The following is a 59,652-nucleotide window of genomic DNA, read 5'->3' as shown; positions in this document are numbered from 1 at the left end:
CCAGCTGGGAAATAGAACCCAGGCCCTTCTTGCTGTGAGGCTACAGCACTACCCAACACAACACTGTGCTGCCCTACAACTAGTTCACTCACAGACAATATAATTAAAAAGACTTGCTGCATTAGATCACTGTGTTGCTTTAACAAGCATTTGTTTTTTGTCATGTTATGCAATTTTCTGTAGTGCAGCATTATATCCCTCAACCTCATCGGTTTAACAAAATTCACAATTTCATATATGCTTCTTGTGTTTACATCCATCAGTGTTGTCTCACTACAATACCCAGCATGCTTTATGCAAATACATCATACAACAACCGAGAGTCTCTTCAACATTAAACAAATCCTGACTCCACTGATCCAGAGGCTAATAAACCCATTGTGGTGATAACTAGTATTAACACTAATCTTAGTTGGCTTCCAAACTGTTTTTATTAAAGGAATAATTCAGTTGAAGCCTTGGCAAGCTAGCAAAAAAAGTTTCAAATGGTCTACAAAAGGATCCACTGCAAAGCAGAATTTACTTCCTCTTTTAAGGTAAATTATCAGAAGGGGACTTTCCTGCACAAGGACTTTTGTTCCTTCAGCGACAACTGGAAGGCAGTATTTCCCGCAAGACAGCGCAACACTACCCCGCCCTATTTAGTTCTGAGCCAACCATGCACAACAGCTAATTAGCATATACCAGGGCTCCTTTACTGCAGTGGAAGATCACTGAGCTTGGTAAGTTAAAAACAACCAAGTTCTGTTTATATCTTTCCACATTACACAAAACGATAGATTTATGTAGTAATTTTTTTAATGGCAAAGGACGCATTTGTGTCATTTAAAGAACAGTCACTAGCTAGCTAAGCACTAACCAACTAGCTAGTTAGCTAACTAGATAGTTAGCTTGCTTGCAATTACTGTTTAGTAAGCTATCTTTTATATGTCATTTTAATCTATGTAAGGCTAGCATTATAATTATGTGAGATTGTTGTTTGGAATATAGATGTTTGAGTAGCTGCTTAATTTTATTACACTGTATATTAAATGTAGTCTATACAAATTGATTTGATGTATATTCACATATTTATTTTGTTTCAGGTTGTAATGAACATTTTCAAGATGGTGAAGTTTTGGCTTGCAGATTTTGAGAATTCTATGCAAAACAAATAAAAACCAAAGGATCCAAAAATATTCTGAAGTCACCCTCTGAAGGATTCATGCAGAATTATTTGGCCAGAATTGAAGAGGAAAAACATGGTCAATTTATATTTCTAAAAAAACAACATCTTTCCCAGTGGTAATGTGAGAGGTCATGTAAACCTAGTGATCACTCCTCAGAACAGCCTGATCAAACTAGAGCCAATAACTGATTAGCTTATATATTTTTCAAATGTCTAAGTGAAAAGAACTATAATGGATGCATCGTACATTTACAACCAGAACTTTCTGGTCATGACCTTAATAACCCTTGTGAAGATGCTGTGAACCTCTAATAATAGTCTTTAGCTCACTGTGGCATATTGTGCCAAGTAGAAAGTATGGATCAAGTATTCTGTATCTTGATGCTACTTTTAAAGGCATTACGCAATATGATTATGCCTTTTATGCTATACTTGTAAAGAGCAATCAAGACTGTGGGGCACCTGTGGCTTTTTTCATTGTTAATGAGGAAACCAGTGGCATCCTGGCACTATGCTTGAGAAAACTTCAAGAAGGGGCAGGAGGATTTCAGCCCAGGTAGATTTTTATTTAAATTTTGTCATATGACTCATTATTGCTATTGTTTATAAGGGGAAATCTGCAGGCTTACGTAGAGCAAAATCAAAGCACAGCCTGGTATAATCTCTCACATCTGTGAGACCACAAATATAATAGTCTAAGTAAGGCAGGTCAAACTGGGGACCTTCCAGACTAAAGTGCTTTAGAGATTAGTGTTTACCCTCATCGAATGCTCCAAATTCAGTTCATGAAGGCCTTGCTAGTTAGCTGATGAGCTGAAACAGGCGTGTTTATTGAGGCAGTGTGCTGAGGTCTGCAGTGTTTTGGCCTGCGAGGACTGGAACCTGACACATGTTGTCTGAGTGGTGCTAGTTCATTTTTTGTTCACTACACGTGAGATTCACATGAGAGTGAGTTTAATAACAAGTTTATGCTGGAATTGCAGCTGTATCATGATTGACTGTAACCTTAAATAAGTGAATGCAGTGTGTGTGGCATTCCCTCATGCCAGGATTTTGCTGTGCTTGTTTCATGTGTTACAAGTAGGCTTACTTTATAAGTGGAAGCAGTTTTATCCTCTTCAAACAATAATTGTTTAGACATTTTGTGTTAGATCTATATTTTTCTTGTTTCAATGTCTAGACCCTTCATATTGCAGGCAATACACTATAAAACCATGCTACTGGAGACAAAAAAACCCCATCAAACTCAGAAACAAAGTTATGCAAGCTAATTTTCCCTGAAAAACTGCAAAAACTGATAAGCATAAATCAACCAATAAAAATATATATTTTTCACAGACAGTCACCACGTTTTGTTACACTTCACCTCTCATTTTTCATTTTATCATGACCGTAATAACCCCTGTGAAGATGCTGTGAACAGTGTTGACCATGGGCTATTGAACTATATTCACCAGTGTTTTTTCTCAAGGATTATCCAATGCAGACATTCCAGTAAGGTGTAAAGACCGGGCAAAAGGTTTGAAAAAATTTGATTTGAGAGATTGACGTTATTATGTCACACTCGACAATTTTAGTCCATCCACGCATACTTTCTGTTTCTGCCCACAGGACGCTGTTGCCTGAATATTTTTGGTTGGTGGACTATTCTCAGTCCAGCTGTAATACTGAAGTGTTTAAAAGCTCCAGCAGCACACACTACAATGTCAGTGTCACTGCACTGCTGATAATTATCCACCACCCAAATAATATCTGCTCTGTGGTGGTCTTAACCACTAATGAATAGGGCACCTATGTACAACATTATTTCCAAAAAAGTTGGGACAGTGTGCAAAATGTAACAGAATGCAATGATATGCAAATCATGTAAACCATATTTTTAAAGGAAAATAGTAAAACGACAACATATCAAATGTTGAAACTCAGAAATTTTATTGTTTTTTTTTTTAATATATGCCCATTTTGAATTTGATGCCAACAACACGTTCCAAAAAAGTTGGGACGGGGGCATGTTTACCACTGTGCTTCATCGCCTCTTCTTTTAACAACACTCTGTAAGTGTCTGGGAACTGAGGAGACACTCCTGTAGTTTTGAAAGTGAAATGTTTTCTCATTCTTGTTTGATACAGGATTTCTCTGAGAAACTTCCATCTGAGAAAGATGTCATCTGGATGGCAGCATATGTTGCCAAAACATGTATATATCATTCAGCATTAATGGTGCTTTCACAAATGTGCAGGTCACCCATGCCATGTGCACTAAAGCACCCCATTCCATCATGAATAACTGTGCACTGATAACAAGCTGAGTGGTCTTTAGCCCAAAGGACACAGTGTCCATGATTTCCAAAAAGAATTTCAAATGTTGTTTTGTCGGACCACAGGACACTTTTCCACTTCGCCTCAGTCCATTTTAAATGAGCTTGGGCCCAGAGAAGGTGGCAGCATTTCTGGATCCTGTTAATGTACAGTTTCTTCTATGCGTTTTAACTTTAGCATTTATGGATGCAGCGACAAACTGTTTTGACAGACAGTGGTTTTCAGAAGTGTTTCTGAGCCTATGCAGTGATTTCCTCTACAGAATCATGTCTGTTTTTAATGCAGTGCCGTCTGAGGGCCCAAAGATCACGGCCAGCAAATACTGTTTTTTGGCCTTGTCCCTTACATACAGAGATTTCTCCAGATTTTCTGAATCTTTTGATGTTATTATGTACTGTAGATGAGGAAAAGCAAAAGCTCTGTGCTATTTGATGTTGAGAAATGTTATTCTTGAATTGTTGCACTATTTGATCGTGCAGTCTTTCACAGAGTGGTGAACCCCTCCTCATCTTTACTTCTGAAAGACTCAGCCTCTCTGAGATGTTCTTTTATACCCAATCATGTTACCGACCTGTTGCCACCAGGTGTTTTTTTTAGCATTACACCAATTTACCAGCCTTTTTTTGAACTGTCCCAACTTTTTTGGAATGTGTGGTTGGCATAAAATTCATCAAATTACATTTTCCACAGCGTCACAACTTTTTTGGAAAGGGGGTTGTAAATGGAGCTAATAAAAAGGACAAAGGGCATAGATAGATGTAGTCATTTTTTTAGTTTGTACGAAATAATAATATATACAATGTAGATTTTAAAATAAATCTAAAAAATATGTATTTTTTATTATAAATAAATAAATATTTGCATAGATATCAAAATATATCAAAAGTTATTCTTAGATGTTGCATTCAGCATTTCATATTTGGAACAAAAGAATTATTGATTAATGTAGTTATTTATTTACAGTATTTTTGGTGTTATTGGTCATGAAATGTAATCACCATTTGAAACTCAAGGCATTATTGCTATTCATTGAAAAATAATATAAATACTTCCAAATACTACTAAAATTTTCTGAAACAACCTTAGCAATACAAACAATCTTGCAGAGAGGTAAAATCTATCAAGGTTGCTAATTTGATTCTTACACTCAAACCATGTTTTACACAATGAAGAGAAGCACATTTAATGAACCTTAATTTTTTTTCCCTAATATTCTTTTATAGCCTGATGCATCGGTTCCTGAGAGGCTATGCAAACAGAAGAATCTGCTCAAACTTCTCAGGGAAAAAAAGTTGTCAGTTACTACAGGTGTGTTTGTTTTAAATAATTCTGTTTAGATGGGTCCCTTGTTTTTTCCCCCATTTTAGAGCAAAGCATTGGTGTGTCTTATTGTCACTGCCATCCAGATTGCTATTATAATGTCAACATATGTTGATCAGAATTAAAAGCATATGGAGCAAAGACTCATTTTAATGGGATTGCCAAACTAAAACCATAGAGAGAGATAATTATGTGTAAACACCTGAGTTTTGGAATGCTTGTAGAGGGATAGGGACCCACTTGCTCTGCACTGTTTAATATTTTCCCATCTCCTAACTAACCTGGACTATGTTCACATGCAAAAGCTTACAGACACAAAAATATGTTCACAGATCAGTTGTGATATCCAAAAATAATTTGAAAAAATATGCATCATAAAAGCTCTTTTATGGTGTATAGAAGATATTCCATGTCTTGGGAGCTTCAGTTCTTCTTGAAATGTTTTTGATATGTTAAAAGGTTTGAGATCTGTCATTTGATTTATTTTTTAAAATTTCACATGTAGAAAGTCGGTATCATCAACAATAAGAAGACTACTTTTGACTGAATACATTTTTTTTTTATTTGTCTACTTTTTTTATGATTTGTTTCCACTCTTGTTTAGATCTTTTGAGGTCCTCCATGATGCAAAGAGAACAAGTGATCCCAAAAGAACTTAAAGAAGCTGCACATGTCATGAGACAAAAGAGACTTGAGAAACTCTTACAGCATTCCATTGGTCAGTCGCATGTTCCCTCAGAAACAGATCCTTCCAAAACTATGAAGTTATGAAGTCAGTGTTGCACTATTGCTACTTTCATAGAGCTACTGTGCAGTCTTGTGAGTGTTCTGGTTTACTCTCTGTGTATCTTACTCTTTGTTTGTATTTTCAACTTTGTCTTTTGTTTATTGATGGCTCATTTTGGATCTGACCTTCATCTGTTTTTTGACCTTGATTGTGGATTTCAGACAAACTTGTAAAACCTCTTTTTCTCATTTTATCCACACACATCTGTCTAAGTCTGTCTTATTACAGTTTTAGTAATTATTTAACCTTTTTAAGTAGTTAATGTAGTTAGCATTGTTGTAAGAAAAACAAAAATGATTTGTGCTTCAACCTTTATCATAGACACTATTGTATATGACAAATTTTTGATGAAGAAAATGGTATTCAGCACTGCACTGTAATTACAGTCTGGTTAAGGTTTTATGTGCATGTGCTTGATTTAATTTACTGTGTCTTTTAATACAACTGACTTTTGTACAACACTGTATCTGAATTTACCCCCTGTTCACTTTGAAAAACATAACATTGTAGTCTGCCCTAGGCTCAGTCCTGCATTTCTCAGCTCCTCTCTTAGTTGTGCTTTTTTATTTCTTTTAACTCTGAGGTAGGACACTAGAGTGTTTATTGATATATACTCTGGGGCCTGAACTTTCCTTTTCACTTCCTCAACAGAACCTTTATACCTGTAAAACATGTAAACATAGCTCCCTGAATTAATATTAAAATCTAATGTACAACCCCAATTCCAAAAAAGTTGGGACGCTGTGTAAAATGTAAATAAATGTAAATAAAAACAGAATGCAATGATTTGCAAATCTCATAGACCCATATTTTATTCACAACAGAACATAGAACACATATCAGATGTTGAAAGTGAGACATTTTACCATTTCATGAACAACACTAACTCGTTTAGAAAATGATGGCAGCAATGCATCTCAGGAAAGTTCGGACAGGGCCACGTCTACCACTGTGTAGCATCCCCTCTTCTTTAACAACAGTCTGTAAACGTCTGGGTGGTGAGGAGACCATTTGCTGGAGTTTTGGGAGAGGAATGTTGTCCCATTCTTGTCTGATGTAGGACTCTAGCTGCTCAACAGTCCTGGGTCTTCTTTGCTGGATTTTTCATTTCATGACGCGCCAAATGTTTTCTATTGGTGAAAGGTCTGGAAGGCAGGCCGGTCAGTTCAGCACCTGGATTCTTCTTCTGTGAAGCCATGCTGTTGTGGTGGATGCTGCATGTGGTTTTACATTGTCTTACTGAAATATGTAAGGCCTTCCCTGAAAGAGACGCTGTCTGGATGGCAGCATATGTTGCCAAAGCCTGTATATTTTGTTCAGCATTAATAATGCCTTCACATATGTGCAAGACACCTATGCCATGTGCACTATTGCTCCCCCATACCATCATGAAAGCTGGCTTTTGAACTGTGTGCTAATAACAAGCTAGAAGGTCTTTAGTCTTTAGAATTTGAAATCTTTATTCACTGGACCACAGGACACTTTTCCACTTCACCTCAGTCCATCTTGAGCTTGGGCCCAGAGATGTTTTTGGATCCTGTTTATATATGTTTTTTTCTTTGCATGATACAGCTTTAACTTGCTTTTGTGAATTGCACGGCGAACTGTGTTCACAGACAGTGATTTCTGGAAGTGTTTCTGAGCCCATGCAGCAATTTCCAGTGCAGAATCATTCCTGTTTTCAATGCAGTGCCGCCTGAGGGCCTGAAGATCACGAGCATCCAATACTGACCATCAGCCTTGTCCTTTGCATACAGGGATTTCTCAAGATTCTCTGAATCTTTTGGTGACATTATGTATTATAGATGGTGGGACTTTCAAAGTCTTTGCAATTTTATGTTGAGGAACATTTTTCTGAAATTTTTCCACATGTTTTAGACACATGTTTTTCGCAGATTGGTGAACCTCTGCCCATCTTTGCTTCTTACAGACTCTGCCTCTCTAAAATGCTCTTTTTATACCCAGTCATGTGAGTTCGTTGCAAATTGCTCCTCCAGCTGTTTTAAATTACTTTTCCAGTCTTTTGTTGCCCCTGCCCCAACTTTCCTGAGATGCGTTGCTGCCATCAAGTTTTAAATGAGTTAATGTTTTTCAAGAAATGGTAAAATGTCTCACTTTCAACATCTGATATGTGCTCTATGTTCTATTGTGAATAAAATATGGGTCTATGAGATTTGCAAATCATTGCATTCTGTTTTTTATTTACATTTATTTACATTTTACACAGCGTCCCAGCTTTTTTGGAATTGGGGTTGTATTTACTTGTAATTGTTGTCTATAATGCACCTACCTTATTTTCCTTTTTCAAACAGAGAAATGTAAAACTCCTTCTACTTCTTTGAAAACAAAGTCAGGGGAAATCATGTGAGTGAATCAGTTTGGTTAGGAGTAGTGATGCGTGGAGAGTCAGTTTGGCTAGGGGTAGACAAAATTATGTAGTCAGTTTGGTTTGAAGCAGTCATTGATGTAAGGCAGTTTGGCCAGAGACAATCACCATTGTAGAGTCAGTTTGGATGAAGGCAGTCATTGATGTTGAGTCAGTTTGGCTAGAGGCAATAACTGGTGTAGAATCAGGTTGGCTGAACGCGGCCATTAGTTGTAGAGTCAGTTTGGCTGGAGGCAGTCATGGATGTAGAGTCAGTTTGGTTAGGGGTGGTCACGTGTATACTGAGGACTAGGGACAGTCACATGGGTATTGTCAGTTTGGTCAGGAGTAGTCCTGTGGGTGGATTCAATGCATTTAGAGGCATGTTCATCAACATTAACAAGGCGCAGATTAGTGGAGATTGATGAAAGATAGCAGGCCCTTAAAATACATCACACATCACAGACTGAATAAGAATGTACAGCATAACCTCTAGTAAATTGATGAAGAAAATTATAAATAGCTTTTACAAGCAAAAATGTTTGAAACAATTTTGTGCTGTGGATCCCCAGGAACAGGATTAACAACCACTGCAATAGAAGAAAATCATATACAGAATAGATGCAATGTTTGTGTGTGTAGCACTGATATATGTATGTGTCAGATAAAGGAGTTACTCATGATAATGGATATTGCAGGAGTGACGCTGCCTTGTTTGGATTGGGATGCCTATAACTTGCCTGGCGCATGGCACAAGTTCAAGCAACATGCCGAGCTCATGTTTGCTGGTCCCCATGAAAAAAAATGATAAAGAAGAACAATGCGACTATCTACTCTTGTGGACAGGAGAAAAAGGCAGAGATATCTTTAACACATGGACGCTCGCTGCAGACAAAACTAACATACAAAAAATGTGCTACAACCACTTCAAAGAATATGTAATGCCCAAAGCAAATACTATTTTTGCTAGATATAAGTTTCATGAAAAGTCCAAAGCGCTAGCGAAACTTTTGAGCATTTTGTGACTGAGTTAAAATTGCTTGTGAAACAATGTGCTTATGCGAACAATGATGAATTGGTCAGAGACCATATCGCGTTTAGCATACATTCCCCGTGTATGAGGGAAAAACTCCTGAGTGTTGGCTCCAAGCTAACATTAGAAAAAGCTATTGACCTTGCAAGTTCACATGAATTAGCACAGGCTCAGCTTAAGACCATTGCTAGTGTTACAAGCAGCCCCCGTGAGCAAACTTTGTACGCAGTTTCCACACAGCACACAAAGCAAGCAAAGTGTAGAGAACATGATTCAGCAAAGGTCAGATTAACGTTAAGCCTAACAAATCCAATGTGGAGAGAAAAACGTGTCAGTTTTACCGGCAATAAAAGGCATGACTCCAATAAATGCTGCCCAGCTAAAGGCAAGTTGTGTGCCAAGTGTGGAAAAAATGAACCACTTTGCAAAGGCATGTTGATCTGGTCGCCAGAAGTCTGTCCATGCAGTGAGTGGCACTAAAATACCACTCAGCTCATCAACAGATTGTCACGCTGGCATGCATGATGAGCTGTTTATTGAGTCAGCATTTGTAGATGTACTAGTTGGAAATCATGGCACTGAGACAGAATTCAAACTGGATATGGGTGCACAGATGAATGTCATTCCCGTCCACAAGTATAGTATAGTATACAACCAAATACCGTATACTGTATACTATATATTACTGCTCTGGTTGCTACCACAGTGACTGCTATGCTCATATATGCTAGCTATATCTGCCAAGCTGCTAACATGTCATAGTATGTTACATCCTCCTTTGCACAACTACACATACTCTCAGTACCATGTACTGCCTGTGTTCTGTTTTGTATTTGTTGTAAGTTTTTTTTTTCATATTTATTTATTGTACTGTATTGTCTGCACTGTGTATATTGTATTTTCTCACATTTGTGTTCCTGTGTTGCACCATGGTCCTGGAGGAATGTTGTTTAGTTTCTCTTCTTGTATATAGCTAAAATGACAATAAAGCCTGACTTGACTTGACTTGACTAGTAGCCTAAAGGACGAGTGTACACTTAAACCTACTTTTCATGGCCTATGGAGGACAGCAGCTTAATGTAAAAGTCACATGTTCACTTTGGTGCAAATGCAAAGAGAACGAAATACTCATTGCATTTTACATTATTGACACCCCCAACCAGTGTTAGGTCTAAAAGCATGCCTGGACTTACACTTAGTTAAACTAGTGCTATCAGTGACAACACCTAAAGAGGAACACAAGCCCACTGTGTTATACACCAAGAAAAATACCCCTTACTCATGGGGATTTTGTGTATGGTAGGCTAAAAGCAGAACTTGACAGCCTGGACAAACAAGGCATTACAGTCAGAGTGATAGAGCCAACAGACTGGGTCAATGCTCTTGTTGTAGTCAAAAAGCCACACTCAGGCAAACTTAGAGTATGCCTTGACCTGAGGGGCCTCAACAAAGCAAAAAAATGCCCACAATACCCTATGCCAATGGAGCATGTTACTATAGCATTTTGGATGCCAGGTCAGGTTATTAGGCAACTAAACTCACCAAAGATGCCTCATTGACCCGAGAGACCTCAACAAAGCAATAAAACGCCCACACTACCCTATGCCAATGGAGTATATTACTTTAGCATTTTAGATGCCAGGTCAGGTGATTGGGCCATTGAACTTACCAATGATGCCTCATATCTGACAACTTCCAATACAGTTTTTGGCCGCTACAGGTTTTGTTGTTTGCTCTTTGGCCTCATCTTTGGCCAAGATGAGTTTCAGCGTAAAATTAATGAAACTTATGAAGGACTCAATGGTGGTGTTGTGATTGTAGATGACATTCTCATCTATGGCAGCACAAAAAAGGAGGCTGTTGTTCATCCCTGTGCAATGCAGAGATTACATGAGAGAGGTCTTCGGCTCAACTCTGAAAAGGTGCCACTTAAGTCTCATACTTTTGGGCTTTCGGTAGCTGGAGACAGTGCTGGGCATGGTTAACTATCTAGCAAAGTTTGCAGCATGCATCTCTGATGTAAATGCACCTTTGTGACACCTACTGAAGCAAACCAGCTAATTAGTCTGGGATGCACAGCATGAAATAGCCATCCAGAAAATAAACGACCTAATCACCAGAGAGCCTGGACCAGTCCTTACATACTTTGATCCAGAAAAAGAGCTCCGGCTACAGGTAGGTGCTTAAAAGCATGAACAGTTTTGTGGCAAGAAGCATGGACCATTAGCTATGTCTCCAGATCACTGATGGAGAGCGCGACAAATAACATCCAAATTGAGAAGGAGCTGTACGCAATTCACTGCAGCACCACCTAGACTTCAAAGAATGATTTTTCTGCTCCAAAAGTATGACTTCACGATCATTCACTGACCAGGCAGAGACATCCCTGTCACTGATACATTTTCAGGGAGATGCCTTTCCCGACATGATGATAACCTCAGTGAAGGTATGGAGATGCAAGTGTATACTGTGTACAGCAACTTACCAGTAAGTGATCCTAATCTCAAAGAGATCCAGACTGAAATAGAGAGAGACACTCAGTTTGTTCTGCTCTCAAAAGTCATCCGTGAATGCTGGCCTGATGAACAAAGAAATGTCCTTGAAGCATAGCAGAATTCTGGAATCACAGAGATGAATTATCTCAAATCAATGGCATTATCCTCAAAGGTGTGAAAATAATTATTCCAGCTTTCCTGAAAAAGGAAATGCTGTTAGGGATCCATACCACCCATGTGAGCATGGAAAAAATGCAAACAAAAAGCCAGCGATATCATATTTTGGCCAGTGATGTGCAGACAGATTGAGAGAATTGTTGGAATATGTTCTGCCTGTTTAGAATGCCGCCCATCTAATGCCAAAGAATCGCTGATGTCACACAGAATTCCCGACAGACCATGGCAGGTAGTAGCAACAGATCTTTTTATATGGAATAATGAAGACTAAATCGTGACAATCGACTACCATAGCAGGTACTTTGATTTGGAGAAATTAACTAGCATAACATGTACAGCAGTCATTCACAATCTCAAAGCAGCATTTGCCAGGCATGGCACTGCTGAGCAGATTATCTCAGATAACAGCCCACAATACAAATGTAGAGAATTTGAGGTCTTCACAGAAACTTGGGGTTTCACTCACACCACGACAAGCCCTCATTAACCACAGAGCAATTGCCTTGCCAAAAAAAAAAGAAGTGCACATTGCAAAATCCCTTCCGGAAAAGGCAAAAGCATGCAGGAGAGACCTCTACCTCAGCTTGCTTGAGTATCGAAACACACCTATTGATAACTTCAAGTCCCCAGCACAACTGTTGATGAGTTGCAAACCTTACTCTACTCTCCTGAACAGTGACCAACAGCTACAGCCAAAGATTGTGAACTCCAGAGACGTACAAGCAAAACGTGTACTGCAGCAACAGAGCCAAAACAGTATTATGACCAGTCAGTGCAACCACTACCAGAGCTCCATCTTGATGAGGCAGTCTGAATCAGGAACAGGGACGGTGGAAGCCAGCCACAGTAGTCCAAGCAGCGAACATCCGAAGATCCTACTACGTTCGCACAACATAAGGACAAGTGTACCAACTTATAAGAGCAAGAGAAGATCTGGTATTGTACCCAAATTGCTTCAGGGCAGCAGGAAAAGAGGTTTTCCGATAGCTGCAGCAGAGTATGTAAAGTTCACCAACATGCTGATGATGGCTTGATGCTGATAATAGTATTATTTATAATATATAAAAATATTCAAGAGTACTGATAGTATTTCCTTCTGATGTACCAATGAAAGCACACTTATTACACAAAACACTGATTACATAAAACATTGAAATCTTGTTCTGGGGAACAGCATAAAATACTTCATTTGGATGACATCTAAAATCTGCAGGATAAGCCTGGCCTGACCTGCCTACAATATACTATAAGGATGCTGAATTTGCAAACTTCATCTTGCAAAATGCTGCAAGGCAGATTAGTAATACAAAGGTATCTCCAGGCTGACAACAATGGATAAGCATTGCAATGCTAGCATATATGATATTAGATATTTATTTTTCTCTCAGAAATATAATTTATGTTACTCTTGCCACATTTGTCAATTGCTGTCAGCCTGGGAGACTTTTCTGTATTACTAATCAGACTTGCAGGGTTTTGCACAAGTTACCAGTCTGGTACATGCCTGTTTATTACTAATAAACGTGTTTATTAGTAATAAACATGCCTGTTTATTACTTTGCCGAGTTGAACAGCTGCCCATCCTGTGCATCTGATGCTGCTGCCTCTTCTGCCTTGATTGGGTGCCACTGCTGCCAGCCTTCTGGACCGGCTTGACCACCATTGAGCTTCATGCTGTACAACGCTGTGCAAACCTCCCCCTCACATCCTGACCCCACTGATGCTGCTGCTCATAAACTAAACTAATCAAATTAATCATTTGCTCCACCTGTTTTTCCCGTTTTTGTACTAACAATGTTTACTATCCGGTGTCGACCAGAGGAGGATGGGTTCCCCTTGTGAGTCTTGGTTCCTCTCAAGGTTTCTTCCTGTCTCTTAGGGAGTTTTTCCTTGCCACTGTCGCCACTGGCGACGCTCATGGGGGCTCAGACCCAGATTTCTTTTTGTAATGCTGATTTTTTTTTGTTTTGTAAAGCTGCTTTGTGACAACACCTGTTGTAAAAAGCTCTATATAAATACACTTTGCTTGCTTGCTACTACAAGACTTTTTTTTTCTTCACGCGTGTGGAGAATGCAAACTGCCAATAATGGTACGTCAGCTAACAGACGCCCACGCTGAGTGATGGGGGAGTGGGAGGGCCATCCTACCCACACATAGGGATCGGGACTGAGGCCATTTATGGTCTCTTGTACCCCCATCCACAGAATTACTGGCACAATTACTGTGTATCATGTTATTTAGAAGATCTCTTGTGTTGTTAATCGGCCTTTGAGGCATTTTGCACTTAACAGCTTGAGAGACCACTTTTCTAATGAACACTAGAGCTATCATCAGTTTTTTGATTTATCAGCTTATTCAATTTCAGTTTATCGCCATCAGATTTGGAGGCTTTTAGACTTTTAGGAGGCTTTCATTCTTATTATCTGTCTTTATATTTGTCAATTAATATCAGCCTGAGATGCACTTTGCATTATTAATCAGCCTTGCAGGCAAATAAGCTCTCTTCTAGAAGGTATCCATTTTGTTATTTCAGCCTTTGAGGCATCTGGCACTTATGCACTCATCAGCATGCTCCCTTCTTATTAGTACTATACCTATTATTAGTTTTTATCAGCCTGTCAGATTACATTTTATTGCCATCAGCCTTGGAGGCTTGCAATTAATTCTTATCAAGCTTGGAAGTATTTGTCAATTGTTAACAGCCTGAGAGACCATTTGGATAATTAAGCTGCCTTGCTGGCATATAAGTTCTATCACAGAAATTATCCATTTTATCAGCCTTTGGGGCATCTGGTGCTATCTGCCTAAGAGACCTTCTCTCTTCTTAGCACTTTAGCTATCACAATTCATGTCATAAAGCCTGGCAGTTTTCAGTTTAATCAGCCTTTGAGGCCTCCACTTATGTGTGTTAGCCTTAAATATTTGCCAGTTGTTATCAGCCTGGAAGGCCTATGTATGTTAATTATCAGCCTTGCAAGATTTTGCACAAGAACTACTAGATTTAGAGGTATATACTTTTTTGTCAAGAATGTATCTATTTTTGTTAATCAGCCTTTGAGGTCCCTGGCAATTATCGGCCTAAGAGACCTTCCAAGCCTGGGAGCTACCACTAGTATCAGTCTTTCCTGCCTGTCGAATATAATTTTTTGCCATCAGTCTTGGAGACTTTAAGTTCATTTTTATCAGCTTCTTAAGTATTTGTCAATTACTGTCAGTCTGAGAGACCCTTTGCATTATTCTTATGCCTTTCAGGCATAAGATATCTCTATAAGAAGGAATCAATTTTTAAGTTTATCAGTCTTGTCTCAGCCCGAGGGGCATCCCCTCTTTTCTTGGCAGCTTTGGAGGTTTTTCTCACACCTATACATGTTACTAATCAGCAACAAGGGATTTTGCATATGTTAGAAGTTGTGTAACTGTATACTGTAGAGCAGGATTACCCAGCTCTGATATTGAAGAGCTAAAGTCTAGCAAAGTTCGTTAATGTAGCCTGTGTAGCAGAACACCTTCTGTTTGTTTGTTTGTTTTTTCTGTGCTACGTCAGTAATTAGGATGGGAGCAGGCGTGAACAGAGCCACCTGGGTCCTAGGGGCAGGCATATATACAAACACCTTGGGGTCCTGGTAGCAGTTTGGTTCATGGCTGCTAGGCTAAGTGGGCGGGCGTGTTGGTGTCAGCATTCCTTGTTGTTGGAGCCGCGGGTTCAGTCTCTACTACGTAAAGATGTGTTGAGTTGTATGTTACCTACTGTGCTCCTGCTGTAGTGCTGGTATTGAGCGGTTTAAAGTGGGTTTCTTGGCTGGTGTCGAGGCGCTGGTGGACGGGCGCAGCTGAGGCTTGTGTCCTGTTTGCTTTAGCCACTTGGAGCTAAGCTGATGCGAATGGCGACGGCAGCAACGGTGCGTGTTTTAATTCATTTAGTATGCAATAAGGTATGCTGCTGTGTCCTGATTACTGTGGTACCACGGTAAAGTTGGTTTTATTTTCGATATTCGTCCTTTCGGCGCTAATAACATTTGATCGGACTACGGTAGTCAGCAAAGACTTCATATTCATGACAGTCCGACCACAGAGAGTGATGCGCACCTGTTCTTTTGCAGTTTGGGTGGCATTTAACGTACCGCTCTTTTTATGTTAATACCATAGAACTGAGACAAGTTTTTCAGTCGGAAGAAAAATCATGCACTTCTAGACCACGCCTACATCCATGCACACGCCTCTGTTTTCCTCCAAAGCGTTTCAGTGCATTTAAATACATATTTGAATTGTTCGTGCTAACAATAGACACCGTCAGACAATAAAACGTCAATAGCTCCATAAACACTGTGTCTATACACGTCTGATTAATTGTTATTTACTGTAAATTATGGTTAGAAATACACACCACTTTAATTTAGAAAAAGGACTTTGAATTAACCTGTAACTAAAATGTACTTGCCAATACTTGTCCTAACAGTACTGAACATACCTTACCTGTAAAAACTGATATTACCTGTATACTGATATAGCTAGTTAGCTTGATGATGGAGGTTCAGTAATCGACAGACATTAGCAGTCTTGAAGGTTCAATAGATCCTTAACCATCTAAAATATTAGTTTAAAAATGAGAGTGTAGAAAAGAAAACGTCTTATTTAAGTGGATTAAATTGCAAATCAAAAGTTTTTTAAATCCGTCAAACACTGAGTCAGATTTAAGTTTTAAATCTTTTACATTTTTTTCATTTTGAATTTCGATAACATTTTAGACATTGAGCATTTAAATCAGGAGTGTTTGGTGCAGATAAGTTTCAGTAATGACACACAAACTTTGAATTTTACTTGAGGATGTAATGTAGCTAAAATACTGCTTAGATTCAAAATGCAGCATTCACTGCAATTAATACAGCTGAAATGCTTTTGAAGGTTAAAATACAAATATTTATATAAAGTAATTATTGCAGTACATTCAAAATTCAAAAGTTGTGTATGATTGCTGAAATTGGATGTAATACAGCTGAAATGCTACTGAAATTCAAAATTGATAAAAGTTAAAGCAATATATCCAGAATGTAAAGGCTGTGCATCATTCCTGACATCTCACTGCACCATACGCAGCTGTTTTTAATGTTGTATATAATTTAGCAGAAATATTATTGAAATTCAAAATAGATAAAAATTATACGAACGCATTGCACCATACACAGTTATTTTATCATATTTGTATATGATTGCTGACATCTTGCTGAACCATATACAATGGTTTTAGTGATGTATGTAATGTGGTTGAAATGCTATTGAAATTCAAAATACATAAACATTAATATAAAGTATAAAGCTATTTCAGCTAAATTATATACAAATTTAAAAACAACTATGTATGGTGCAGTGCAGTGTCAGCAATGATGCACAGCCTTTAAATTTTGGATATATTGCTGTGACTACTTTTTATTAATTTTTATATATTTTGAATTCCAATAATATTTCAGCTGCATTATTTACAACATTAAAAACAGCTGTGTATGGTGCAGTGAGGTGTCAGCAATGATGCACAGCCTTTGGATTTTGGATATATTGCTGTTACTACTTTTTATTAATTTTTTTATTTGAATTTCCATCATTTTTCAGCTGCATTATTTACAACATTAAAAACAGCTGTGTATGGTGCAGTGAGGTGTCAGCAATGATGCACAGCCTTTGGATTTTGGATATATTGCTGTAACTACTTTTTTTTTATTTTTATATATTTTGAATTTCAATAATGTTTCAGCTGCATTATTTACAACATTAAAAACAGCTGTGTATGGTGCACCAAGGTCTCACCAATGATGCACAGCCTTTGGATTTTGGATATATTGCTGTAACTACTTTTTATTAATTTTTATTTATTTTGAATTTCAATAATATTTCAGCTGCATTATTTACAACATTAAAAACAGCTGTGTATGGTGCAGTGAGGTGTCAGCAATGATGCACAGCCTTTGGATTTTGGATATGTTGCTGTGACTACTTTTTATTAATTTTTATATATTTTGAATTTCAATAATATTTCAGCTGTATTACACCCAACACTACAAACAATTTTGTATGCTGCAGTTAGGTTTCAGCAGTCATACACAACTTTTGAATTTTGAATGTACTGCAATAATTACTTTATATTAATATTTGTATTTTAACCTTCAAAAGCATTTCAGCTGTATTAATTGCAGTGAATGCTGCATTTTAAATCTAAGCAGTATTTTAAATGTTCAATGTCTAAAATGTCGAAATTGAAAATGGAAAAAATAACTTAAATCTGACTCACTGAGTTTTTGATGGATTTAAAAAAGTTTTGATTTGCGACTTGATCCACTTAAATAAGACGTTTTCTTTTCTACATTCTCATTTTTAAACTAATATTTTAGATGGTTAAGGATCTATCGAACCTTCAAGACTGCTAATGTCTGACATTTACTGAACCTCTGTCATCAAGCTAACTAGCTATATCAGTAAACAGGTAATATCAGTTTTTACAGGTAAGGTATGCTCAGTACTGTTAGGACAATTATTGGCTAGTACATTTTAGTTACAGGTTAATTCAAAGTCCTTTTTCTAAATTAAAGTGGTGTGTATTTCTAACCATAATTTAGAGCAAATAACAAATAACACATGTTTATGGAGCTATTGACGAACAATTCAAATATGTATTTAAATGAACTGAAACGTTTTGGAGGAAAACGGTGTGTGCATGGGTGTAGGCGTGGTCTAGAAGTGCATGATTTTTCTTCCGACTGAAAAACTTGTCTCAGTTCTATGGTATTAACACAAAATAGCTATGGCCAGTAATGTGGTGTTCTGTTTGTGTACCTGGCCAAGTAGCATGGCGAGCCTGGAGCAAGGCCAACACCAACTGTAGCGTCCAGTTTACATCATTGGCCTTATTAGAGCCCCAGGTATGTTTTGATTTTGTACCGTGCAGAATGTTCTGCTTTTGTTACAGGCATTTGGCTCAGTAACATGGCTGTTAAATGAGCACTTGAGTGCAACTTCTAGCTGTTGCATTATTGCTGCTTCGCATTACTGCTGCTAATAGGTGTTTTGCAATGCAGACATCTGTGTTAGACTTCAGTCCATGTTCCTGAGCCAGGCTGTCAAGTTATTCTTGAACTTGGAAAAGTACACTAATTTGTTTATCTGTTTGTGCTTTATGAGGGATGACTGTTAAAAATGCCCTGTGTCTTTCTCTCTGTATTGTACTAGATTGACTGCAGCGTATACCCTGTGCCCGCTGCTGTTCTCCTACAACTTTTATTATTCCTTTTTCTCAGTTTTAACTGAGATGCTGCTCTAACTTTTAAAGAAAGTATATTATTGTCTAAGCTGCCCTCTAGCCTGTGCCCATATTGTGTGTGCAAACCGATATTTAGTGTATTGTGAGCCACTGGCTAGAGGGGTTGCAACTTCTTTATTTTTATTACTATTATTATTTCTTAAGTTATATCTTGGTCTACATGGGGTTAAATCTAGTCAAAGGAGTTTGGCACTGATGAATGTTTGGGGATGGATTGCTGTTTTCACTAGAATGGTAGAAATTTGCATTGTGCTTGGAGTGATTAGCATGTGTTGCTGGAATGCTGTGTGTGTAATTAATTAATTTATTTTTTTAATCTATTCACGTGTTTCATTGAGAGAACAATCTTTTGTTAGTGTCCCAACGGGCCAAGGCTTAAGTAGCCCCAGTAGTACTGTGAATATTTTTCTTTTTAGTTCTGGATGTGTTTTTTTATATTTATTAATTTTTTTTATTTTTGTTTTGTTTTATAAACCGAACTGACAGTCAGTGCCTGACCTCAGCTTTCTTTAATAAAGATTGTATTTTTGTATTTCCCTGAAACTGTATTTGTGAAGTTACTACGGTCAGAGCTCCCCTTTGCTCTAGGTATAAACCAAGGGGTGGCATAGTCTGGTATACAATAACGGAGCCGCCACATTAATATACTTGTTCAAACACACCTTACTCAACTCATAAGTTAGCCTTTAATTGCTAGATGTTGTATGTCTAAGGTAGAAAATTCACCAAAAATTTTGGCAGCTCTGTAGTAAGCAGAAACTAAAGCACAGTTTCCTTGTGTAAATTGTGAGAACAAAACTAAAGCTGACATTCTGTTGTTGAAGCTAGCTAGCTTGCTAAACAGAACTCAATGCCAACCTAACTGGCAAATACAAGCTAGTTATGCAGCTGTTGAACAATAAGTTATTTATACAATCCTGATTACAAGTGTGTGTGTGTGTGTGTGTGTGTGTGTACACACACACTGATTAGGCATAACATTATGACCACCTCCTTGTTTCTACGCTCATTGTCCATTTTATCAGCTCCACCTTACTATATAGGTGCACTTTGTAGTTCTACAGTTACAGACTGTAGTCCATCTGTTTCTCTGATACTTTGTTAGCCCCCTTTTACCCTGTTCTCCAGTGGTCAGGACCCCCATGGACCCTCACAGAGCAGGTACTATTTGGGTGGTGGATCATTCTCAGCACTGAAGTAACACTGATGAGGTGGTGGTGTGTTAGTGTGTGTTGCGCTGGTACGAGTGGATCAGACACAGCAGTGCTGCTGGAGTTTTTATCAGTGGTCAGAGGACGCTGCCGACAGGAGGCAGTTGACTAGATATTTTTGATTGGTGGACTATTCTCAGTCCAGCAGTGACACTGAGTGACACTTTAAACTGCTGCTGGCTTTTAAGGCAGATATATGTAAACGCATTGGCTTTCAAGACGACATGAAGGTGTAGAGAGATAATTTCACTTAATAAGATTAGAGAAATAAAACTATATAGAAATAAGTTTAGTAGACTGAAATCCCTACACCAATCACAGAATGAGAAATATCACATTTACCAACTAATTTTAAGATGATTTCTCTCCAAAATATTTTTTGCAGTGTAGATGGCATCAAGCAAACCCAGAACCCCTTTTCCCAGAGAGTGTCAAAAAGGACAGCAGCAAATTTTTATTAAAAAGACATAAGTCAGGTATAAGAAAATTTTATCCATTTAGCACATTCAAAACATGTTGATTACAGTGCATCACAAAATGTTATGTAACAACCATTTCCTCCCATTACCATTGTCCACTGCTATAATACACAAATATATACGTGCAGAAATAAAAATCCGTATTATGTTTGTTTAAACAATGATGCGGATGGAACATGTTTTAGATCAGCTGGTTCACGGTTTCTTTCCATTTACATCTTGGCATACAGCCCTAATTCTGCTTGCAGGTCATGTTCATGAACTGAAATGGTGACTGTATATCCTCATATTTAACTCTCTGCTTTGATTCATCTGAATGTTTGGGTTTTGAACTGCCTGTAAATCCTGTAAAGTTTGATGTCTCTTGGTAAATGATATCATCCATTTGGGACAGGGGCAACAAAAGACTGGTTACACCCAAGGGACGTCTCTAATTAGGTTAATTGGCAACAGATCAATAACATGATTAGGTATAAAAAGAGCATCTCACAGAGGCTGAGTCTTTCGGAAGTAAAGATGAGGAGGGGTTCACCACTGTGTGAAAAACTACATGAGTAAATAATGCAAGAATAACAGTTCTCAGCATAAAATGAACTTAAAAAGAACTTATGATTTCATCATCTACACTAAATATTATTAAAAGATTGAGATTCCAGAGAAATCTCTGTATGCAAGGGACAAAACTGAAAACCAATACTGGCTGGCTGTGACCTTCAGGCCCTCAGGTGGCACTGCATTAAAAAGACGAAATTCTGTAGAGGAAATCTGCATGGGCTCAGACACTTCTGAAAACCGCTGTCTGTGAACGCGGTCAATCACTGCATCCACAGATGCAAGTTAAAACTCTACTATGCAAAGAAGAAACCATATACAAACAGGACACAGTGTCCATGATTTCCAAGGAGAATTTTAAATATTGATTTGTCGGACCACGGGACACTTCTCCACTTCCCCTCAGTCCAGTTTAAATGAGCAAAGGATCACCATGCATGTTTTAATATATATATATATATATATTCATTCAGCAGAGGAGGAGGAGAACCCAGCTGTGTATCTATGAAGAGTGACCAGTCCATGCATGCACATACTGAATTCAGTAGAGGAGGAGGAGAACCCAGCTGTGTATCTATGAAGAGTGACCAGTCCATGCATGCACATACTGAATTCAGTAGAGGAGGAGGAGAACCCAGCTGTGTATCTATGAAGAGTGACCAGTCCATGCTGGCGCATCCTGAATTCAGCAGTGGAGGAGGAGAACCCAGCTGTGTATCTATGAAGAGTGACCAGTCCATGCTGGCGCATCCTGAATTCAGTAGAGGAGGAGGAGAACCCAGCTGTGTATCTATGAAGAGTGACCAGTCCATGCTGGCGCATCCTGAATTCAGCAGTGGAGGAGGAGAACCCAGCTGTGTATCTATGAAGAGTGACCAGTCCATGCTTGCGCATCCTGAATTCAGCAGTGGAGGAGGAGAACCCAGCTGTGTATCTATGAAGAGTGACCAGTCCATGCTTGCGCATCCTGAATTCAGCAGTGGAGGAGGAGAACCCAGCTGTGTGTCTATGAAGAGTGACCAGTCCATGCTTGCGCATCCTGAATTCAGCAGTGGAGGAGGAGAACCCAGCTGTCTGGCTATGAAGAGTGACCAGTCCATGAAGCAGCTTCCTTTATTCAGCAGTGGAGCTGTGTCCTGTGACCCAGAGTGAGTTACTGTCTGTCAGTGTAACCGTGATTAGTAATTAAGCAGCAGCTAAATAACTTCAGCACATACCTTTTTGTTGACACACTTCTTTACATGACTTTAATTCTCAGCCATGGAAAAGGACAGTTCAGCACATCCAGTTCCTAGCTGTGTGGTACGCTTACATTTGTATATGCACTAACACCATTTATTCTTTCCACCACAAGGCCTGTTCAAATAAATGAACGTCAGATGGCAGATGTGCAACAGGACAACACTTTATTAAACAATTTAATAGAAGCTGGAGCTTAACTGTAATCAGGTTTCGTCCTTAAGTCTAAAACATGCTTATATACCTAATACAATCTTGAATCGTTCCCAAGCATTAACGGATACCCACTGGATTTAAGGTATAACACTCCACCTCAAGTGACACCTCAGACAAGTAACCAATAAATAAGCTTCACGAGAAGATATAAAAATATATATCATATATAAAAATAAATCCTCAAACCATACACAACACTCACTCTATATACCAATGGGTTTTAACCATATCAGCAAGGGAAATTAAAGATTGCAATATGAAACACTTTATAATTTAGAAGAAGCCTTTACTGGCCTCCCACTAGCTCTCAGGCTTTGGATGCCTCGACAGCAGAGATACTGGTTTGGACAACTGCAAACTTTCTGAGACAGACTTTATTTCCACTTCCAAGCAGGCAGGCCAGTCTCACATGACAGAGGAACATATGTTCGCCTTGTGCACATGCCACGAGTTACGAACTAAAGTGAGCCACAGGTCAGCTTAATAAAGAAGCAGTGAAACAGCGTTAGGCCATAAGAGCTACCATGCCACTGGTTCCTACTGTCTCTCGGTTAGCTGTAGTGCTGCTGGGTCTTACTGCAGTTACACATTTATCACAGGAAAAAGTACTAAAAGCATATCAACATAATGAATCCAGTCAAGAAAACTGATTTTAGCATTGCTCAATACACAGCTTGTGACATTCAAAATAGTAATTTATTCATAGTTAAAGGTATTTCCTGCATAGTGTGGAAGAGCACCTTCCACAGCCTAACCAATCAGTTAACCTCAAATCTAACCATAAGCCTAACAAACCAATAGACATTGCTCATCGCTCATCTAGTTTTTATTCAGGCTCTCTGTTCCATAAGGTGTTGCAAGATAAGCGTTGCTTGAAACAGTCCAAAACAGGACAATCAAGAAAAATCTGTGCCTGCAGAAAGTTTTTTTTTATTTATTTATTTTTTAAGATTAATTTGTAGTTTAAAAATAACAGACAAAATGAAGAAATTAACATACATCCCCGATTCCAAAAAATATTGGGACAGTATGTGTAAACAGTACAAAAACCAAATCTTAGGAATATCATTGTATTTGTAAATATACGTTCATTCTAAATGTAATGCCTGCAACATGTCTTAAAAAAGCTGAGACAGGAGCATGTTTACCACTGTTACATCACATTTCATTTTAACAGCACTTATTAATTATTTAGGGCTTGAAGACATAAACTGATCCAGTTTTGAAAGTGTATTTTTTTTGCCATTCTTTTGTTGTCCTGAGTTGTGCAATCCAAAAAGTGTTCAGCATTAGTAGTGCTTTCACAGATGTGCAGATTATCCTCTAATACCTGACCCCTTCCATGATAGATGCTGGATTTTGAACTTCATGCTGGTAACAATCTGTATGGTCCTTTTCTTGTTTGGTCTGACATTCATTATATCCACAAACAATCTGAAAGGGTGACTCCTCAGACCACACTACACTTTGCCAATGAGCATCAGTCCATTTGAGATGAGCTTGAGTCCAGAAAACTCGACAGCATTTCTGGATGCTGTTGACATATAGCTTCCACTGTACATAGTACAGTCTTAACCTCCATGGGTAACACTTTACTATACTCTTTTGTAGTTAATAAGTAACTAATCGGGAACTAAGCAGGAACAAATGAGTAATGTTGCATTAACACTTAAGTAACTACTCTTAACTACCAAGGACTACTAGTTAACAACTCAGTAGGCGATAGTGAACTAATGATTAGGGTAGTTCACTATTGACTAAACAATAACTACTGAGTCTCATAGAGAATTATATATTAACTATGGTTTCTTAGAATAAATACTCGTAAATTACTAATCAGTTCAACATTAATTGCTCAGTAACTGAGTCTGATAAGGTCCCTGCTGAACTGCTAACTGATGTAGTGTTCCAACATTTCTAACAGTAGTGAAATACACTACACAGTGTGCAGTCTCTACAATATAATGAATTATATTTTCCATTTTTATTCACAGAAACAGGTATCCTCAGGGAAGCGTGGAGGCATCACACCACACTGTACTGACTGGTGTCCCTCGTGTGTATTTTGATCAGAAACCTTAAAAGGCTAATGTACATCATATTTGGCAGTGGAACCAATTTGCACATCAGCTTAGAAATGGGAAAACTGCTAAAATACTACAGTATTCAGTAGACCAGTCTGCTTACCTCTCATCTTTAGAAAAGAAAACTCCATTCTTTTCTGCTGGAGCAAATGTTTCAGTGTTTCTTCTGAACAGTAGTTCTCCTTTGAAGTCCTCTTGAGGGCAGGGTCAGTTAAAGAGAGGGCTTACGGAACTATCTGACTGTGTGTATGTCCTGCTTTTAAATTCATGTTTGTACATATTACCAATTGAATATGTAATTACTGTCTGATAGATAGTGAATGAGGTTTGCTGTTCTTCATTAGGAGCTAATGATGATCAGGAGCAATATAAAATTAAACAATGGTAACTCGTTATCAATGAACTTGGACTTAATGATGATCAAGAAAAGTATAATGTGAAACACATGGTAACTCATTATTAATGAGCTAGGAGTTAATGATGATCAGGAACAGTATTATAAAGTGAAACACATGGTAACTCACTATTAATGAACTAGGAATTAATGATCATCATGAACAGTATTATAAATTGAACTACATCAGACATAAAATCCCTACATTAAAGATGTACTGTAGTACAAAAATATTAATAAAGAAACTTTGAAAAAGTAAGAGTAAACAAGTTGTTTAAGTCCTTTTTATTTCTGAGCAGTCCAAATGTGAAAACATCCCTGGGTATTAGCTATATCATTGAAAATAATACACCCAAACAAAATCAAATCAAAATCTGTCATTACTACTGAAGGAGTAAGTCTGAGAGCTGAGAATGATCACATGTTGATCATATGTTCTGCTAGTACATTAATTACACATATTTCAGTTTCATATATGAGGCACAAACTTTTACTGCCTATTAGTTTAGCTCATATTTGCTAAATGAACTTGCTAGCTGGCATGCACTCATAACAGAACATCAGCAGAGGCTTTAAGTTAAGTAAAGCACTAAAATGTGCTTATAATTCTGAAACATGGTAAAACAGACATTGTACCAGAAGACCATACCTACTTAGCTCAGATTAGTTAGCGAGTCAGCTAACTGTGTCTGTACATTAGTTCTGCGGTCTGAATAAAACCTTGAATCTGCATCAAAAGTCTCACATTAGCGGCCGAGGGTCTGCCATGAGTCTGATTCATTCATCATACATCAGAAGATACAGCGAGTCAGAATTAAAATATGAACAGCATTATCAAACTAATCCACTGAGAATGCGGGACTAATTGCTCTCCTTTACCAGCACTCGTAAAAACATCACGGGCGCTTAAGAGAAACACCAAAGCAATCATAATAAGTCCTGTGCAACTCTACTGTTAAATGTAAGTTTATTTAATTCAACAGAACGCTAAAATTTTTATTATTTTAAATGTCTCTCTATATATGTATACTCCTACAAAAAAAACTAACAGGAGTTAGACCACAACAAGATTGAGACAAGATTTTTCAGAATTTAAAAATAAAAAGAAAGAAGAGAAAAACCACTGAAAGCACTAAAGGTTTCTTATCATTCATTATACATTATCTATAAATGAATATTTTATTTGAAACACATTTTGTAAAACTAAACATTAAATAATATATAGACTGAAAATATTGTGAAATATTATTATAGTATAATATTAGTCCAATTCTGCATTATAATTTTGATGGTAGATTATTCCCTAATCCTTCTTCTCTACAATCTATTCGGAATCACTTTGTCAAATAAATATAAACCAAACAACATACATCTGTTTGTATTATTAAATGATAACATTCTGATCTGCCCAGTTAAGCCATCATGGGAAGACCAGTTAGACTTTATTTGAAATAAAATATAAAACAAAAGGCTCCTAAAGTCAAATTGTCTCAAGTCAAGTCAAGTGCCAGGTGGTCTTTTTCAAAAAGGCCTGATACAAAAAATGTAGGTAAAAAATTTTCTGTATTTTTCATCCAAGTACTTCAAATATGCACTCATTTAAGTGCATCTTGATCAGTGCTTATTTGCAAGTCGTCTATCATGACAATCCACTACTTCTACTACTGATGATGATGATAATAATAATAATAATAATAATATAAAATAATAATATAAAATAATAATAATTAAATTTTTTGGTCATAAAAGCAGGATGTCATGTTGCATTACACAAGCAAACTGCTTAAATATAATCACAGGAACCATTTGTAGTGATCTACAGACACAAATCCAGACACACATTTAAAATGTGTTAAAATATGTTACACAAATACAGAAGTCAGTCAATGCAGTTAAGACAGAAATAACTCACATTTGCAAATTCATCAGAAACGATTGCTCTCTCCTCCATATTTATCAAACTGAAGCAAAAATGAAACTCTTGGTCAGTGAACAGTATTATGGGATGCCTTTGTTGAGAGGGGTACATGCAACGCTGCCTTCAAATTTGGTAAAAACAGACAGCTGACTTCCAAATGGATCATTTGCTTGTGTGTGCTTGCAATACTGCAACACTAATGTCAGTGACTCAATATATGTGTAATCCTAGCCTCTACACACACTTTAAAAACATGAATGCTGTGATCATAATGTGAATATAGTGTGATATTTGGCTAGCAAGATCTTCAGGCTAATCAGCAGTAACTGAATATAAAATTGCACTGTATTTCACGATATAAGATGTAATAAAGGTTAATTTGATTCAAATTAGTTTCAAATGTTTTACAATACATTTTTGTGCCTTACAAACAGTTCATTGATCACTTGCAGTTATTATGATTATTTGTGTTGCCACAACTTTGGTGTTGATTTGTTTTCCTACATCAGGCAGAAATGCACAGAAGCAGCACAACATACAATGGTGAAGGGAACTGGAATACTCCAGCAGGATTCTTACAAACCACTGGATGATGTCCTGAACAGAGTCTTACAAAGACACAAAACCAACATGAAGTACAAGTACGAGAGCTTATTTGAGGGAATCAAAACAGAAGAGAATAAAATCCTCCTGAACAGGATTTACACACAACTATACATCATAGAGAGAGAGAGTAAAAGAGTGAATGAAGAACATGAGGTTCTACAGATGGAGAAAACACCCTGGAAATACTTAGAAAGTACTCCAATCAACTTCACAGATATATTTAAACATCTACATCAAGTTTCTAAAGGTGAAATGCAAGAGCACATTAGAGCTGTAATGGCTGAAGAGGTCAGACTCAAAAAAACACATAAAAGAGATAAAAGACCAAATGTGCCAGAGCTCAAAACTGTACTAACTAAAGGCATTGCGGGTATTGGCAAGACTGTCTCTGTGCAGAAGTTCATTCTGGACTGGGCTGAAGGAAAAGCCAATCAGGATGTAGATTTCATGTTTGTGCTTCCGTTCCGGGAGCTGAACCTGATTAAAGATGATCAATACAGTCTTCATGGTCTTCTGTGTGACTTCCATCCTGAGCTCAAAGATCTGCACCCAAAGATTTATGATCAGCACAAAGCTGTGTTTATATTTGATGGTGTGGATGAAAGCAGAATTCCACTGAACTTTGAAGAGTGTGAGAAAGTATCTGACATCACCATGACATCATCAGTGGGTGTGTTGATGACAAACCTCATCAAAGGAGAGCTGCTTCCCTCTGCTCTTATCTGGATAACCTCCCGACCAGTGGCAGCCGATCATATCCCTCATCAGTACATCAACCGTGTGACAGAAATTCAGGGATTCAGTGACCCACAGAAGGAGGAGTACTTCAGGAAGAGGATCAGTGATGAAGACCAAGCCAAGAGAATCATCTCCCACATTAAGACTGTGAGGAGCCTCCACATCATGTGCCACATTCCAGTCTTCTGCTGGATCTCAGCCACTGTTCTTCAGAGAATCATGAAACAGCATCATATAGAAATCCCTAAAACTCTGACTGAAATGTACTCACACTTCCTGATCACTCAGACCAACATGAAGAACGAGAAGTATGAGGAGAAAGATGAGAGAGACCCAAAGAACCTGCTGGAGTCCAACAGAAACATTCTTCTGAAACTGGCTGAACTGGCTTTCAAACAGCTGATGAAGGGCAATGTGATGTTCTATGAAGAGGACCTGAGAGAGAGCAGCATTGATGTCACTGAGGCCTCAGTGTATTCTGGGATTTTCACTGAGATCTTTAGGGAGGAATGTGTGCTTTACCAGAGGAAGGTCTACAGCTTTGTTCATCTGAGCTTTCAGGAGTTTCTGGCTGCTGTTTATGTGTTTCACTGCTATGAGAGCAAGAACATGAAGACACTGCAGATACTTAAACCACAGTACAGGGAGTGGTCTGAGAATGTTCCACTGAATGAACTGCTAGAAGGAGCAATAGATAAAGTTTTAAAGTGTGAAAATGGCCACCTGGATCTTTTCCTTCGTTTCCTGTTGGGAACCTCATTGGAGTCCAGTCAGAAACTTCTACAGGGTCTACTGACACCAACACAGTGCAGCTCAAAAAAACCCACAGAGTACATCAAGAAATTAATCAAAGAAGATGATAAACAGTATCAAATCTCAACTGAGAGTTCCATCAATCTGTTCCTCTGTCTGTCTGAAATGAATGACCAATCTCTCTCCAGAGAGATTCAGGAGTATCTAAAATCAGAGAAACACTCAGAGGTGAAGCTCTCTCCTGGACAGTGTTCAGCAATAGCCTGCATGCTTCTGACCTCAGAGGAGGTTCTGGATGAGCTGGACCTGAAGAAATACAACACCTCAGAGGAGGGCTATAGGAGACTCATCCCAGCTGTGACTGTCTGCAGAAAAGCTATGTAAGCATATACTTTCATTAATATAATTATATTTGAATTTTGATAGTTGAAAAGTGTTAGTACACTTCCTTTTTACTTAATTAGAAACTCTTTTTTTTTTTGTTGTTGTTTTTGTCCTTCATTGTTGTTGTACAGTTAGAGGCTGCAGCCCATCTGCTGTTCTGTAAGGAGCAAACTTCAATATATTTCTACAGAGTTTATTGCACAATTATTTGCTTGCTTTTGACATATTGGAAAAAATAAAACAAAGTATGAAACATCCATTAAATTTGACACCCTTCCAGTTGATCTACCAGTGTTATTTGTAAGGCTTCTGAGTTTATTTAACTCACGAATGATTAATCCAATTCAAAACTAGTCTTTAGGCAAGACTCCATTTCCCAGCATTAGCAAGGGAGAATGCACTTCCTCAGGTAGAATGTGTGTGTGTGTGTTGCTGTGTCTGATCCACTCGTACCAGCACAACACACACTAACATGCCACCACCACATCAGTGTTACTGCAGTGCTGAGAATGATCCACTACCCAAATAGTACCTGCTCTGTGAGGGTCCATGGGGGTCCTGACCACTGAAGAACAGGGTAAAGGGGGATAACAAAGTATGCAGAGAAACAGATGGACTACAGTCTGTAACTGTAGAACTACAAAGTGCACCTATATAGTAAGTGGAGCTGATAAAATGGACAATAAGTGTAGCGTAGAAAAAAGGAGGTGGTCATAATGTTATGCCTGATATGTATGTGTATGTATATACACACATTATTTAGTGTATGTGTGTGTGTGTGTGTGTGTGTGTGTGTGTATGTATGTTTGTATGTATGTGTATATATGTGTATATATACATTTCACTCAGTCTTTCCTCTAAATGTCTGAGACAAGTTAACATTATCACAACCAGCAACCCTCTACAGTCCTAGTTTGCACTATTTGACAAACAAGTGTATTTGATGATTTAGCCTTTATTAAGGCCTGATGAAAATGATAATTGTGTCCTTTTACTGTAAATAAATTGAAAAACATGATAAGAATTTGCATTGATGCACCAAATATTACGATTATTAATTTGCTGTAAGTCTATGCTCCAATGTTTTTTTATTTAAAAAAATAATAATGCCAAACATATCTGATAAAAAATAAATACACCGGTCTTTATTTTATGCAACGTAAACAAAAGATAAAAATGTGTTTTTGTTTTACACCAATTAGATCGTAAAACTTAAAAGATGTTGGTCAATAGATTTTAAAGATTTTAAATATGGGGAAAAGCATAATGTTGTCTATATATATCAGAAACCAAGAAACATAAAGAATAATTTTCATTTGTATTATAGCACCTTGATTGTGAGATCCACAGAGATCCCACCCACCTTTTTTCATTTGCCCACTTGACCGCCCACATCCTTATTGTAATGGTTTATCTCTCATTAAATATAAAGTAAAAAGTGAAACTTTTCACATAAAGGCGATTTGTTTTGTGACACCTCATCTTGTATCTACTGTTTTAATTGTAAAATGTTCTGTGTTTATTATTTCTTTCAGTCTAGCTGGTTGTAATCTCACTTTGGACTCCTGTAAAACTCTCTGCACTGCTCTACAAACAGCAGACTGCCACCTGAAAGTTCTGGTCCTTAGTAACAATGATCTGCAGGATATAAAAGTGGAGCTGCTTGCTGCTGCACTGAAAAGTTCCCACTGTAAACTGGAGACACTCAGGTAAAATTTCTCTGAATTCATTCATCTGCAGCTTACCCAGAGAAGTTTGCCTCAGCTCAGCCTGTATTAAGCCACAGCCTGTTATGACCATTCAGCTGCAGAAAAATCTGCGAAACTTGCCATCTTTCGGAGAGGCTGACCCAAACCAGCTGAGGTTCACTGTATTCATTTTTTCAGGTCGGGTTTTTGAGGTGCTTCTGGGGTAACTTCCCTTGTGGCCCTGCTGTGACTCTCACCAGCACACAGATTAGTGGCTCTTATTTTGTCTACAGACAGGTAGTAAGGGGACCAAGTTCTGTTGCATGATTCAGTCTTGATGCTGTGTTATGGATCCTTCTTTCAGTTTGGTTTATTTAAATCTAGATCAGAATTTACCCACAGCTACACTGTTATCCTTTTGATGATGCTCATTTCCCAATTAAATTATCATCACCACCAAGCTGCTCCCAGGCCAACCTGGAGATATAATCCCTTCAGCGCGTCCTAGGACGTACCAGGCCGTGCCAGGTACACCCCCACCAGGAGGCATCCAGTATTCGCAACTTCATTCTTTCGGTCATTACCCATAGCTCATGACCATAGGTGAGGGTCAGTATGTAGACCGACTGGTAAACAGAGCCTTATGGCTCAGCTCCCTCTTAACCACTACAATCCGGTACATTGACCGCATTACTGCTGCCACCTGACCCAGTCTGCAGTCAATCTCACAATCCCTCTTCCCATCACTCGTGATCAAGACCCCAAGATACTTAAACTCCTCCACCTGGGGCAAGTCCTTGCCCCTTACGTGGAGAAGGCATACCATCCCTTTCTTGGCTAAGACCATGGACTCAGACTTGGAGGTGCTGATCCGCATATCAACCGCTTCACACTCAGCTGGAGGCATCCATGTGATCCAGCCAAAAGAACAACATCGTCTGCAAATAGCAGAGACGCCACCCTCCGGCCTCCACACATAATGCCCTACTGACCACGGCTATGCCGTGACAACCTGCTGATCCATTGTTCCATGGCTGGGACGGAATCCGCATTGTTGCTCCTCAATCTGAGGTTCAACTATCGGTCGAAGTCTCCTTTCTATCACCTTGGCATAGACTTTCCCAGGGAGGCTGAGCAGTGTGATACTCCGATAGTTGGCACACACCCTCCGGTCCCCTTTCTTAAAAATAGGGACCACCACCCCAGTCTACCAGTCCAAGGGTACTGTTCCCGAGGTCCATGCAATATTGCAGAGGCATGCCAGCCCTTCCTGGATCGGGGCCTTGTTGAGGCGGAAGGGCTTGTGTGGCCATGAAATTAGTTCCCTCTAATGCTCTGCTAATTATAGAAACCTATTTCATCAATTGAATGTCATGTTCCTGGTTTCTCGATGCATATCTATTAATCAAATCTATCATTTAATGTCTTATTGACTTTATTAATATCCAGCCAATATAAGCCTTTATTAAGGTTATCGTTTGTTTGCGTGTTTGCAACGTAATTATTATTTCCAGTGACAGTCACTGACCATAGAAAGATCCTGGCCTGGTTTAAAATTAAATGTAAGTTATGTTTATGTTAAATAAATGTAAAATAAATGAATTAAGTATCATAACTTGTTACTCTGTGAAGAAGCAATTGACCAGAGCAAATTTTATGTTCAATTCAGAAGTGGGGTTTTGTACGATTTGTTATTGGAACGTAAAGTAAATTCCAAAAGCTGATTTGATGAGGTAGGTCAGATATCATAGATGTCTTAGAAAACCCTAAAAAATCCTAGATGCTGAGACAATGTGGTAGAAAAGAGTAGAAAACAAAATAAAATTTGAGAACTTACATTTTCCTAAATTTCAGTCACTGCTTATCCCAATGTAAGTTATCCTAACATGAATAGAATAAATGTAGGTGAAACATATATTATTTAAAAAATATTATGTATTACAATATAAAAAACTGTAAAATTTGAAAGGGAACTCATCAAAATTAGAGAACGCTTTGGGATACTTCTCAGATATTAGCGCTAATCTGGTATCTGTTGCTAATTCCCTTAATTATCTGACAGAAATAAAAAAATAGTAATTTTGGAGAATGATAAGTATAATAAACAGAGGCCTGGCAGTAGTAATTGTAATTAGTAATTGCCACCATTTATCTGGTAACATTTGTAATCATTTTGCAAGATAGTGAGCAATCGCAAAGTGACAAACCATATGACAGCAGGTTGTTCTGATGAAGCTGAAGGGATGACCCTTTCAGCCATTGCAATAGAAGTTTGTCATTCCAAGTGTGTGATTTCTAGAATATTAAAGCTTTTCAATTACACTAATACATTTAAGTCCCCACAAATGTTGGTTGTCCGCGTAAGACAAATGCACAAGTGAACAGGATGATACGTAGAATTGGTTCAACACTGCAGCAGAAATTGCTCGCCAATTCAGTGTTAAATGCTGTAAGGTTCTGACTCGGTATACAGTGTCTCACATGACAAGCCCTCACAGACAATGCTCTTTGTCACACTGCAAAAAAGGGTAAAGCACTCTCCAGAAGCTTAGAACATTGGAATAATGAAATGACCATCCCAGCGTGACAAGGTTATGGCTAAAAAACCCTCTACAGTTACTAAAGAGACTGGAAGAAGGGTGAAGGTTGATCAAAACAGAGCAGTGTAAGAAATTGGTCATGTCCTTTAGGCTCAAATGTACTGAAGTCATTCAAAGCAAAAGTCTCTACACTTCCTACTAATTTTTGAAAACAGTCAAATTTAATTTGTAAGCTTCTTTTCTGTTACAATGGTTAATGTTCTCCAGTTTTGATTTCCCCGATTAAACTGTACTGTATTTACTGTTTTTGTAGACTATCTGGCTGTGGTCTTTCTACAAACTCCTGTAAAGAAATAGCATCAACTCTACAGTCAGTAAACTCCTCCCTGAAAGGACTGGACCTGAGTAACAATGAGTTGCAGGATTCAGGAGTGCACCTGCTTTCTGCTGGACTGAAAAGCTCACACTGTAAACTGGATATACTCAGGTGAACTTTCCGTAAATTCATTTCTGAATGGGAACAAGTGATGCTGAGAACAATAAACCAAGAACAGTAAAATTGGAATATTAACAGCATTTCTTAGGATTTTGTGTGATTTTAAAATTTGATTGTATCTACCACATTAATCACAAAGTATTACAACAAAAACAAATTAATTTCTTGTTGTCTAAACACCATGACACTTTTCCTAATATTACATTCAAAAAATAAGCAAATTTACAAGATGTGTTATATTTTCTCTCCTACTGCAGACTACATCTCTGTAATCTTGGGGAAAGTGCTTGTGAAAATCTTGGTTCAGCTCTACAGTCAGCAAACACATGCTTGAAAGAACTGGACATCACTAACAATGACTTGCAAGATTCAGGAGTGGAGATGCTCTCTGCTGGACTGAAGAGTTCACACTATTTGGAGATACTCAGGTAAACTTTTGAGTAGGACCTAAACAAACAGCAGGCAACCCATTATGTACCAGAACAATCGGCCATAATACAGAAACGTCCTAAGTTCAGACCTGACAAGATCAACATATGTTTCATAGATTTACATTACAGAATCAAATCTCTATTTTGGAATTATCTTAGAGAAGATTCTTGTCCTAAACTAAATTCTAAACTACATGATCAAGGTTGATAATCGGTTGTTATGTCTGTTACCAGGCAACACACAATAAGCACACAACTGAAGCATAAATAAGTAATCCAAATAACTATAAAAATGTTAGCTAGACAGCTTTAGTTACTAATGTAAAATGTCAAAACCAAACTAAATTAACTGGAATTCAAACTCGAAGTTAATAATGTTAAGACAGCACCAGTGCTGCTTATCAGGGCATTGCCCTCTCAAGCTCCAGTTTCCATTTTTCCAATTTAGGACACCACTGGGGTTTATCTTATAATAAGGAATGTATTTAGGATTTTTTTATTTAAGATGCAAACTGTTTTATAATTTGTAGTTAAGATAAGAATGAATTTAGGAACTGTTATTCTGTAATGACTACTGAAGTTGCCATGGTGACTGAATAGATACGATTTCAGAGCTAGGATGTTTCTGTAATACAGCCCCAGTATCAGAATCATATCACTTTCACAAATACAAGGAATTTTTCTTTGTGAATGCACATATGTAAATGTAGCATATTGAACAGACCTGACAAGTGCAGAGTAGTAACAAATTAAGTAATACAAGAAAAAAGAACACAGAATAAGTAAAAGCAGGAACATACATACATAAACATACATAATGAAAGCCAACATAAAAGGATCTAAAAAGATTAATATGTTAATGTGTACATATTTATAGTATAAAGAGGCATAATACAATTACAGAAAAAGTAATAGTGGGTAAAATGCAAATAAAAACAGAAACCAGTGATTTGTAAACAGCACAAATAAGAGAGATTTAATATTTACCTTATTAACTTTTATTCTTACAACTATTAGTTTTTATAAATATGCCCCAATTCCAAATTGATGCTTGGAACACATCGGCAAAGTAAGACTGTGAAGATTGGATTATCAAACACATTTTTGTAACTTTCCTCAGGTAAACAGGTGAATAGATTACAGGTGATGCCATCATGATCGGGTATAAAAGGAGCACTCATGACTCAGTCATGTTAAAGAACAATATTTCTCAATGCATGATTACAAGTAATTTAGAAATTACCATCTACAGTCCATAACATTATTGAAAAAAATCAAAGAAACTGGTGAAAGTTCTATGCATAAAGGGCAAGACTGAAAACCAATATTGAATGTCTGTGACTTTTGATCCCTCAGATAGCAATACTTTGAAAACTGACATGCTTCTGTAATACATATAACCACATGGCTTGGGAATATATCAGAAAATCCTTGTCAATAAACACGAAGTGCAAAGTGGAAACATGCTGTGACCAGTCTACATTTCAAATTGTTTTTGGAAATAACATACATTTTCCAAAGAGCACATTTTGGAGCAACATATCCTGCCATCTAGAAAACATCTTTTTCAGGGACATCCCTGCTTGTTTCAGAAAGGCATATCAAGCCACACTATGCATTTGTTACAGCAGCGTGTTTTCATAGTAAGAGAGTGCGGGTGCAGTCCAGGCGTGGCTATCATTGAAAACGTGGTGCATTATGAAGGGCAATATACAATTGTTATATCACACTAGAATGGGCAAAATTATATACAAAATCGTATACATACAAAAAGACAATAGTTAGAAAAAAAGTTTTTTTTTCTATTAAACTTAATTAAATTGAAAAATTGCTGTTTTCATTTACATTTTGTTTTTACTTATATTTTACATAACTGTCTCACCCTTTTTGCAATTGGGTTTGTAGTTGCACTCTCAATGGACTTTGGGCCGGCAATGAGAGGCTTAGCCACTAGCTTCAGTCTTTGGTTTTGCCTGGGATTTATGTGTAAAAGACCATGGCATAATTTTACATTTAAATGTGAGATGGAATAAGTTGTTTTGTATTTTTCATATCCTGGAACAGAGAAAATATGCTTCACTGAAATTAAGAAGATCAATGTGCAACTAAATATTACTTTAGTTTATTTAATAACCCTGATTTCACAACATAAATGAAATGTAATTAGAGTAGGGCTACAGCAAATGTCCTACAGCACATTTTATGGAGAAGTACTGATCTAAACAAGCTGAGTGCAGTGTGGCATTAAGTAGTGAACATGGAAAAAAAAACTAGGATGAGTGGGTCACAAGGAAGCTGGACCAGTGCATTTATTTTTTTTTGCTTTTCACAAGAGCAGAGATAAGTGAAGGGCATTTTATGTTAGAAAAGGGAACAACTGTTTTTGCTCCAGTGCTGTTTCATTTTTGCTTGTACTACAACAGAAGGGCTGTGATGTCCTCACAGCTAGAAACCTGTACAAAATGTTCCTGTTTGTCTTTGTTTGACTGGCTATTTCTTGACAGTGCATCATTTATTGCTATGCCTAAAAAAAAGTGTTCACAGTACATAGATTTCATATGGTATGGTTTGCTACTTTGGTGTTTTAAAGTAGCGGCCCAATATGTAGAATTTTGAGAACATGATGAGTGACCAAGATACTAAGAGTAAAAAAAAGCTTTTACCATGTAGATATCCCTTTCTTTGCATTTAACTAAACAAAAAGAGCATATCTGTTATTATTTTATAAATTGATCAACATTATACGGCATCATGGAAAAATTTAAGGGGCAAAATTTTTTTTACGATTTTTTTCTCCATCTCCCCCTACTTTCAATTATGTCCAACCTTGCCTTCTCACTAACTTGGTCTCCCCTAACAAACTGCTGCAAGTTGTTGGACCAGTTTGTCACCCCTGCGACAGTGGTGTAATTAGCGCACAATGTCTTAAAACAGGCCTAGCAGAACAGGATGGGCTTAATATAGCAAACTCATTACAATATGCTTAGATTGGCTCTGATCCCAAATTTTCCAATCAGGGTGGGACATACCCAGCTGCTTCATTATCAGACTGGTGACATTTTATGCCTGTTCATTGCTTCTTTGCCCATAAATTCACTATACAATGATGGTTACTTGGCTTATTCTCATTGTGGATCTGTGTGCTGTGTTCAGTATTGAGTATAATGTATCAATAATTTATAAAATAATGATAAGAAGCCTCTTTCTAATTCGTTATAATGGCAGTAACATTTTTCAATTCATTCAAACATTAAAGTTCAAAATTGTATTTTCTCCACACATTTAAAACTTAAATTGCTGAAATTTCTTGAATGTCTTTTTCAGCCTATAATTCTTTATCTCAGAAATTCAGGTTACACGTGTAAAAATCAAATTTCTCCTAGCACATATTTCAATTTGCACATGTAAAAATTTAAATTCCACCAGTAAATATTACATTTTCACTAGTAGTTTCTAGTGAATTCAGTTTTAAGTAGTAAGAAATTAATTTTCAGTAGTAAAAATTTTATTTTCCCATGTGTAAATTAAATTATTTTGTAAAATTCATTGTTAATTGAAAGACAGGATTGAAAGCTAAAACTGTTTGTATCAAAATAAATTTAAACATGTTATTTAGAATCTCAATGTTAAATTACTCATCACTTACTTAGATTACAATCTGAACCTACATTTCACAAAGGGGGGTATTTGCAAAATATGTAATTAGATGCAGGAAGTGGCCTTTAAGTTCGCTACCAGTTAAATATGCTGATCTGAAATTCTACTCAAGCAAATCCGCTTTCTCCTCATGCAGTTCTACAACAGCATTTACAAGCTTTGTCGTGCTGCTCCATGCAAACACTTGAAACCAAGTCTTTTAAAGACCATGTTTTTTGCTGTATGTAAATGCCACTTGTTCCTCTTGTTGTTTTCTTTGTGCAGACTGTCTGGTTGTATGGTTACAGATGAAGGCTGTTCTTCTCTGGCTTCAGCTCTGAAATCAAACCCCTCCCACCTGAGAGAACTGGATCTGAGCTATAATCACCCAGGAGAGGCTGGATTGAAGCTGCTTTCTGATTTATTGGAGGATCCACACTGCACACTGGAGAAACTACAGTGAGTTGCTGACTTTTCCTCTGTTTCTGAACAATAAATAGTAAAAAACACAAATTTAGAATTAACCGTTTATTTAGCACACTACACTTTTAGCCAACCATCAATGATGGTGCAAAATTTCCAAAAGGAAAAGGAAGGAATATAAATTCAGGGAGACCCAAGACTCAAAGTAACAACATCCTAGAAAAAAATCTATGAAATAAATAAAATAAACACACTACTCAAGTCAAGTCAAGACAGGTCAAACAAAAAGGGCAGGCCACTCTTACATTCCCTATATTTTAAAAAGTACATACAAAAAAATTAAAGGTATTTTTCACTGGTCCACATGTGCATGCAGGCCAGTAAATCACAATAAACAATTCTTTACACACTAACAAATAAAGGAAGTGGTCTGTTGACTGGCAGGCAGCAAGTGGAGTGGAGTGGAGTGGAGCAGAACAGTGCTGGGCTGAATCAAAAACCACTCGCTATTAATGAGCAGAAAGGGCCATTTATAGGCAGCACCAACTGGAACTCCAAAGCAAATGGCAGTCATACAGCAGTCATACAGCAACACCAACCTGGAAACACACAAACACAGAAAGACAAAGAAAACCAAACATGGGAGATAACACCCCCAGCACCAAGAAAATCAGCGTCTCATGTTTGTTGAAACAATACGTTGTATGTTTGGTGTCAGAGGGGAACCATCATGGCCCTCTACGCCCTCAAAGGGGGCTAAGATATTGAAATAAAATTGAGCACTTTTAATATCTATTCATATTTTGACAATCAACATCTAAACAAATACAAATCTAAACAAATAAATCATTCAAACCTTAGTATTCAATTGGGATGTGAAGAATTTTGACGCCTCTGCTGTTGCTGGAAAGAATGTTGGTGATTGTAAGTCCAGCTATAAATTTACAGAGGGCCAAGCAATAGTAATTCAATGAAACCAATTTCAAATGACAGTAAAATTGACCAGTCATATCTTCCCTCTAAATGGGTGGACTTTATCACTAATAAGTTCCACCTGCTCTGGGAACACGAAGCTAGCAATTAAAAGCTAGCTAGGTTGTTGGTTAATGATGGAGGCTGAGAGTAGTGTTACCACTAGTGGAGGACATTGCTGAGAATTTATTATTCCTGTTGTTTTCTAGATGAGTTAATCAGCATAAGACAACCTACACCAGAGCTTAATTTGGTTTAAGTTTTGAGAGGCATTTCAACTCCAGCAGTTACACCACAATACCCCTGGATGACAGGATCGACTAAGGAGCAAAAGTTCTACTGCTGGGACTGCTCGCTATTTGGCGTGGAAAGTGGGACTTGTGCCAACGATGGATTTTGTGATTTGGAAAGTTTATCCAGGTCAGCACATCGCCATCAAAATGCTTGAGAAGCAATTGTTGATAATCTAAAAGGAAATGATCAGTTGCATGACATTGTCAGAAACCACTTCTTCCAAAAGGACAGGAGGAGTATGGACTTTGTCATGACTTTGTTTGTGACAAAGACAGGAAGAAACACTCTAAGTGTTTGGGAACTGAGGAGACCAATTGTTGTAGTTTTGAAAGTGAAATGTTTTCCTGTTCTTGCTTGATATAGGTTTTCACCTGCTCAACAATTTCCTTTGTCATATTTTCAATTTTATAAAGTGCCAAATGTTTTCAGTGGGTGACAGGTCTGGACTGAAGGAAGGCCAGCTTACAACCCTAACTCTTTTTTTGAAGATGGTGCCAGTTCACTTTGAGCTTTTTTTCTGACTTTTTGTAATTTTCTCCATTCCTTTTTAAGTCTTTATACTTCTTGATTGTTTGCCAAGAGTTTTTGCACTATGGACACCAAACTTGTAGAGTTTGCCCTGGTCCTCGCTCTACTTTTTTTTGTTCTCTGTTTACAATCACGTCTAAAAATTCTGTATGAAGCCCTATTGTTTACAGTAGGGATCAGCTGTTAGCGCTAGGCAACACAGCGGTGCTGTCGGATGAGAGACCCAAACCCCCCCCCCGGGCTGAAGAGGAACAAATGGGGGAGTCGTGCTTGCTTAAATAAGCAAGGTCTTCCAAGACATCGTCTGGATGGCATCATATGTTGCCAAAACCTGTATATATCGTTCAGCATTAATGGTGCCTTCACAGATGTGCAAGACACCCATGCCATGTCGTCCAATGCACACCTATACCATCACCGATACTGGCTTTTAAGCTGTGTGCTAATAACAAGCCGGGAGGATGTAGTGTCCATGATTTATAAAAAGAATTTAAAATTTTGTCGGACCTTTTCACTTTTCCACACTTTTCCACTCAATCCATCTCTGTGTTCACAGACAATGGTTTTTAGAAGTGTTCCTGAGCCAGTTTCCTGAGCCAGTTTAATCAGGTCCAGACTGAGCCCAACAGGACCCAGGCCCCTGAGTCATTCTGATGTCAGACCAAATCAAACCTTTAGCTTCTGTGGCAGTACTGACAAGAGTCCCAAGCCAGATCCGCTGACACTTAGACTGCGGACAGTTTTGCTTTAAAATTCAAGACCCATGACATCAGGGCACCAGATCACAAGACCCCAGCACTTTGCCTTTGGAGAACCAAACTGGGACAAGAGCACCGAGGCCCTGGACCCAGGGTGCAGGACTCCAGCACGAGTTTCGAACCAGGATCTAAAAATCTTTGTTACCAAATTCCAGTCCCAGCAAAAACACCAGCTCCTAAGCTTTAAGATGTAGGCTCCATGTCTGGGTTTTGGTGCTTACCTTTTGAGCCCATCTTCCTCTGGCCATAGGAGATGCTCGCAGTAAGGTAATGGGTTAATGCTTGGCTAGATTATAATTGTGGACTTTAGGCAAGCAAGTTTGGGTTTTAACTCCCAAACTCTACTCCCAAGTTTTAAAAGCACAAGCTTGGGCTATGGTGTCCTCTTGACTTGGGCAGAGCCAATGCTCATGTGGCATGAGGCAAATTGAGTTTTATTTTTTAAGTCTTAGATGTCACGTCTTAAGGCTGAGAGACTGGGTATGGAGCTATTGCTGGTACCCTTGCCATTAGGTTCTAGGCCTTACAGCAAACATTTCAAAGCACAGGGGCAAGGGTTAGGGCCAAGGCTTGGGCTGGCGCCATGGACTTTTTCCTTAAATCTCACAGCCCACATCTTTAGGTTCTGGCCAAGCACTTATACATGTTAACCTGAGTGGTCACTGAACATCTACAAATACAAACTTGGACCCTCCAAATAAAGTGAAAAACAAATCAATTCAGCAGATTATAAACTAATTTTATTTATGCAGTTACTTAAAATCTTTTGATAATCTACTGAATGTATTCAGATGATTCACTGCTGCTACATCATTGCTATGCTGTTGATATGTAACAGAGAATCTGTTGAGTGTTTATTTCATCTACAAAGGATCACTCAAAATATCACACACATAATACATTCTAAATAATGTAATATGATAGTACAAATGATTAACTTTAAAGTAATACACAGATACATTATCTGTGCCACTGGGTTGCAGGGGGTGCTGGAGCCTGTCCCAGCAGTCATTGGCCAAAAGGCAGGAAACAGCCTGGACAGGCCGCCAGTCCTTTGGAGGGCAGACACACAGACATACACATTCACACACTCTCACACCTAGGAGCAATTTAGCGTTGAAAATTTAATACATTTCCAATAATGTAATAAGGTATTATGTAATTGGCAAAAGTGTTATCAGAAGATTGGCTAAGACATTCTATTACATTATTAGACAACTTACTACATTATTGAGTTTTATTACATTTTTGACTGAGTTATGTGCAAAATTGTTACATATTTGGGGTCATTGCATTATGAGAAAATTATTACAAGATTAAGCGCTATAATCCTGCTCAAATTGTCAATAACTAGCACAAAACCATTAAAGTAGTTAACAAAGGGTGTGCATGTCTTTCTTTAGGGTGGAGCATGGAGGGGACATCAGGATGAAACCAGGACTGAAGAAATGTAAGTTCACAGTAATGTTCACACACGTACACACACATTGTTTGTGTGTTCTCCTCTAATCTGTGTTTTTGTGTTTGCAGATTCCTGTGATCTCACTCTGAACCCAAACACAGCACACAGAGATGTCATTCTGTCAGAGAAGTATAGAAAGGCAACACGTGTGAGAGAGAGGCAGCCGCATCCGGATCATCCCGAGAGATTTAAACGTTGTACACAGGTTCTGTGTACAAAAAGTCTGACAGGGCGCTGTTACTGGGAGGTGGAGTGCAGTGGATATGGGGCTGCTATAGCAGTGACCTACAAAGGGATTGGCAGGGAAGGGCGCAGTGTTGACTGCTGGTTAGGATACAATAAACAGTCCTGGAGCCTGTACTGCTCTGGTAACAGTTACACTGTCTGGCACAATAATAAAGAAACTGTGCTACCTGACCCCCCATGCCCCTCTAACAGAGTAGGAGTGTATCTGGACTGGCGGTCCGGCACTCTGTCATTCTACACTGTCTCACCTAACACACACACACTGACCCACCTACACACATTCATCACCACATTCACTGAACCACTCTATGCTGGATTCTGGGTTAGTGATGAATCCTCAGTGTGTATATGTGAGAAATAAAAAAGACTATTGAGTTGAGGAGGAAAACCAGGAGCACTTAAAACACCAACATGACAGTCTCATCTGTTTTGGGTCTCTTTTGTGTTTTGTTTTATTTTATTTTATTTTATTTTTTGGTCAAACTTTTTCCACTGTGATCAGACCAAACAGCATTGAGATTGAAAAAGCACACAAAGCTTTGTAACTCTAAACATACTCTACCACTCTAACATTATTTCTCTCTCCATCTCTCTTTGTCCAGCACCGTAACTGTCTCTTTCTCCATCAGTCTAACTCTCTCCATCACTCTAACTCTCTCTCCATCACCCTCTTTCTTTCTCCATCAGTCTCACTCTCTCTATCACTCTCTCTTTCCATCACTCTAACTCTCTCTATCTCCATCAATCTAACTTTCTCCATCACTCTAACACTCTCCATCACAGTGTATAATAGTGTAACAGTGTAAAACAACTATAGGCGGTTGTCCTATAAAAATAGTTACCTAGGTTTTTTTGGGATCTGAGGCAGAACGTTGACTTTTACTCCCAGAACAGGATTCCAAACCATTCCAGTCTTTTTTTTTTCCCATGTTATGTATGTAATGTATTTTTTAAGGGCTAATATATACTGTAGGGACCTTTTTAAACCTTTTATTGTCTTAAAAAGAGAAACAGCACTCCCTGAGTGTTTTATTTTTAACTTCTAATTCATTTGAATAAATGTATGTGTGTGTGTGTGTGTGTACATCAAGTTGTTTTGAACAGTGTTTGATGTTTTGTTAACTGTTTTGTTACCACACGTGCTTAAAACGGTGTGGGTGTGTGTGTTGTTTTTTGTGATTTATTGAGTTTTCACTTAATTATGTAGCTATACTAATGGGATATTAGGGTTTAGAAGGACGGAGCTGATGTCCTCATGATTCAGACGCTAAAGGAGCTCATGTCCAAATGGGAGAGGATCCAGCTCAAATTGTTCTTGTATGGCATAAAATTATGAAAATCTGTTAACAGAGGGTGTGTATGTGCCTCTTCAAGGTGGAACATGGACCAACTGTCTCTTTAAATGTAAATCTGTAGATGAAAGCTGGATATTTTATTTTTGTATTTTACTTTATCTTTTTTATAATGCAGACATAGATGCTGCACACAAAAGCAGTGTAACGTTAAATAAAGTATCAAAACACATGCTTTCAAAGACTTATGTGCATTGGAATGTATGTTTGCATGTGCATGTATGTGTGAGAAAGACAGAGATTCTTGTTTATCAGCTTGATTTTCATTGGAAAAAAAGTTGTTTTTCAAACTTTCTTGAGAAAAAAATTGCCTATAGTTTAGACATGACTGAGTAAAGGTACGATATAACATTTTAGATATTGACTCAGTAGACCTGCTTTGAGTGGATAATTTATTGTGAATATCATCTCTGCTAAATTCATTGTCAGCCATTATTGTTCTGAGTTGACTCTTTTGGATGTTAGGATACATTAATCAGGTGATGGTATAAAGTGAATAGTGCTATCTGTTTTATAGTGAGTCATAGTTAAAGTGTACAGTTTTGATAGTGTCAGCCTACATTGAATCCTTATCAGATATGTCAATGGATACCCAGATTTAATTGCTCTTACTGCTTTCAAATTGTTTTTCGGTACTGCCCTGCTCTGCTCAGAAAATGTCTGACCTCATTATCTTCCTCCTTTATCAGAAATTTGGCCAACATGCATTCAGCCATTTAGAAGCATGCTATAGGGCTACCAGAGGCATGCCAAGGTGATCAACAGCATCCACGTCAACATATTCTAGCTAACTGCATACCTTTACAAGCTGACCTTCATTTGTCCAAATGTGATGAAAATTTTACACATACATACATCATCTAAACCGCTTATCCTTCTGGGTCGTGGTGGGGTGCTGGAGCCTATCCCAGCTGTCATTGGGCGGAAGGCAGGATACACCCTGGACAGGTTGCCAGTCCATCGCAGGGCAGACAGACAGACATACACATTCACACACACACACCTAGGGGCAATTTTTAGCGTGTCCAATTAGCCTGACTGCATGTCTTTGGACTGTGGGAGGAAACCAGAATACCCGGAGGATTTATAACAAAATCTAAATAAAATTATATTTTGCCAAATTAAACCTGCAGCAGATTATTTATGGTAGCTCCATAACGCAGTGATAGTCCAGAAGAGATTCTGCTAAAGCGCATTTAAATATTAAAAATTTCAAAATAATACTAAAATACTTTGGAGATATTTGTCTGCGTGTGACAACATCCTTCAGATTTTTTTTCTCTTACTGTCTTTCACTTTCTGTCTCTTCCTACACTCTGTTCAGTTAAGTGAAAGTGAAACTTACCCCTTCATGTTTATCCTGCAGTTCTGAGCGACTGTGAGTCGGTGTTTATTATATTTGTGTTTGCAGTCTTGTCATTCTTATATCTGTGCTGAGTATCTTTAACTTTGAGTCAGTGAAAAGAAAGGCGTTTTTAAACACACTTGTTTTGTTCTTTCACATACAGAACCAGGAACTTCTTTCTGTTCGAGCTGCGGAACAAGACATTAGTGTTCTTCCCTTGTGTAATTTCTGTAAAATGACAGAATCCAGTATTTCAGTAGACGAGATCAGTCAGCGCTCATATGCCGTGAACTTGCTGATGATCCAGTGTGACCATCTCATGTGGACACAACTTCTGTACAGCTGTGTATTAAGAGCTGCTGGATATTATGAAGAGCTCTGAAAGGTGTCTACAGCTGCCCTCAGTGCAGCTGCCTTCACTCCAGAGGCCCGTTGTGGTAAAACAACATGCTGGCTAGAGGTGGTGGAGAGAAAACTGAAGACGTTACACCAAGCTACTTCTACTGCTCACTGTCCTGCTGGACTGAGAGTGGAGTGTGATTTCTGTACTGGGAGAAAACTCAAAGCCTCAATCCTGCCTGGTGTGTCGAGCCTCTTACTGTGAAACTCACGCTCAGTCTCACTATGCATCTCTGCACTTTACGAATCACAAGCTGGTTCACAAGTGTCCAGACGACATACAGGAGCAAATCTGTTGCTGAGCAGCGTAGATAAACTTAACTAGAGGTTTACTGTCGCACTGACCAGCGGTGTATCTGCATGCTGTGTACCATGGATGGCCATAAAGGACACAATACAGTATCAGGTGCAGCAGAAAGAGCTGAAAAACAGGTAAAATATACTTTAACCTTCTTCTGCAAACACTCATTTGTATGTGTGTGGTTGTGTCTACTACGTTTGCCATCCTTTTATTGAGTTAAAGCTTTTCAATATAATTTTTCTCCAAAAATGAAAGTAAAATCACAATATACAATGTAGTCTATTTTGTGTTTATTTACCCACCATGCAATTATCAATATTAAAAGAAATCAGTTCAGCTTTTAGATCATCCATAAGACTTTGGGCTCACTCATTCGACATGTGGGCTTGTACTGTCATCCCCCACCCCGCCCAAGCATATGACCTAGGTGGTGGCTCATGTGACCTATTTGATTAGTTTGAATTTACTTGTACTTTCAGTTTGTTAGTTTAGACTGTGGAACTGATGTTATCTCTCCCCATTCTTACTCTAATCTCCTGGGAGAGAAAACAAGGTAGAATGTGCACACACCTACATTCCTCCTGTAGGTGATTCTGAATGTCTTTGAAACATTTGATTAAAGCAGTTATTCTCAAACTGGTCCTCAGGGACCCCCAGATGGTCCACATATTCACAGCAACACAACTCATAATGCATAAGAATAGAGCAAAAATGTCAATCCTTTAAAAAAACACAAATTTCACATCAATCAACTCATGGTTTTAGACACATTGTATGTCACATACATGTCAAAAACCATGAATACATGCAAACGTTACATTACAGATTTTTCACATGATGTTACACATGTTTATTGTGATTCTTATTTTTTGTTGTTTGTTTTTGTAAAGACCCTACTGTACTTTTTTTGTCTATGTTTTCCAAGGACAGATTAATTCAACCAGTATTCACTGCTTGTTGCTACTGTTTGTATTTATTGGGTTCTGTGTATCTGTGTTTACAATACTTTTTGGCCTATGTGCCCATAAGCTTTCTATTAGCAATCTGAATCTGAAAATAAAATGCAGCAGTAAAGTTACAACGTGAGTGCACTAAACATGTTTTACCATGAAAACCATGAAGCACATTAACAACACTGGGCATTTTTTTAAGAATCAGTTAGTGGAGACCCAGAGAAAATTCCAGCAGAAAATCCAGGAAAAAGAGAAGGAACTTCAAGAGCTAAAGAAAGCTGTGGAATCACACATGGTGAGTCTGAACTACAGGGGAGAAGATCAAGAGCTGGTCTGTTGAGGAGCCACAAATTATTATAACCATATTTAGGAGACATGCTTATTCAATGTAAAAACTTTTTTTTATAGTATTTCACTTTGTCAGATTGACCCATCCTCTGCATTCTAATGTGTTGTTTGATAGCTAAACCTGTGATGAAAAGTCACAAATTTAAAACAATATTTATTTTATATATGTGTAAAAGTTCATGCTGTGGATAAATTCAGTGTAGTTTTTATTGATGTGTATTTAAGGTAGTTTAAATGTCTCTGCCACTAAACTGTAGTCATTTTTACACGAAACTTCATAAATAGATCTGAATAATTAAATGACTGAGCTACCTCTAACAGACTCTTCTCCTGTCTCTGTGTGCTTTAACAGAGCTCTGTTCAGGCTGCAGTGAAGAACTGTGAGAAGATCTTTACTGAGCTGATCTGCTCTATTGAGAGAAAGCGCACTGAGCTATCAGAGCTGATCAGAGCTCAGGAGAAGGCAGCAGTGACTCGAGCAGAAGAAGCCCTGAAGAGATTAGAGCAGGAGATTGAAGAGCTGAGGAGGAGAGACGCTGACCTGGAACAGCTTTCACACACTGAGGACCACATCCATTTTCTCCAGGTAACAGCGCTAGAAAAACCACCACACAGAGATCTAAACTTTTAAAAATAGAAACATAGGCTTAAGTTTTACCATGCAATACTACTGGAACGTTTGATCTACAACTTACATGTAAAACATCTTTCCTTACAACACCTGATCCATGAAAGTGCACTACTCGAAGTGACTGCTACGTTCAGGAGTTCAAGTAAAGTGCTAAAGCTTAGAGCACAACATTATGATGTAGCCATGTGTGTGACTGTAAAACTACTGAACAAAGAGCAGTTAAGTTTTGTTTCATTTAACCCTTAGAAGTCTGGAGTTATTAGTCATTTTGCTATATTATTTAAATATACACTGATCAGGCATAATATTATGACCACCTCTTTGTGGTGGTGGTGTGTTAGTGTGTGTTGCGCTGGTCTGAGTGGATCAGACACAGCATTGCTGCTGGAGTTTTTAAACACCTCAGTGTCACTGCTGGACTGAGAATAGTCCACCAACCTAAAATATCCAGCCAACAGCGTCCTGTGAGCAGCGTCCTGTGACCACTGATGAAGGACTAGAGGATGACCAACACAAACTGTGCAGCAGCAGATGAGCTATCGTCTCTGACTTTACATCTAAAAGGTGGACTGACAAGGTAGAAGTGTCTAATAGAGTGGACAGTGAGTGGACACAGTGTTTAAAAACTCCAGCAGCACTGCTGTGTCTGATCCACTCATACAAGCACAACACACACTAACACACCACCACCACGTCAGTGTTACTGCAGTGCTGAGAATGATCCACCACCCAAATAGTACCTGCTCTGTGAGGGTCCATGGGGGTCCTGACCACTGAAGAACAGGGCAAAAGGGGGTTAATAAAGTATACAGAGAAACAGATGGACTACAGACTACAGTAACTGTAGAACTACAAAGTGCACCTATAGAGTAAGTGGAGCTGATAAAATGGACAATGAGCGTAGAAACAAGGAGGTGGTCATAATGTTATACCTGATCTGTGTACAGTTGTATGCAAAGCTTTTAGCACCCCTGGTCAAATTACAGTTTTTTGTTTTTTTGTCTGAAAACAATGTAACATTGCATGGAAAATCACTTAAATATGGCATATGACCTTAAAATGTAATGCATAATTATTATTTATTTTCTGAATTTAACATTCTTGAACAAAATAAAACATGTAGACCCTGATGCATAGAATGCACCACCAGATTTACTGTACCATTAAGAGGAAATAGTGTGGCAGTAACATATTTGCTCATTCATAAAGAAGGATTACCGGTGAGTTTTACCGTTTGCCTGGCACACATTTCCATAATTTACATGAGCTAGTGTGATTCATATCACAAGACTATCCCACAAATAATGATGCCTGAATCTCTCTAATGGTAATTATCTCCAGTAAGAAGCTGATGTGGACTATCATTTCTACAATATTTCCAAAAATTATTAACTGAGAAATTATTAACAGTCTTCTTTAACACTTTTAGCTGACACTGTACTTAAAACAGCCTCTTTTTCCTCTATCAAATTAAGTGTTTGGCAGATCCCTCCTGTACGGAAAGTAGGTTTATCTTGTAATCTAAGTAAGTAAAGCGTAATTAGACATGTTAAGATTCTAATAACATGTTTGAATTAATTGTATTACAAGCAGTGCTTTCTTTTAATCCTATTTTTCAGTTTAAAAACAATTTTACAAATATATTACATGAGAAAATGACATTTTTATTAAAGAAAATTAATTTCTTCAAATGTGTAATTGGAATTTTACCATGTCAATTAAATTTTTTTAAAAACAGTAATTCATGTTGAAACACTGTGAAAAATGAAAAATTGTTACTGCAATTATATTGAATTAGAAAAAGGCTGGAATTCTTATCAATGAGATGAGATCTTTCATGCTAAAATAGAATTTTATCAACAACAACAATCATGAAAGAGGGTGAAAGAAGGAAATTTAAAAAAAAGTCTGACTGATCTCTAGTCTGTGATGCAGTGATTTCTTGTGCTATGTGAAATGTAATTAATATTAATTGATTAATAAATATATGAATAAATAAATAAATTCTACTTACCATACATAAATTAATATTCCCATAAAGTGGATGCTCAAACTTCAGTTTATACAACAGATACTGAAATACCAAAAGCTCAACACTGATCTAACGTCAATTGTTTTAGATACACAAATTTAAGCATGTACAGCAAGGCAGCAAGTTACCAAATCATAGTTCAGATGACTAGCTTACTGTTTTAACTGTAACTCAGATTTCTGATTTAGTAAAGTTTTATTTGATTTTTATTTCCTAAACTTGTGTGGGAGAAGTATCAAGTCTGACCTGTGGTGTGTGAAGTCATTAGTTTGCTAGCCAGCAAGCTAACAGCCTCACATATCACAAAACCTTGATTTCTGCATTTTTATCACTCTAATATCATTAAGTCGACTTCACTCTATATTTAATTTTAGTCATTATTCTTGAAGTTTGAAGTACTGTAATTTCTTACATTATTTCGTGAGAGCAAACATTAATAAAAAACTGGTGACTCGCTAGCCTAGCATAGCAGATACCAGCTAACTGTTAGCAAGTGATGCTCATTTTCATTACAATATATACAAAATTTAATGTTAACAAATTCTAGGAAAATTATAGGATTAGCTTCTAGTAAATGTGTGATTAAAAACTGTTGGTATGTCAAATAAACCAAGTATTATTCAGCAAAGCCTTCTTAAATTTTTAGAAGTGGCTCTAAGCTTGCGGTTCCTTTGCCAAGTCTGCCACACTGCAGCTAAGTTTGGCCTGATTCTTCATGCTAGCTGGGTGGGGATTGGTGCGTACTGTCAACAGCAACTGTATGGTTGGAGGTGACCTGGCTTTTTGGCTGTTTTGGGAGTGCCGAGCAGTGGTTCTCTCTGCTGCCGGTTCAGTAAAAGATTGAATTCGTAAAACTCTTAAGAACCATCATATAATCTAAGTTCTACTGCACTCTACATGTGATATTTGTTTACTTGCAGTCACTCAGCATCTTGCAATTACCTCTGACTGTAAAAGTGGATTAACTCAGCTATGAATACAGAAATTGCAGCAGCAATTTATGATGCTGTTTTTTTATTCTTCTAATTATTTATTGCATATTAAGAACACTTGCTTTAGGGATTGTATCTGAGTATAATCTTGCACAGATATTACAGATTAATGCTACTATGTTATTACAATCATTTAATCTTAAAGAACCTGCTTTATTTCTAACACAAAGGATAAAACTGTTCATAATTTTGTACAAAATTCACCCAGGAAAAAATCAGCTATTAAGTGCTCACCAACCTTCTGGACCAGTCTGACCATCATGGAGCTTCCTGCTGAGCAACGTTGTACAGACCTCACCTGCATGCCACTTGTGATATTTCTGCAGCTTTGTAACCATAGACATTGCTATTCCTGCTTTTCCCCTTTTTCCTTAAGTTATAATAATGATCAAAGCTCATTCTCTGCTGTTATTGTTTGCTATCCGGAGTCAACCAGAGGAGGATGGGTTTATCTTTTCAGTCTTGGTTCCTCTCAAGGTTTCTTCCTCTTGCTCTTAGGGAGATGTTCCTGCCACTGTCGCTTTTGGTGACGCTCATGGGGGCTCTGATCCAGAGTTTTCTAAAAAGCTGCTTTGTGACAAAGCCTGCTGTAACAAAGTGCTATATAAATAAACTTTGGCTTGACTTGACTAAATGTTACAAATTAATGGTAATCAACAACTTCTTTAACTTCTGTTCATTTAAAAAAACAACAAAACGTAATTTGATCAGGGTTGCCAACCTTATGCATACAGGTGTGCTAACATAATTATATAGCCATCTAATGAATTACATTTTTTTTAATTAACATTCTGCATCAATGTTTTTTCACTTGTTTTAATGATAATGTCAAAAAGGTAACAGAAATTTAAAACATTTATTTTTCTGCAAAATGAGACTGCGCACACAACAACATAAAATATTTCCTCTTTTACTTGCACACACAACTGTGGTATGGTTTGAAAGATCAAAATCTGGACTTTCCACAGAAAATATTTACTGGTTTCATCAGAGATAAATAATATTAAAATTACAATGTAATTTTATTGTTGCCTGTTACATAAATGTAAATGCAAGTTCTTGAGGTTTCAGAATTTTTAAGAGATAAGCATTTATTTGAACATTCTCTCTTTTTTTGTTTTCTTTTCTGTTTTCTTTTTGTTCTGTGTAGAGTTTCCCATCTTTTTCAGCTCCTCCTGAATTTGCCAGATGTTCAACCACCGTGTTCAGTCCTCTACTTACCTTTGAGGAGGTAGTAAAGACTGTGTTACAGCTGAGTGAGAAACTGGAAGAGCACTGTGAACAGGAATTTAAAAAGATATCCAGTGGAGGTAGATTACTTTAATGTAGTAACTTCTTTTGGGCCAATTTGTTCACTGAAAAAACAAAAGAAACAAAATCTCCTGTCTATTCATTTACATCAAGCGTATTCTGTTTTAATTAAATGCAATAATATGACAAAGAATTACTGCAAATTCTGGTTTTACAATAATCTGAACAGACTAATTGACAAAGTACAATTTTCTCTCTCTCTCTCTCTCTCTGTTCCTTTATGATATCTGTGTTTAAATATTTCCACAGTGAAGGAAATAATGATTGTTCCCCTTCCTGAACCCCAAAGCAGAGAAGAATTTCTTGAGTGTAGGTCTACATCTCTTGCACACACACATTACTAGCAAAACAAATTATAAGTAGACAAACAAATACCAGTAAAGAATCAAACCAGTCTTGGCCTGGTCCTACCCAGATTGATCACAGGCCCACCTAATCAAATATGGAAAGAACATTTATTAAGCTGTATTTTTTTGTTTTCTGTTGGTGCTGTGATTGTATTATAGTCAATCAAATCATTACGCTCTCCACCAAGCACCACCTTCTTTTCAACAGCTGCTTAGCAATTGTTGCTATCCACCAATGCCTCAAGCCCTCAGTTTGTTATTAGAGTGTCAGTATTTGAATTTGAAGCTCCAGCTTTAGTTAACAGTGTACCTGTTGGAGCTGTAAAAATGTCAAATTAAATAGTCTACTTAAATGCATCAGGTCATCAGGAATTGGCAATAGCCTGATGTTATGTCATTGCAGGACAATAGTGCATTTGAAAATTATATTAAAGTTCAACGACCCACTTTTTTGCAGGTTTACCCAAAAAATGTTCTACCTTTGGTTTAGGTGTAGGTTAATTTTCTTGACAGCTTTTCTGTCAGAATCTATCTGAGTCTTTATTCATTAAAGCTGATGATGTTTGTTTTTCCCCATCAGATTCATGTGAGCTCACAATGGATCCAAACACAGTGAATACACTCCTCCACATGTCAGGAGGAAACATGGTGGTGACCTGCAGTGAAACAGTCCAGTCATACCCCCCTCATCCAGAGAGATTTGACTTTTATCCCCAGGTGCTGTGTAGAGAGAGTGTGGATGGTCGCTGCTACTGGGAGGTGGACTGGAGTGGAAGTGGTGGGGTTTATATTGCAGTCTCATATAAAAGCATCAGCAGGAAGGGAAATAGTTTCTTTGGATACAATGATCAGTCCTGGAGTTTGTTCTGCTCTCCCTCCAGTTATTCATTTGTACACAATAGCAAAGGTACTGTAATCCCCTTAGGATCTGACTGCTCTAGAATAGGAGTGTATGTGGATTATAGCGCAGGAATTGTGTCCTTCTACAGCATCTTAGAAACAATGATCCTCCTCCATAGAGTTCAGACCACATTCACCCAGCCCCTCTACCCTGGGTTTTGGGTTGGTTTAGGATCAGTACTTAAACTGTCCCATCCACCACAACAGATGATTATGAGTCCCTAAGAAGCTTTGTTTTAGCTTCACCTCCACTAAAAATAAATCCAAGTATGATTTTAATTATACTTAAATAATAATATAGAATGAGAAACTCCTTGTGTGTTAAATTTATACACCTGCAGCTCACACCTGGTCCTGTTTTCACAAAGCTTCTCAGAGGACTGATCTAGGATCTGTTCCTGTCCATCATGTCATAGTAAATTAGAGCAGAATCTAATAATAGCACTCATACTTTGTAAAGCTTTGTGTATATGAGCCTTGGACTCTCCCATTTATGTACACCTCTGTGTATCTGTTCAATGTTTGTCTTTTAAGTGAGTTCTGACCCACGTTCTTTGACTAGTGTTTATCTGTGTTTGACTTGCCTTGTTTCCTTGATATTGTAATGCTGGGTGATACACGAGCTTCTGTGCACCATTCTTAGCTAAACAAATAGCAAATTTGAAATGAATAAATGACAGAAATGACTATAATTGGCAAAGAAACAGAGACACAGACTCAGATAATGTCTGAGGTTAGAAACGTATGTGTAGGATTCTGATTTTAAAGCACGGTTAATTACATTACTAATGTAATGCAACCTCATCTCGGGTTACAAGATACTAAGAAAGTGATTGATCTTGTTGTTTTATCATTGTAATGCATTGCTCACATGGCTTCCTAAACTACAACAAACTACAACTTGTAAAAAATGCAGCAGCAAGGACTTTAACATGTACTAAAAAACAGGATTGTATTAAACCAACTTTAGCATCACTCCACTGGCTGCCCATTTCTGACTGTGTCCACATTACCCAAACTAAAAGCTTTGGCTCCACAAAGTCTGAGCTGAAAGCCATAAACAGGATTAAATTGTCTAACAAGTTTTACAGCTTAAAAGGAAGTTACCCTGGGACCAAGCATGGACACCACGGGAGGTTATCAACCTTCTGCCCCAAAATGTACACCAGGCAGCCATAAATCCCTGCCTGGAATCCAGCTGCAGAGTTTTGCCAAGACTCTTAACTAAACTTTTGAGTTACAGGAAATCAAATTTCTAAAGTGTGCATCAATTCCGAATTGCCGCCTTTTTGGATTTTATTGACAATTTAGATATGGAGCCACAGCACCTTTCGATGAAATTTAAAAACCGGTGGAGCAGCTTTTTGTTTTTATGCACTAAAGATCTGGAAAATGCTGCAAATAAACATTACTCAGGCTCCTCTTAATGATTTTAAAGAACAGTTAAAGACAAATTTCTTATTTTTAGCATTTAAATAGCTTTACTTACTTACAAATAGCTTATTTTTTGTTCATTATTTTAATTTTTTATTTATTATTTTTATTGTTTTATTTTTGTTTGTTTATATCTGTCTTTGTTATTGTTCTCCTTTTTGTCTCAGCTTTTATTGTCTTATTGTTTGCTGATATTACTACTTTATTTGACTATATCTATGTTCTTTTTTTCTCTGTTGTTTTTAGTTCACTCTGTAAAGCACTTTGAGCTGTATTTTGAATGTGTGAAAAAGTGATATTCAAATAAAGATTGTTATGACCTACCTTATCTAATCAATCCTTCATCAAATTAAATCAGGTGCTGCTGATGGAATTGAAAAAATCCATGTGAAAGCAGTATGGCAGTGGGAAGTCAGGAACCAAACCTGTGTTCTTCTAACTCCATTCTTCTAAACTTCTAAACTTCTAAAATTACAAATATATTAATACATTTATTGATACATTGTTAGGTTTTTCTGTATTTATGTTTATGTGCATTTATTCTGATGTTATATAAAGTTTTACTGGCAAAACACACTGCCTGGCAAGAAAAGACTTCTTCACAGAACTGTATTTTCTGATCAAAAGCTTTTTTTCAATATACTCATACTTCTGTGGTCCTCAAATGCCCTCTGCTGGCCAACAGCACTATTTTACAAGAATATGCTTTTTACAGCCTGCTTTTACACACAGCTTCTACACTCAGAATTTACAGTCAGCATTTACACTCAGCTTTTAGTCATCTTTTAAAGTTTGTTTTTACACTCAGATTGTGCAGTCAGCTTTTATAGTCAGCTGTTAATAGCTATAGACATTTATTACACTCAGTTTTTACAGAAAGCATTTACAGAAAAAGTAGACAGGTTTATTGAAATATTATGGGGAAGGATCCCAAAACAACTTTACGATGAACTGAGCAGAGCTCTGGATCTGTGGACACCAAGCCTACACACCAGCCTGTAGATAGTTGTGTTATTTTAGAATAATCAAAAGCTTTTGGTATGTTATTAGTGGTGGGTATATTAGTGATTCTAACTTTACTGAAGGTGCCCCTCATTTACAATGTTGCCAAGTTAATACAGAGCAAGGGATTGATAATGTTTTATTCAAATAATACAAATAAATTTAATAAATGAAGACTCAGATCAGGTAAGTATAAAAAGTTAAACATTAATAGTAAAAAATACATAAAATTATAATAAAAAATAATAAAACAGTAATTAAAACATACATAAAATGTAAAGGTCAAAATCAAAATGAAACAAGAAAAGAAAAGATAAAAAAATTACTAATAAACAAATTTATTAAAATGACAAATAATAAAATAATAATAATTAAAGTAGGAATAAGAATATGAATAATAATGGATAAACTAACAAATAAATAACAAAATAATGAAAATAAGATAAAAATGGTAAAAAAAAATCTGGTAAAACAGTTGCAGGCAAAGTGGAGGTGGTTAGAGAGTAGAAGTTTAAAATGACCAAGTGACACCAGCGAGCTGAGCTTTAGTGTTTCCTGTAGTGAGTTCCAGCTCGCTGGTGCACTGTAACTAAAAGCAGATTTTCCCAGTTCAGTAAAAACCCTTGGTACCTGGCATGTGATCCAGCCACTGGAATGAGTCTGATAAATATATATATAAATTAAATATAAATATAATTTACAGATATCATTGAAGTAATATATTCTGGCAAATGGCCGGAGAGTGGTTTATAAATAAAAATAACCCAGTGTGTTTCCCGCCATGTAGCTAGTGAGGGCCAACCAACTTTTTCATACAGTCTGCAGTGATGAGTGTTATAACGGTCTCCAGTGATGAACCTCAGTGCAGAGTAATAGACTGAGTCCAGTGGTTTGAGGAAACTGGCAGATGTGTGTTTGTAAATTACATCACCGTAGTCCATGACAGACAGTAAGGCTACCTCAACAATTCTCTTTCTAGCATACATGGGGAAACAGGATTTATTTCTGTATAGAAAACTGAGCTCCTGCCTACATTTGCTAACCAATTTATTAATATGGGATTTATAAGTGAGTTTGTCATCCAGCCATATGCCAAGGTACTTATACTCTGTGACTCTCTCAATGTTGGATCCTGTCAGGGTAGTGATATTTACAGAATTAAAATCAGTATTAGTAGATCTGGAAAATAGCATAAACTTAGTTTTCTTAGCATTTAAAACCAGTTTGTGTTTACGCAAAGCAACCTGAAGAGCATTAAATGAGCATTGCAGTTTTCTTATTGCAGCATAAACAGAGTCAGCTGAACAGTATAAAACCATGTCATCGGCATACAGGTGTACTTTGCAGTCTGAGGCAGAGACAGCAAGTTCATTAACATATATATTGAATAAAACTGGGCCCAAAATTGAACCTTGTGGTACTCCTTTGGATATACTCAAGAAATCTGATTTGTAATAACCCAGTGCTACACATTGTTGCCTGTCTGAAAGGTAATTTTGGGTCCATTTTAGTGCATTTGTATCAAAGCCAATCTTTTGTAAGTTCCTTAAAAGAAGAGTGTAATCAACTGTATCAAATGCTTTGATAAATCAATAAAAATGGCAGCATAATGCTTCTTCCTGTCTTTGGGCATATAGAGATCATTTAAAACTAGTGTGGTAGCAGAGATAGTGCTGTGTCTTTCTCTAAAGCCAGACTGATAGTTAAACAGGACAGACTTTTCGTGTAGAAATGATTCAAGTTGACTATTTATTAGAAGTTATAAAATTTTAGCTAAACAGGACAATTACTTAGCTCAGTTGGGCAGTTAAAAATGTTTAAGGCAGTCTGATTAAATGAGTTAAATGCTTTTCTGGTCTGCACACTCATTGAACTCAAGAGAAAAGTTTGGCAGGATGGTCCTGCAGCTGGAAGCTACCTGTTGATTAATCTGAAGTGGAGCCCAAAAATGAGAGGATTTTGCCACCAGCTCTACACAAGACTTCATTAAAAAATCCATCATAGCAAGTAATCATTCTGCAAAATATTTTTTTAGTTAAATTTATAAAAAAAGTAAATACATAAGTAACCATATTATATTCTGCTTTCTTTTCATATTATTTTACATTTAGTATTGGATACAATATATTTAAAGTAACTACATGTAACTGATTTCCCTCAGTGTGGCTGAATATGTTTGGGTACTGTTTGGGTGGTGGATCATTCTCAGCACTGCAGTAACACTGATGTGGTGGTGGTGTGTTAGTGTGTGTTGCACTGGTCTGAGTGGATCAGACACAGCAATGCTGCTATGTCATTTAAAAAAAATCCATCATAGCAAGTAATCATTCTGCAAAAATAAATAAGTAAATACATAAATGACCATATTATATTCTGCTGTCTTTTCATATTATTTTACAATGGATATTGGAGACAGTATATTTTTGGATACAGTATATTTAAAGTAACTACATGTAACTGATTTCCCTCAGTTTGGCTGAATATGTTTTACTTTTATTCCAGTAGTTTTATTTGAGGCAGTACTTTACACTGTACTGCTTTAACTTCTCTTTGACGTAATGAGGCTGAAATGTGGTCCAACTGCAATTTCTGGTTCTCTGTAGAGAAAAGGAATCTGTAGATGTATTAAAGTTAAGTTTGCACTTCAGAAGAGAGTGTTTGTACACTCGTGTGTAATAGGGTGATCTTCAGAACTGACACAGGGGTTCAGTGTGTGTTGATCTGAAGTCATGGTTCTGCTGTAGCTCTCTAAGCCTAGGCTGTTTGATCATCCTAATGAAGATAGACTTGGACCTTCTCATTGACGACTGAGAAGCAAACCTCAGAAAAGGTAACTGTGGTTTCAGTTTTTCTCAGATTTCACTGTAGTGTCATATTTTGCTCTTTGTGTTAGTAATTATGACCTTCAGTATCAAGCACGTGTTTTAAACTGAAAGAGGGCTGAAAGTGAGCTGGTCATGTGTCTATTTAGTAAGAAAATCTAAATAAAAAACATGAACTGTGTAAGTTGATTTGTTGAGGTGATATGTTGTTGATTTAAAATTATTAGTGTGTTTATAGAGGTTAATATTTTGTGCCCTCATTCCTTTTTATCTTAGCTCCTCCCTCTGACTCCACAAGGAAGTGATGCAAAGAAAAGATAAAGGACAAAACAATGCCAATCATTTTTACCAACATAGATGCCCTTTAATTTTCATTCTTACTGGGCATTAATGATCGGCCTTAATGATCCGAGTATTGACTGACAACTCCTGATCATGCATTTTTCATCTTTATCTATTCACACC

At 37.5% G+C, this 59,652-nt stretch overlaps 2 protein-coding genes across 3 annotated transcripts; both read left to right on the top strand.

The window, feature by feature from the left end:
* The first annotated feature begins 15,312 nt into the window (after window positions 1-15,312).
* On the top strand, window positions 15,313-43,603 carry LOC118800547 (NACHT, LRR and PYD domains-containing protein 3-like). Of its 2 annotated transcripts, none has more exons than XM_036560808.1 (9): window positions 15,313-15,563; window positions 21,689-22,360; window positions 27,573-29,540; window positions 31,080-31,253; window positions 34,086-34,259; window positions 34,526-34,696; window positions 38,621-38,794; window positions 42,714-42,760; window positions 42,841-43,603. In XM_036560808.1, exons 2-9 carry the CDS (start codon window positions 21,717-21,719, stop codon window positions 43,377-43,379), a joined length of 3,891 nt encoding a protein of 1,296 aa, XP_036416701.1. In that variant the 5' UTR covers window positions 15,313-15,563; window positions 21,689-21,716; the 3' UTR covers window positions 43,380-43,603. The 2 variants fall into 2 exon arrangements, with proteins under 2 accessions (XP_036416701.1, XP_036416700.1); XM_036560807.1 differs by having other exon boundaries at window positions 21,686-22,360.
* A 2,880-nt stretch (window positions 43,604-46,483) lies between these two features.
* LOC118800546 (tripartite motif-containing protein 29-like) lies at window positions 46,484-52,991 on the top strand. The gene is made up of 4 exons (XM_036560806.1): window positions 46,484-46,546; window positions 47,568-47,663; window positions 48,069-48,302; window positions 52,932-52,991. Exons 1-4 carry the CDS (start codon window positions 46,487-46,489, stop codon window positions 52,932-52,934), a joined length of 393 nt encoding a protein of 130 aa, XP_036416699.1. The 5' UTR covers window positions 46,484-46,486; the 3' UTR covers window positions 52,935-52,991.
* The last annotated feature ends 6,661 nt before the right edge of the window (window positions 52,992-59,652 follow it).

This window comes from Colossoma macropomum, unplaced genomic scaffold (assembly GCF_904425465.1).
Source record: "Colossoma macropomum unplaced genomic scaffold, Colossoma_macropomum, whole genome shotgun sequence".
In the NCBI taxonomy this organism is placed as follows: Eukaryota; Metazoa; Chordata; class Actinopteri; order Characiformes; family Serrasalmidae; genus Colossoma; species Colossoma macropomum.
Note: the sequence above shows the minus strand (reverse complement) of the source record. Positions and strands in the feature narration are given on the sequence as shown.

Excerpts from the sequence above, each read along its gene's own strand:
- LOC118800546 (XM_036560806.1), top strand. The coding sequence starts at position 46,487 with ATGGATGGCCATAAAGGACACAATACAGTATCAGGTGCAGCAGAAAGA. Across the intron at positions 46,547-47,567 it reads CAGAAAGAGCTGAAAAACAG|AATCAGTTAGTGGAGACCCA; the intron begins GTAAAATATACT and ends CATTTTTTTAAG. Across the intron at positions 47,664-48,068 it reads AAGCTGTGGAATCACACATG|AGCTCTGTTCAGGCTGCAGT; the intron begins GTGAGTCTGAAC and ends GTGCTTTAACAG.
- LOC118800547 (XM_036560808.1), top strand. The coding sequence starts at position 21,717 with ATGAAGAGTGACCAGTCCATGCATGCACATACTGAATTCAGTAGAGGA. Across the intron at positions 34,697-38,620 it reads CACTATTTGGAGATACTCAG|ACTGTCTGGTTGTATGGTTA; the intron begins GTAAACTTTTGA and ends TTCTTTGTGCAG. Across the intron at positions 42,761-42,840 it reads GAAACCAGGACTGAAGAAAT|ATTCCTGTGATCTCACTCTG; the intron begins GTAAGTTCACAG and ends TTGTGTTTGCAG.